This window comes from Sorex araneus, chromosome X, assembly GCF_027595985.1.
Source record: "Sorex araneus isolate mSorAra2 chromosome X, mSorAra2.pri, whole genome shotgun sequence".
Classification (NCBI taxonomy): Eukaryota; Metazoa; Chordata; class Mammalia; order Eulipotyphla; family Soricidae; genus Sorex; species Sorex araneus.
This window is the reverse complement of record NC_073313.1, coordinates 31,094,462-31,166,550: the sequence shown is the minus strand read 5'-3', so window position 1 is coordinate 31,166,550 and position 72,089 is coordinate 31,094,462. Positions and strand designations below refer to the sequence as shown.

The window sequence follows — 72,089 nt, the reverse complement described above, 5'->3', positions numbered from 1 at the left end:
AGTTATCATTTGCATATATCTCTAATTCCAGTGAAGCTCAACATCAACAAATTTTATAAGGATTTCATATCAAATGAAGCAAGACATCGTCCCACTCTTTACAAATTCTCTAGCGCCCTCCTTCCTTCAGTGTTCACTTAAAGAAGTTGTTTTAGGTGAGTGCTTTTAAACTGAAGGGTCCCTAAATGTGAGACCCCAGATATCAATTTACCACAGCTGCTTCTCTAGCCTGCATTTTTCTCTCTTTGCATTCACTGATGGTTATTGCATTTTTTTGCCCTTCTAAGGTCTATGGTATTTTCAGTCTCTTTCTTTTGGCCAGTCACAGAAGCTGAAACACTAGGGGCTTTTTATACATACACACTTAAATAATTTGTGTATTATAATTTAGCAATCAAATGTAATTTATATTATATCACTTGTATCCCTTGTAGTCCTGTTGATCTTCGATTTGCTCGAGCGGGCGCCAGTAATGTCTCCATTTGTCCCTGTCGTGAGCTAGTGCAGCCCAATGATATCTGCTCGCTCCGGGAACAGAAAGAGCCTCAAATCGTTCATTCAGAAATTTGACAAAGAAATCTGACCATCTAGTTGGAGGGCGGCCACGAGGTCTTCTGACGTCCCGTGGAATCCAGTCGGTAACAGCTCTAGTCCAACGGTCATCTCTGAATCGCATTACATGACCGGCCCATCTGATTTTTGACGCCTTGGCAAACGAGACAGCATCCCTGATTTTTGACCGTCGACGGAGGTCAGAACTCCAGATTCCTTCTCTCACTTGAGTGAGACATGAGATTCCCAGCATATTTATATTTATTACTACTAATATATACTAATTATAGAAATTTAATCTTATCAAATTTTTAGCTAGACTTAACATCTCCACAAAGGGCCGGAGAGACAGTCGAGTGAGTAAGGTTCTTGCCTTACCTATGGTTCATTCAGTCCCCCAGAGCACTGCCGGGGGACACTCCTAAGCATACAGCCAGGAATAACCTCTGAGAACTGCTGGTTGTAATTCCCAAAACCCTTGAAAACTCTCCATAAGGCTGTTTATAAGGTTCATGACGACAGGCAAGCAAAAGGAAGCACACACAATGACCAAGAAGCTGAGATCTGTGGGGCTAAGCAGGATCCAAGGAAGGTAGACTGGAACCTTTGTCAGTCTTTGCCCATCTTTACCTCTGCATTCTTGATGACGTGGGTGTCTCAAAGGAGGAGGCAGGACTCTTGGCACAGAATTCTTGGTCTGAGACAGAAGCTGGAGGAGGATGTGACTGCAGTTGGGTGAGCCTGCAGAGGCAGGAACTGTTAACAATGCCTTGTGCCCCATTTCCACCTTCCGAATTAAAGGAAAATGGCAGCTGTTCTGGGTTTACATTATTCTTGCAGGGAAGGGGTCTTGGGTCTTAGGGTTTTTCCCTGGTGATACTTGGCCTCTCTGTGTGAGCTAAAGCATGGATGGCATGTTTGGGCCTGACAATATGGGCCTTCTGAATGATAAGTCTCATAATCCCATTCAATTCAGAGATCTGCAGGAAAGGGAGTTGGGGAAAGTAGTTTAAATGGAGCTACGTGGACACATTCCAAAAGCAACCGTGTCATTCGGGTTTATTCTTCACGTGTTGGGGACCAGGATCAACCTGTCAACCATACTTTTTTAATGCTTTTTTTCTTTTTCTTTTTTTTCTTTTCCTTTTTGGGTCACACCTGGCAATGCACAGGGGTTACTCCTGGCTCATGCACTCAGGAATTACTCCTGGCAGTGCTCGGGGGACCATATGGGATGCTGGGAATCGAACCCGGGTTAGTTATTACTTCTGGCTCTGTGCTCACAAATGACCCCTGCCAGTGTGCTTGTGGGAACGAAAGTGCTGTTGGAGATTGAAACTGGAGTCAATTACACGTTAAAGTCAAAGTATTTGAGACAGTATACCTTGAAATTTTGTATGACTGAAACTTGGCAGTCAAAAACACAGGCAGTTACTAAATGGTGTATAGAATCCATCCGTCCCTGGCACCATGGGGCTGGTCAAGAGATACTACGTAAATGATTACATGAATGGATTAAAAAAGGAACGATAATGTAAGACATAAGAGAGCATGTGGGAGGTAGATGCCTATGCCAGAGCTCAGGGAATAGAGATAAGTTTTGGGGTTGGGGAGATGGTTCAAAAGGCTAGCAGGCTAGCACACATGATTCTCATGAAGGAGATAAGCCCCAACACTGCATAATTTCCTGAGCACTGATGGATGTAGCCCTTGTAGCAACAGAGCACCACTGTGGGTGATTTTCCTAAAAATAAATAGCAATTTTTGTATGGTTTAATAGACTAAGGAGGTCTGCTGTAATGCTTGCCTTCCTGGTCAAGTTTCTTTATTTATATATTTAACAGCAAGCACGGTTTTGAAAATTGGAGTTTGTCCTGGTTGGGGTCATGATCAAGTATATGTACTCTAGTTGCTCTGAGGACGAGATGTCCTAGGTGATACTGGACTAAGAGTGTCATAAGGAGGATTCTCAGATCTTCAATTCTGGGAGATTAAAGGATGTGTGGGTAGACCCAAAACTTAACTTGTGGGTGTATTTATGTTTTAAAAATGAGGTACAAAGTCAGTCAACTACATAAATAGCATAAAATAGTTCTACAGTCCCGCAAACAGGCACACATGGTCAATCAAAAGGAGTGGCAATTATTTTATGATGTTTCTGAGGTTTTCAAAATACAGTACTTTTTATCAGGAAGGAAAAAGTCATAAGAAAAATATAAATTATAAGGAAGAAAATTGTTCTAGCTTCAAAATATGCAGGTATAAGAACTGACGAATGGAAACATGTAGTAAGTTTTGTAAACATTTTTGTAAATTAGCTCTTTGCTTTTCTCTGTTCCCTAAATTTCCGTATTCTTATCTATCTTCTATATATAGCAGTTTCCATTTGTTTTTTAAGACATTTTAGATAGCTGTTGTTTGCAGCAAAATTAAACTGAAGGTGCAGAGACTTCCCATTTACTGGTTGCCTGTACAGATGTTCATTTTAAAATTTAATTTTATTATTATTTTTAAACATTTAATGGTATGATATGTATTTTATACAATTTATCACCTCAAATATAGACTGAGAAATTGGAGGCACTTGCCTTGCACACTGCTGACCTTCATTTGATCCCTGGCACTGCAAATGGTCCCCTAAGCACCATCAGAAATGACCCCTGAACACTCCTGGGCACCGACCTAAAACACTAAGCTTTTTGTGGGTAGCACACCCAGCACCTCTCAGAGGAGGCTGATTTCCAAATACTCTGGGAACCATATTTGTTGCTCAGGATTGAACCTAGGTCAACCATGTGCAAGGCAAGCACCCTCCCCTGCTGTGTTATCTCCCCAGCCCCTAAGTCATCCAACTCAAACATAATCAAGTTAGAAAAAAATGGAGAGAAAAGAAAATATTTCCTAAATATTATCTTTGAAAGATAATCACTATAGATAACTACTAATTATGTTGTGTCTGCATAAATATAGAGGTAAACAAAGACATCGGGCACTGGTGGAGGGATGTAAACAAAATGCAAACATGAAAGCTCATAAGTCTGTAACTGTAACTCATGGTGATTCACTAATAAAAAAGTAAATTAGGGGCTGGAGTGATAGCACAGCGGGTAGGGCGTTTGCCTTGCATGTGGCCGACCCGGGTTCGATTCCCAGCATCCCATATGGTCCCCTGAGCACCGCCAGGAGTAATTCCTGAGTGTAGATCCAGGAATGACCCCAGTGCGTTGCCAGGTGTGACCCAAAAAGCAAAAAAAAAAAAAAAAAAAAAAGAAAAAAAGAAAAAACTTAAAAAGAAAAGAAAAAACAGGAGGAAGAATAATTATTACTATAAATATGGACCCAAGGTAACATAACAGACATATAAACCAGATATAACAAACCTTGAAGGAGATTTTGACAGCAAGATAATAATAGTAGGAGATTTTATTCTTTTTTGGTTTGTTTTTGGGCCACACCGAGCAGTCCTCAGGGCTTACTTCTGGCTCTACATTCAGGAATCACTCTTGGTGGTGCTCGGGGAACCATATGGGATGCTGGAGATTGGAACCAGGTTGGCCACGTGCAAGGCACGCACCCTACCCACGGTACTATTGCTCTAACCCAGCAGTAGGGGATTTTAATATCCCACTTACAGCACTGAACAGATTATCCAGACAAAATCATTAAGGAAATAAAGGACTTAAATGACAAACAAGATGGGCTAAATAGAACATTGTACTCCAAGACACCATAATACAAATTATTTACAAGTACTCACATAACATTCTCAAGGATATACCATGTGTAGGGGCAAAAAGAAGTCTGAATAAATTTATGTACATAGATATTATATCAAGCATATTTTGGATCACAATAATAAGAAACTATAAGTCATGCAAAGTAAAAAGATGGAGAAAACCACATTTTGGGAAAAAATCATCATCATCATAATCATCATCATCATCATCATCATCATCATCCCGTTGATCGTCGAATTTCTCGATCGGTCTCACTAACATCTCCATTTGTCCTAGCCCTGAGCTTTTAGAAGCCTCTCTTTACTTGTCCTTTCCAATGGTGCCACATTGGAGCCTCTTTCAGGGTCAGGGGAATGAGACCCAGCGTTGTTACTGTTTTTGGCATATGAATACACCATGGGGAGTTTGCAAGGCTCTCCCATGTGGACATGAAACTCTCGGTAGCTTGCCATGTTTTCCCAGAGGGAGAAGTAGGCTATAAGATATCCAGGAGCTTGGTTTTAAGTCTCTAGATGTTGGCCATTGGTGGGATTATACATGGTGCCGGGGGCAGTCCCTGGGTATGACCGCCTAGCTACTGGAAAATGGGAAATCTGGGCGGAAGAGGCCCAGTCCAGATCCGAGCAGGCTTGGAGGTCTCAGCCCTGGGTCCCACACATCTGGGTTCCTCTGCTGGTACCTTCATGCGTGAGGCTTGTCCGAACGTGTGGAGAGGGGCCTTGAGCATGGCTGTGGCTAGGATCCTGAAGTCTTCGGCTGCAGGAGCTCTGCTCGGGGCAGGGAGGGACGCTGGAGCCCACCCCCTCTGAGGGGCCCCTGGGAAGACAGCCAGGCGTGCGGGCAAGAGACTCTGTGGCACTCTCTTCTGGGACCTTGGTTTTAAGTCTCTGGATGTTGGCCGTTGGTGGGATTTTGGGGAAAAAATACACAATAAAACAACCACTGGGTCAATATGCAAATAAAAGGTGAATGAAAAATAATACCTGGAAAGGAATGAAAATGAAGGCAAGCCTTAGAAGAACCTATGGGATGCAGCAAGCGCTACCATACAAGAAAGAAATATAAAAGGAAACCAAATTGTAAAGGAAGAAGTAAACTCGAACTATTTGTCAGTGACATGATAGTATACATGGAAAATCCCAAATGTGCCCAAACTTTTAAAAAAGTAAAATATTGCAAAATAACAAATACAGTAGAGTGGAAAGCTAAAAATTTAATTATAATACGTGGCATTTCTATCAGCAAAAATGAATCATCAGAAGGATTTCAGGGAAGCAATCCAGTTTACTGTTGCATAAGGGCTGGAGAGATAGCTCAACAGGCTCAGAACATGCTTTGCAGTAGGAGGCCTGGGTTTGATCCCCAGTAGCTCCTGGTCCCATCAGCACCACTGGGAGCAACTCCCAAGCACCTCTAGCTGTGGCCCCAAAACAAAACAAAAAGAAAAACAAGCAAAAAAGCAATATAATTGCATAAGAAATGAAAAAGCTGTACATATGTTTAACCAAAGAAGTGAAAGACCTGTATATGAATCACGATATCTTATGACATTGTTGAAATCAATTTTGAAAAAGGATTAGAAATACACAAATATATAAAAAGATATTCTGTGCTTGAGACTGAGAGGTGGCTCAGTGGTAGAGCATATACTTTGCATTTATAAGGTCCTGGGTTTGATCCCTAAGATTACAAGAAAAATGACTCCATACTCATGGATTGAAATAATTTTTAAATGGCTATATTATCTAATGCTATATTCCAATTCAGTGCAATCTCTATTAAAATCTTAATGACATTCGGGGCTGGAGCAACAACAGCACAGCGGGTAGGACGCTTGCCGTGCATGTGGCCAATCCAGGTTCAATTCCCAGCATCCCATATGGTTCCCTGAGCACAGAGCCAGGAATAACCCTTGTGCATTTCCAAAAAGAAAAATCATCTTAATGACATTCTTCAAAGAAATATAGCAAGAAAGCTGAAATTTATTTGTAACTACAGTAGAATGTTAATAGCAAAACCAACTACTTAGAAGAGAAGAACAAAAATGGAGGCATCATTGTTCTCTAATAACAAAATATACTGGAAAGCTATACTAATTAAAGCAGCATGGTACTGGAATAAAAAAATGGACACATACACCAATAGAACAAAACTGGTAAAATAAAACCAGACATACAAGGACAACTATTGATTTGCTACAAAGGAACCAAGAGATTACAATGGGGCATGGAAAGTCTAATAAATAGCATTGGGAAAAATGATAGTAACATGAAAAGGGAAAGGAATAAAGGCAGGTAGGAAGGAAGACAGGAAGGAAGTAAAGAAGAAAGGGAGGGATGGAAGGTGGGAGGGAGGGATTCATTATCTAACACCATGTACAAAAATTAATTTTAAATATAAAACACATTTGGATTTAAGACTGAAAGCATAAAGAACACTGATTAAAACATTAGTGCTTTGCTTATGGACCTTAGATACAAATTTGGAGACTGGACTCCAATAGCAAGAGAAGCAAAAGCAAAAATAAACAAATGAGGTTTGGAAAGATAGAACAGGGATAAGTTTCTTGCACTCCACCAATCCCATTTTTTTTGCATGTTTGATATTTGTTTTGGGCCCATACCTGGCCATGCTCAGAGGTAACTCCTGGCTCTGTGTTCAGGAATTACTCCTGGCTGTGCTTGGGGGACCATATGGGATGTCGGGGATCAAACCTGGGTGGATCGTGTGTAAGGCAAATGCCCTACCCACTGTACTATCTCTTCAGCCTCCCCAATCCCGGTTTGAACCCTGGCACCACATATTGTCCCCTAAGCCAGAAGTGAGGCCTGAGCACAGAATCAGGAGTAATTCCTGAACATCACTAAGCATAGCTCATCTGCCAAATTTCTTGGCAATGACTATATTTAATGTCAAAATTCTGGACTGGGATGAGGATTTCTGCTTCTTCCAAGTCACCAGCCTCCAGTTGGATTCATGAATTGGTCTCCTTTATGAAAATAGAGATTCTGGCGAGTGAGCATGCCACTAGTTGGTTGGAACACTTGCCTTGAATAAGTGAGGCACTGGTTTTGATCTCCAGCACCTCAAAAAAGGGGCAGGAAGTCTCTTTATATTTTTATTTTTTGCTTTTTAGGTCACACCCAGCGGTGCACAGGGGCTACTCCTGGCTCTGCACTCAGGGATTATTCCTGGCAGTGCTCGGGGAACCATATGGGATGCTGGGAATCGAACCAGGGTAAGTTGCGTGCAAGGCAAACGCCCTACCCACTGTACTATTGCTCCCGCTCCTTTTGGGGGTGGGGGGGAGAAGTCTCTTGTGTAAGGCCTAAGATAGTTCTTAATATAGACTCTGAATTAATAAGCATCTAGATATTAGAAATGTGGTTAGATTTTTAGGTAAGTGCAGAAAAGTTCATTGAAGTCAAATGGAGGTGGAGTCCCTGCATCGGAACTATAGTTCTAAGCCACTAGGTGTAGCAGTGCTTCTAGGGGAAGTGTCTTCAGAGGTTCCTGACCCGCTGGAGCAAGCTCTAAGGGAGAGAGCAGAACCTTGAGCTCCCAAGCTCTATGTGGACTTCATTTAGACAGGGATGATGATTTCAGGGTTCAGGAACAGAGCCCAGTAGGTAGCAGGAAGGCCTCAGGAGAGAGACGGTCAGATTGCGGTTTCTTCTAAAGTTCTTGTGGAGAAGAAAAATTGGCTTTCTCTTCTTCTCTCCTTCCTTGATCACTGGGGAACTCTTCTAATAAGCAGAAAATGGAAACCTCCCCGCAAGAAAGGCAAGGAGACTGAAAAGAGGAGGAGGGAGAGCTAAAACGTGTGGCATCCTTAGCTACAGGACAGAATGTTTTCTTGCCTACTTCTTTGCTGGACTGGAGCAATAGCACAGCGGGTAGGGCGTTTGCCCTTGCACGCAGCCGACCCGGGTTCGATTGCTCTGTCACTCTCGGAGAGCCCAGCAATCTACCAAGAGTATCCCGCCCGCACGGCAGAGCCTGGCAAGCTACCCAGAGCGTATTCGATAGGTCATAAACAGTAACAACAAGTCTCACAATGGAGACGTTACTGGTGCCCGCTCGAGCAAATCCATGAACGACAGTGCTATAGTGCTACTTCTTTGCTGACAGGTGCTGTGCCCAATCGAGCGGCAGCTTCCCTTCCTCTAAACTCCCTGCCCTTCTTGCAGAGACCCTCGGAGCTACTTTGACATACTTTGACCTGGATAGGTGAGAAGGACCATCCGAATTTGGAAAGGGAGAGAACAGAGATGGAGAGGGGCATGCTACATTACAGAGGGTGGCAGTTTCTTGAGCACACTTGGGAGGACCCAGTGCGGAGAGACACTTTGGGTATTGTTGCACTTTTCCCTGAGGCAGAAAGGGCTTAGCACCCTTCCTTAATTTTTACATCAGTGTTTCCTAAACCGGGGACACTGCCACCCTTGCCCTCTGCCCCCCGCCCACGGTAGCCTTGGGTGCCAGTTCTGTTTGCTCCCGAGAGACTGTAGATGTCCAGGAAGGCACTGAGTGATTTACGTTTCTGAAAAGAGCCAGTGGGGTAGGTAGGTGTAGGAACTTCGGTTTTTGGTCAAAAGTTTGCAAGTGACTGGTGAAACGGGGCGCCACGCAAGGAAAGAGTCCGCTTGTCAGGAAAGCTAGCATACGAGCCCGTCTTCGTGGCTTGAGTAATAACACCACTGCGATTATTTTTAGAAAAAGGAAATATCCCCCACCGCTGCAAATGCGTGCGTTGGTTAATGATCAAGGAAATGGTTCTCTCAGCCCCGTGACGGTGCCGGCCTCTTTTCTCCACAGCCAGGTGCCCTGCTCGCTGGCGGCCGACGCAGGCTGGCTCTGACACAGACCACACGCTTCCCACCTGCACACTCATCGACCACATACTGAAGGCAGAAACCTGAAGGGCAAACGGAACGCAGAGCAATTTACATGTAGGAACTTATTGCGTACATTTCCACACACTTCGAACGGCTTTTTTCCATGCATGATGCTGCCTTGCCTTGAGGAAATGAAACAAATCAGTAAAGACATTCTGCTCACGTGATAGTTGATAGGCAAATAAGTGGCAGTCCTCGTTTCAAGCATTTTAAACCTATTTTTAGTCGAGCAATAATGACAAGCATCCCACCTTTGCCCCCTTTAATGCCTGTGTTATCTATGCATGTTTTGTGCTTTTTCTCTAGAATACATGTATCTACGTATGTTTTACTTTAGATGTTTATTTAGATATTATCATTTTTTTTAAAGAATACTGGTTTTACCTTCTTTCTTTCTTCACAATTTTTGTTTTAGGGCTCATAGCTGGCAGTGGTCAGGGGTTACTCCTGGCTCTGTGCTCAGGGATCTCTTCTGTTGGTTCTAAGAGATTGATAGAACAAGGGTTGGTTGCATGCAAGGCCTTACTCTCTGGCCCCTGTTTTTTTTTTCTTTTTTTTCAATATTAGGTTCCTCATTTGTATTTTCAGCTGGGGAATGTTTTACCAAGATGATTTTTGAAGTCATTCTTCTAGGTCAAAATGCTTGTTCCAGTTTTTTTTTTTTTTTGTCTTTTAGGGTCATACCCGGCCAAGCTCAGAGTTTGCTCCTGGCTTGGCACTCAGGAATTACTCCTGGCAGTGCTTAGGGAACTATCTGGGATGCTGGGTATTGAACCCAGCTTGGCTGCATGCAAGGCAAATGTCCTACTTGTTGTACTATCCCTCCAGCCTCTAGTTCTACTCTTATTAGTAGGATCTCCCTGTGTCCCTGAGGACACAGTGACCTCTCTGTGCCTGTTCTCTTGAGTTGAAAAATCAGCTAGATGTGGGGACTATTGGGGAGTTAACCAGTTTAAACTCCTGAGTGTAGAATGAGGACTCATCACATTTTAGTAGCTGCTAATCAAACCTCACCAGAAGGAAAATGACTCACTATAGGAGTAACAGAACAAGCTCTAAATCAGGAACGTGTGGATTTGCATATTTAAACCCTGGTTCTTGCTTGATCTGGGACATTATTTAAACTTTCTGAGCTTCGAGCTCATTTTCTTTTTGTTCTGGCCACATCTGAGGGTGCTCAGGGCTTACTTCTAGCTCTGTGCTCATGGATCACTGCTGGTAGTGTTCAGAGGGACCGTGTGTGGTTCTGGGGATTCAACCTAGGACAGCAGCATGCAAGGTCGGACCCTACCCTCTGTGCTATCTCTCCAGTCCCTCTGTCTTCTTATTTGTAAGATAAGGAATAATAATAGTACAGTGAAACTTATTTTTTTCTTTTTTTTTCTTTTTTTGCTTTTTGGATCACACCCAGCGATGCTCAGGGGTTACTCCTGGCTTTGCACTCAGGAATTACTCCTGGCGGTGCTTGGGGGACCATATGGGATGCTGGGGATCGAACCCAGGTCGGCCGCGTGCAAGGCGAACGCCCTACCCGCTGTGCTATCGCTCCGGCCCCAGTACAGTGAAACTTAACCTACAAGTAGCAAATATACACCTCTCAATATATAGGTAAATAAAAGCTGAAACTGTCTCACCCATGCCCTCCCCATATGTTTTCGGAAGCTGAGCAATTATTAAAGCATGGGTCTCAAGATCCTTAAAGGGAGTGCATAAGGTCCAAATTACTTCCACAATAATACCAAGGTGATATTTGCTGTTAGTACAGATATTTGTTATTTGCACTGACATAACAACCATAGTTGGTACAAATATAGATGATTGTGCTGATAGTACATAAGAAAGACAGATTTGACCTCCCTGGGCCAGGAAGAAAGATCAAAGAGCTAGAGCACATGTTTTGCGTGGGAGGGGCCGGGGTCTGATCCTAAGCACCACATTGTTCCTAAGCCTCATCAAAGGTGTCCCCTGGGCACTAAGCAAGTAATGGCCCTTGAGCATCGTTAGGTATGCCCCCGCAAATAAAAAATATGTATTCACATTTTTTTTAAATCTTCAAATTTGGGCTTCTTAGCACAAACCAAGGTAATGACATCAAATTCTACTGTAGTAGAATTCTTCTTAACCTCTACAAATAACAATTTTAAAATGTCTATCTAGGGGGCTGGAGTGATAGCACAGCGGGTAGGGCATTTGCCTCGCACGCGGCCAACCTGGGTTCAATTCCCAGCATCCCATATGGTCCCCTGAGCACCGCCAGGGGTAATTCCTGAGTGCAGAGCCAGGAGTAGCCCCTGTGCATCGCCAGGTGTGACCCAAAAAAAAGCAAAAAAAATTAAATTAAGTTTGTCTAATGATGGATGGTACTGATGATGTAGCAAAAGCATTTGTTAAACTTTGTTTTGTTTTGTTTTGGGGCCACACATGACTGTGCTCAAGCTTACTCCTGGCTCCGTGCTCAGGGTGACAGGGATCAAACTCAGGTCAGCCACGTGAAAGTCAAGTGCCTACCCTCTGTACCATTGCTCTGGCCCCTATTTCATTAAATATTAACTTTTGAAAATATTCTCTGTGATGAAATGTGAAGGATGCGTAAAACACCTCTGCAGCATGTTGAGGCAAAATTGATGCCTCCAGGAAAAGCCCTGAGTGACTGAATTGCTAAAGGAACAAGCAACTTTTCTTGTGAAACATCATTTTTTGAGGGGCGGAGCACAGATGGCAATACTCAGGGCTTGCTCCTGGCTCTTCACTCCGGGGTCACTCCTGGCGGACTTGGGGGACCATATGGTGTGACAAGAATTATCATTTAAAAAACAACCATCACTTTCCAGACTCATAGCTGGCATTTTCCTGAAAGTGAGTAAAGGGCTTTAAAGATAGCGCAGCTGTCGAGTTCCTGCCTTGAAAGTGGAAGTCTGCTAAGACTGTGAGTTCGATCCCTGGCACTGCCACATATGCCCAAGAGTGAACTCAGCAGCTTGACTTTGAGATATCCAGGATCGCAACCAAGTGTACAATTTACGTTATCCTGCAACTCCAACCAAAAATTATGTGATCACAACCTTGAGGGCAAATCATAGAAAATTAACTCAGAATCCCCAGGGCTGAGCCTGGGCATTAATGTATGTACATTTTTCACAACTCCCTAAGTGATACTGATGACTGTCCAGGATTGAAAACTAGGAGCTGAATGTTTTCAAAACTTGACTCATAAGAATCATCTGAGATGTTTGTCAAAGGTAGAAGTCCCAGGTCCCTTCCAAAGCTATTCCAATAGATTTCCAGGGGAAGAGGCTGGAAAGCCTGCACGTTGAAGAAGCATTTCAGGTAAATTCATTTGAACAGTTATTGCAGTTGCAATATTAGCACACTTAGTTGCAGTGTGCATGGAGGGGGGGAGTCCCACATTTGGTTGGGGTACTTGGGATCATACTCCATAGTGTCAGGGATTGCATTTGGCAGTATGGGGCAATGTCAGTGTTTGAACTTGAGGGCTTCATGAATGCAAGGTGGATGGTGAACCACTGAGCCATATCCTCAGGTTCAAGGGACTCTCTCTTTTTTTTTTCTTACTGTTTCACTTTTTCCGTCATACCAGGAGATGCTCAGGGTTTATTCACGGCTCTTCACTCAGGAATCACACCTAGCAGTGCTCAGGGGATGGAATGCTGGGGATCGAACCCAGGCTGGCCACGTGAAAGCAAATGCCCTGCTGGCAGTACTACTGCTCTGGCTTCTCAAGTGATTTTTTTTTTGGTTTTTGGGTCACACCTGGCGATGCACAGGGGTTACTCCTGGCTCTATACTCAGGAATTATGCCTGGCAGTCCTCAGGGAACCATATGGGATTCTGGGAATCGAACCCGGGTTGGCCGCATGCAAGGCAAACACCCTACCCACTGTACTATCACTCCAGCCCTCAAGTGACTTTTTTAATTAATTAATTTATTTTTCTTTTTGGGTCACACCCAGCAATGTACAGAGGTTACCTCCTGGCTTCACACACAGGAATTACTCCTGGCAGTGCTCAGGGGACCATATGGGATGCTGGGAATTGAACCTGGATTGGTCGAGTGCAAGGCAAACGCCCTACCCACTGTGCTATGGCTCCAGCCCCTCAAGTGATATTTGAAATGAAAACAGATCAATGATAGAGCACTTGTCTTGCAAGAGTGAGGGCCTGAGTTCCATTCCTGGCAAGAAAAAAAGGGAAAGAAACATTAATGGGAAACATTTCACCTCCCTCTTCACAACCTCCTCGTTTGACATTGCAGCTTTATTTGCCAACAGAGGCATTACTCAATAAAATGCAACTCCAAATTTTGGAGTTGCACACCTTAAAACTTCCCCTGGGAAATGATCTTCTAAAATGTGCTTTTGCAAGCAGAAGTGACTTCAAATTTTATAGGGAAAAAGAACAGAATAGTTAATCATTTGACAGAGTGCTGTTCTTGTATGGGGAGACTTCACTCCCAGGCCACTCAAGTTTCACACAGGTTTGTGGGAAGTGCTTTATAGATTTGGGTTGCGTGAGTGAAATCTGAATAGGGAGCTTACACCAAAGTCCAACTGTGAGGAGGGACATATCAGAGAACTGTCAAGAACCTGTTTTTCTTGATTTGGATGTCTTCTCTTTAGGCTAAAAGCTTTGTAAGCACGATGATGTCATTTCCTCTTGTATTATGAGAAGACAGAAGAGATCCACGAATTCAAATGTACTGCTTTGGCGTGTAGACCAGAAAATGACTTATGGGAATCATGGTTGAGAAGTGAAACTTGCCTGAAGAGACTATATCCTCAAATTCTTACTTGTAATCCTTTGGTGGAACAGGAAGAAGGCACTGCCAGTACTTAATAGTAATATCCTGTCTGCAGTACACTGCTGTACTTTTTCCTGGTTAGAGAAATGTAAAAATCACTCTAGTACAAACTCTTTGGAGGGGCCATAAAGGGTGGGACTCATGGCAAAATATTTGCTTCACATGAGGAGAACTGGGTTTGAAAAAAAAAACTTTTCAGAGGTACAAATCAAGCCTCAGTAAGTTTTTTTTAACTTATTAAAATTAGTTGGGAAACTGGAGAGATAGTACAGACGTTATTCACTTGCCTTGCATGTGGCAGACCCTGGATTGATCCCTGGCATCCCATGTGGTCCCCTGAGATTTTTCAGGAGTTTCCAGAGCAAGGAGTAAGCCCTGGACACTTCTGGGAGTGGCTCAAAAATTTTTAAAAAGGGGCTGGAGCGATAGCACTGCAGGTAGGGCGTTTGCCTTCCATGTGGCCGACCCGGGTTCAATTCCCAGCATCCCATATGGTTCCCCAAGCACCGCCAGGATTAATTTCTAAGTGCGGAGTCAGGAGTAATCCCTGTGCAATGCTGGGTGTGACCCCCCAAAAATTAAAAATAAGGTAACACTAGTTTACAGGAATTTATATGTATATATGATTTTATTTGGCTTTTTCGGTCACAATGGTGATGCATAGGGGTTACTCCTGACTTTGCACTCAGGAATTACTCTTGGTAGTGCTCAAAGGACCATATGGGATGCTGGAAATCGAACCCGGGTTGGTCGTGTGCAAGGCAAAAACCCTACCTACTGTACTATTGCTCCAGCCCCATGTATATATGCTTTAAGGTAAGATCACTGTGCTCAAGACCCAGTTGCCTGTACTCTTCTAGCAGTTTCTGTCCACAGGACCTTGCTATTCACATTCTCCCGTCCTACTGCCACCAGCAACCCCAGATCTGTCAGGAGAGGCTAAGAGTTTGTTTCCACTGGACAATACCTCTTCCCTATCTTTGCTTCTTTATATCCTATGAGTGAGATCAGCTAGTGTTCGTTTTTCTCCTAATTCATTTCACTTCGCATGACCCCTCCAGTCCTGTTCATGTTGTAGCAAAAGGTAAGATTACATCATTTGTGATTGATAAGTCTTTTTTTTTTTGCTTTTGGGTCACAACCAGTGATGCTCAGGGGTTATTCCTGGTTCTGCACTCAGGAATTACTTCTGGCGGTGCTCAGGGGACCATATGGGATGTTGGGAATCAAACCTGGGTTGGCTGCATACAAGGCAAATGCCCTACCCACTGTGCTATCACTCCAGCCCCTTTGATCAGTCATTTTTATGTGCTAACTCTAGTACCTGGCTCATAATACTCAGGAGTAGCATTGATCACTTGTCTCTAGAGCTTGTTGCTAAAAAGTTATAAAAAAAAAACCGGGCTGGAGCAAAATAGTACAGTGGGTAAGGCATTTGCCTTGCATTTGACCAACCTGGGTTCGATCACTGGCATCCTTATGGGCCCCTGACTCTGCCAGGAATATTTCCTGAATGTAGAGCCAGAAGTAAACACTGAGCATCGCTGGCTGTGACCCAGGGGCAAAAAAGATATAAAAATGACCATGATTCCATGTAGAATATTTTTTAATGTAATTTGTCTTCAACAAGCCTCACACTGCAAAGTCTTAAATTTTTGTAGGGCAGTTTAGATCTTTGGCCACACCTAGTGGTGCTCAGGGGCTATTCCTGGCTCTGTGCTCAGGGGTCACTCCTGGTGGTGCTTAACCTTTGTACTATTCCTCCAGCCCCTCACACTGCACATTCTTTTAAACCTCTAAGAAAGACTTAGTTCTCATGGAAAAGACACCCGTGAAACTGAAACTAATGTTTTCCTCCAGGGAGATGAAATGAGAGGGCTGGGAAAGAGACATTTCCTCTATTGTAGCTTTTTACTATTATATATTTATAACCATGAGCAGATAAATTATGGATAATTTTAAATGACAAGTTAAAATTTTGAACTTTGTACTATATAAGTGTAGACCTTGTGGGGTTTTTTGAGATATTCTCTGCCCAATCCCAACTCTCAGAATAGACCAAACTTTTTCATTATTCTCCAAAAGTGACCATTGTTAGAATTCCTACAACTTTCTTTTTCCATTAAGTAAAGGAATCTTGGGGCTGGAGTGTTAGCACAGCGGGTAGGGCTTTTGCCTTGCACGCGTCCGACCCGGATTCGATTCTTGGCATCCCATATGGTCCCTCGAACAACACCAGGAGTAATTCCTGAGCACAAAGCCAGGAATAACCCCTGTGCATGGCGGGTGTGACCCAAAAAAGAAAAAAATTTTTTTTTTTTTTTTTTTTTTGCTCTTTTGGGTCACACCTGGCTCTGCACTCAGGAGTTACTCCTGGCAGTGCTTGTGAGACCATATGGGATGCCCAGGGTTGAACCTGGGTCAGCCACATGCAAGGTAGACACGCTGGACTATCGCTCCGGCCTGAGAAGGAATCTTTCAGATATCTTTTTAGTTTGAGGTTTACTCCCAATTCTATACTCTGGGATCACTCCAGGGATACTGGGGGACCAGGTGGTGACAGAGATTGAACCAAAGTTTCCTTCATGCAAAGCGAGTCTTCAGCCCTTTGAACTGTATCTCTGGCCTCATAGGTTGAATCTTTTGAATTTGAGATAGACATGACATTTATTTTTGATCAAAGGATTAAACTACTCTTACCTAGCACTAATCCTTATTTTACTACTAGTCTTAAGCTTAGCCTACTAATGAATTCAAAGAGGTAAGAACCAAATCACTATATCACTGTATTACTGTCATCTCATTGTTCATCAATTTACTCGAGCGGGCGCCAGTAACGTCTCCATTCATCCCAGACCTGAGATTTTAGCAGCCTCTCCTTACTCGTCTTTCCCAATGATTGGAGGCTCTTTCAGGATCAGGGGAATGAGACCTGTTATTGTTACTGTATTTGGCATATCAAATACTCCACGGGGAGCTTTCCAGGCTCTGCCATGTGGTCGGGATACTCTCGGTAGCTTGCCTGGCTTTCTGAGAGGGATGGGGAATGTATATCAGAGAATACAAGCAAGTATATTAAGACCAAACATGTGTGCTGCTTTAGGTACATCGGTGGGCTAGACTATAAGAGGTTGCACAGCCTCAAAGCAGCCTTGCGCTTCCAGGAGCTTTGATTTATATAGTCTCTGGATGTTGGCCATTGATGGGATTACATTGTGCCGGGGGCAATTTGTGGGTGTGACTGCCAAACTACTGGAAAATGGGGGGTCTGGGTGGAGGAGGCCCAGTCCCAATCTGAGCAGGCTTGGAGATCTCAGCCCCGGGTCCCAAATGCCTGGGTTCCTCTGCTGATTCCTTCATGCATGAGGCTCGTCTGTGTGTGTGGAGAGTGGCCTTGAGCATGGCTGTGGCTGGGTTCCGGAGGTTTTCGGCTGCTGTGGCTCTGCTTGGGGCGGGGAGGGAAACTCAATCTGCCCCCCCCTATGGGTTGAACCAAATATGGTAATACAAATTTAAAAACATGAGTTTGACTCATTAAATACTGAAACATTTCTGGGCTGGAGAAACAGTACAGGGTAACTTGCCTTGCCTTGCCTTGGTCCCAGCACCACTTACCTGGGTACATCTGGGAGCAAGCATAGAGTAAATAGCCCTGAGCACCACTAGATATAACCCCAAAAGTCTCTAATTACGAAGTAAAGAAACAAACGCACACACTCTTTTAAGTTATAATCATAATTCATTATTATCACGTCTTTAGCCCACATGAACATCATTTTAGGATTTATGGTAATCCTCATAGGATTACTAATATAGAGATTCCATTTAATGTCCTCATTACTATGCCTAGAGGGCATGATGTTTTCTTTACTCATCATAGGAATTACAGTTCTCTGTTTAAAAAATTTATTTATTATTGAGTCACCGTGAAATACAGTTACAAAGCTGTTCATGATTAATTTTCAGTCATACACCCATCCCCACACAACATCCATCCCTACACAAGTGTACATATCCTACCACCAATGACTCCAGTTTCCCTCCTGCCACACCTCCCAGCCTGCCTCTATGGCAGGCACTTTTCTCCTCCTCCTCCTCCTCCTCCTCCTCCTGCTCCACCTCCCCCTCCTCCTCTTCTTCCTCCTCCTCCTCTTCATCCTCCTCCTCCTCCTCTCTCTTTTCTCTCTCCTTTTTGGCATTGTGGTTTGCAATACAGATGCTGAGAGGTTATCATGTTTGTTTCTTTATCTGCTTTCAGCACATAGTTCTTATTCAGACTGATCATTTCCAGTTATCATTGCCATAGTTGCTCCTTCTCTATCCCAACAGCCTTCTCCCCCAGCACCTGAGGCAGGCTTCCAAGTGTGAACCAATCCTCCTGGCCCATGTTTCTAAGGTCCCGAGGTATTAGTCTCGTGCTATGTTTTTTTATATCCTACAAATGAGTCCAATCATTTTATGTCTGTCCCTCTCCTTTGAACTCACTTCACTCAGCAAAACGCTCTCCATGTCCATCCATTTATAAGCGAATTTCATGACTTCATTTTTTCCTAACAGCTGTGTAGTGGAATTTCAGTTCTTACTGTTCACTTTGCTATTATCAGTTCTTGCCATCCCAATTTCAGGGATCCATGGTTCTCAGCCTGAACTGAGATTTGGCTCTTCACGAGAAAAGGAAAAGTCATTCCCGGAGCTTGCGAGACAGCACAGTGGGTAGGGTGCTTGCCTTGTATAAGGCTGACCAGGGGCTCAATGCCCAGCACCCTATATGATCCTATGAGGCCAGGCAGGAGTAATTCCTGAGTTTAGAGTGAGGAGTAAGCATTGAGCACTGCCATGTGTGGCCCCAAAACAAAAAAAGGGAAGTCCTTCCCAGTCTTCACCTGGGTTTAGGCTCTTTATCTTTCACCGCAGAGAATTTCTGAGAAGACACAGTGAAGTCAAATAGTCTTATTGAGTAATGATAACAATTCTGAGAATACGGGGGGGGAGGGGGAAGATAAAGACAGAGTGGGTGGAGAAAGGAGGAGAGGAGAGAGAGGAAGAAAGGTGGGGAGGGGAGAGGAAGGGAGGAGAGCAAAGAAAAGGATGGGGGAGGGGAGGAAGGGAAGAGTAGGGGTATATGAGAAGGGGAGAGGGAGGAGGAGTCAGGGAGGTGAGGAGAAAAGTGGAGGGGAGAAGAGGAGGGGAAGGAGGTTGGGGAGTAAAGGGAAGGAGAGAAGGCGAGGAGTGGAAAGGGAAGGGAAGCAGATGAGACAAAAGACAGTAAAGGAATTTCGTCCCCTAAAGCAGGGCTGGCCATCCCAGATTGGAGTAGGAGGAAGAGAAGCAACACAGTCAGATCTGGATGCGAGCAGCTCCAGGAGTGAGTGCGCTCGGGCCCGGGAAGCGCCAATTAGGAATTTTGCCCAGAGGCCTGAGCCCGAGCTCCTGGTGCACATTGGAGTCCCCTGCTAGGGTATGTCAAGGAATCGGAACTTCTGTGGTCTTTACTCAGGGTCTTATCAGGGCCTTTACTCTCCCTCCATTGTATCCCGAGGGGATTCAGCCAGGCTGGGGGCTAGATATGGGCTGGCTCTTAAGTTGGGGTCTTTTTTATTTGGGGCCCCATCACGCGGTGCTCAAGGCTTGCTCCAGGCTCTGTGGTCAGGGATCACGCCTGTCGGGCTCAGGGCACCCTGTGGGGTTTCAGGGACCCAACCTGGGTCCGACTATTTGTTTGGCCCTGTAGTTTGTTTTTTTTTTTTTCAACTTGGTGGTCTTTTAATGTTTTTGCTTTTGGGCCACACTCACAAGTGCTTAGGGCTTACTCCTGGCTCTGTGCTCAGGGATCACTCCTGAAGAGGCTCAAGAGCTCATAGAGGTTGGCTAAATTCAAAGCAACAATTCAATCAGCTTAATCAATGGCTGAATAAATAGCAGTACTCCTACATTAAAAATAAATAACTAAATAAATTCAAGGCACGTGTCCTACCCACTTTCCTATCTGCCAGGCCCTTTAAGTTGGTGCTCGTAAGTGTGATACCCTCCTCTTAAGCACTGAGCCTAGGAATACAATAAATCCCTTTCTCTCCACCCCCACACCTCCATACCCCTCATGGCCTTTCTCCTTTCTCTCTTTTTGTTTTTGGGTCACACCAAGCGATGCTCAGTTATTACTCCTGGTTCTACACTCAGGAATTACCCCTGGCAGTGCTGGGGGACCATATGGGGTGCTGGGGATCAAACCTGGGTCAGCCGCGAGAAAGGGAAACGCTCTACCCACTGTGCTATCACTCCAGCCCTGGCCTTTCTCCTCTCTCTTGCTCCTTTCACCTCCTCCCCTTGCCTCCTCTTCTCCCTCCTGTTCTCTTCTCATACTAAGTTAGGCAAGACAGCCTAACTCCTTTTCAGATCACCTCTTGTTTCCTGGCTTCCTGAAATTCATTGCCAAGCCCTACCCACCCACCTTGTCTGCCTCCTTCGGTAGGCTAGTAAAATACAGATAAAAATTGTGGAGGGTCAGAGAGATATGGGCCCCAGAGCACCACCAGGGGGAATTCCTGAGCACAGAGCCAGGAGTAACCCCTGAGCGCTGCTTGGTGTGGCCCCCAAATAAAACAAAATAAAAAAAACTTCACTGTCACTCCGTTGCTCATAGATTCGTTAGAGCGGCACCAGTAACGTCTCTCATTGAGAGACTTATTGTTACTCTTTTTGGCATATCCCATATGCACGGGTAGCTTGCCAGGCTCTGCCGCGCGGGCTCAATACTCTTGGGAGCTTGCCGGGCTCTCCAAGAGGGGCGGAGGAATCGAATTCGGGTCGGCCGGGTGAAAGGCGAATGCCCAACCGCTGTGCTATTGCTCCAGCCCAAAAAAAAAAAAACTTACTATGAAAAAGGCCTCATGTTAAGATGGTAAACAGAACTTCCTTCAAATTTGGCCACTTGGGGCTAGAGAAACAGCTCATAGGGCTAAGTGCATGCTCTGTATGTGGAAGGCCAAGGTTGAATGCGAGGGACTGTCATGGCCCCCAACACTGTTGAGTGTGGCCCCTTTGCCCCCAAACCCCCAGATCTGGCTACTAAAAGCCTGGTTCTCTGCTGATGAGCAGAAACGCCCCCTCTGGGAGACCGTTAGAAAGTGTTAAATTCTGCCACAGGGCTGAAGTTCTAGTACAGTGGGTAGGGCACTTCCTTGCCAATCTGGGGCTCGATTCCAAATATCCCATACGGATCCCCGAGCACCACTAAAGTCATTCCTGAGCGCAAAGCCAGGAGTATCCCCTGAGCACCGCCAGGTGTGGTGTGAAAACAAAACAATAATTCTACCAGAGACCTACTAACTCTGGAAGTGAACAGATTCCCAGGTGATTCATATCCATGTCACAGTTTGAGAAGCACTTTCTACAAAGACCATAAATTTAAGCCAAGATATATGTCAAATACTTGACACACTACCTGGGCATTTAAGCAACTCACATCTCCTGGATGAGAGTCTCATCTACTCTCCTGATTTCATGAGAATTTCTGACCACAAGCCCCTCCTCCTGCCCACCACCACTCATAGAAAGCATGCACGGGAGTTTATGGAAAGATTTATTTTTCTCTTAACTTCAAAACCAATGAATTGTCTTCTACTAAGCATGGCGGTAGAGGGATTTTTTCTATTTAAAACGCTCCTCGAAAATCTTTTTCGTGAGGCTAACATCTTTATTTTCATCCCGAGTTGTTAACCAGCAGGGAAAGAGTAACAAAGAATAAAAATTACTTTGTTGTTCTGAGGGGGTAGTTCCTTTAAAGACACCCAGCCCAGCTAGCTCTTAAATCTATAAACTAATGTGTAAATTGCTCAAATTTGACTCAATTGAAACAGACAGGGCCCAAAGGAGATTTGAGGTAGGGAGTAGGAAACAGAGATGGGAAATGTCTACCCCAGAAACATCTCCACAAAGGGAGAAAATCTGGAGTGTTTCGGGTATGATGGCGTTATTTTCACTTCCTTGTTGCTTTGTGAGAGGATGTGTTTTTGGACAGAAGTTCCAGTTTGTCGATAGGCTCACGTGTCTCTAGCTGTGGCTGCCTTTATTAACATGAGTCAGTAGAAAGGCAGAATAAAAATAGACTTGGGGAAAAGAACTAAGAAGAAGCATTCCCAAGAGAATGGCCTGAAAGACTGGACATTTTCTGGGGCGCTGGAGAGATTTACCGGGCTTTGGTGTATGTAGTTCCTTTTCCCTCGGAAATTTACCCAATTGCACAACCCAGAGGGATTAGCACTCACAAGGATTAGGTTTAATATTTCTAGGCCCTCTGACTTCCGGGCCAGGATCTAACAGCTGTTCCGTCAGTTCTCATGAAGAGCCCGATGAACATCTAAGAATTATTTGGTGATGGAAAAAAAATGTAGACTGCTCTAGCAATCTAAAATTACTCTACCAATATTTAAAGCGATCTAAAATTGTTCTAGCAATATTTAAAGTGCTTAGACTTTGCCCTCAAGGATCTGTCCACAATTGACAGTCCGTGAGCACCAAAGGAGAGATTTGGAGAGCTTGCTCTCACCATTGATGTGATCTGTTTGTTGGGTTTACTCTTTGTGTGATAGCTCAAATTAGCTAAAACTGAAGATATAAGGAAACTGAGGAGATGGAATCCCTAGCATTTCAAAATGAAATTTTAGGGGTCAGAGAGATAGCACAGGGGTTAAAGTGTCCACTGTGCGTATGGCCTGATTTTCAGCATCACATGTGGTCTCCAAAGCACTGGCAGGAGTGACCTCTGAGCACAGAGCCAGGAGAAAGCCCTGAGAACTGTGGAGTGTGGCCCACCCACCAACGTTAGTCTATTGAGGGTGTTTTGGCAGTTTGGTGTCACACCAAGCCATGCTCTGGGCTTAGTCCTGACTCTGCACTCAGGGATCTCTCCTGGCTGGCTCGGGGAATTGTATGGGGTGCAAGGAATTGAGCCCAGTTCAGGCACATGCAAGGGCAAATGTCCTACCCACTGTACTATCTCTCCAACCCATAGTATATTGTGGATATATGTAAATATATATGCATATATGTAAATTAAGTATTTTTAAGCAAGGCTTAGATAAGAAGGGACAGTAATCGGTTACATTTTATTCTGGGAACTATATACACTGCTGGATCAAACAGAGGTCAGCTGTGTGCAAGGCAGATGCCTTAACCCCTGTACCATTTATCCAACCCTCCCTCTTTGGGGGCTTTAGGTTAGTAAGACTCATGCTGTACAATTGAAATTGTTAACTTGTTTGGTTGAAATTTTGGCTTACTGTTTTTAAAAGAAACGTATGATTAGTCAAAGCAGAGTTTTCACAAATACTCATTTGATTGAGGAGCAAAGAACAGGAGACAATCAACAGTAAAATGGAAATTCTTAGTTGTTTAACTAAAGAGCTGAACAAGTTCTTCTCTCTCGAATCCCATTCAGACCAATCTATATTAGAGGAAGTACAGCATTATCTTGAGTTGAGCAGGAAGTCTTTGCGTATCAAGATGTGAAAGTCAGATTGGGAGGAAATATAAAGGCTAACAAAGACAAATATGAACACTAGCAAAGAGAAGTAGTTTTAGAAAAATGGGTTAAAAGAGCAGGAACTTGTTGCAAGCTCTGTTTAAAAAGTGCTTCGAGGGAGAATTTATTTTAGAGTTAACACCAAAGATTTGAGTTTTGTTGGTATAAACTTTTTCTAGATCATTACAGCAGATAATATTAAGCAGTAGCAAATACTGACAATTAGAAAGCACTGAAGTATTTCAAGAGCTTGCTAACTTCTTACTTAGGCATTCAGTTACTTGCTTTACTACCTGTGATTAATACCAATACAAGGGTAAAAGCCAATACGAAGGCATTTGTCTATACACTATACTATACCTGACTTTAAAATGAAAGATATGAAAAAAATGAAACAGATGATGTTTGATATAATTTGTCCTTTTTATTTATATCATATTTTGAATGCTTTTCAAGAGAATTTCAAAATACTTCAGAAATGTTACAAATGCAGTAATTATATTATTTGATCCTTAAATGAAAATCTCTCTGAGGTGGAAAATGAGATTTATTCAAGAGCAAACAGTATACATTACAATCAATTATATTCTAAATAACAAAATCTCTTGTGCACAAGTCATTATAGCTTCTTAGGAATTCAGAATGCTGTACTTAAGACAATTATAATCTGTCATTTTTTCTTCAAGATAAGCAGTCTTTCTTTGGTGTTTACCTTATGAAGTTCTTTATTATAAATTAGACCTACTGAAGTGTTAACCAAATTTTTTTTAAATGTTGCGTTAATTTTACTCAATGGCATATGTGACATACTCATAAGCTAATATGTTTGTATTCATTTTTCTAGTATATCAATTAAAATGAATTTTCTGCCAAGAAATATACTAAAACCTTATAAATTGTACTGCAATTGTGTATGTAGAAACTAGTGATCATAAAAATGACTAAAATGAGTTGAAAAACAAATAAATGTGGAGAAATAGGATTGTACCTTTAAAGATGTTACAAATTGAACATTATTATAAAAATGTTCATCTTAATATCATTTTGTATTGTCATATGGGCAGTAGGGCAGTAGACCTTTTGTTTTTTGGTGGGGGCCACACCTAGTGGTGCTCAGGGGTGACTCCTGGCTCTGTGCTCAGGGATCATTCCTAGCAGGGCTTGGGGGACCATGTGTGGTGCTGGGAATTGAAATCAGGTCCTCCATTAAACTTTTCACAGAACCTAACATAGTCTTCAGTTATGTCACTGTTTGTAGTTTTCTCATTTTTGCTTTCATACTTTCTTGTGCTTTATTGGATAACAGCCATTCTTTCTGAGGTCAATAAATGTCTGTATTGAGTGGGAGACTAATACCCAAGAACCGTAGAAATAAGTACCAGGAGGTTGACCCCATGGCTTCGCGGCTGGCCTCACGTTCCGGGGAAAGGGCAACTCAGAGAAGCGATCACCAACTACATTGTAGTTGAAGGCCATGTGGGGGAAAGGAGTTGCGGGCTGAATGAGGGCTAGAGACTGAACACAGCGGCCACTCAACACCTTTATTGCAAACCACAACAGCTAATTAGAGAGAGAGAACAGAAGGGAATGCCCTGCCACAGTGGCAGGGTGGGGTGGGGGGGAGATGGGAGTGGGGAGGGTGGGAGGGACGCCGGGTTTACGGGTGGTGGAGAATGGGCACTGGTGAAGGGATGGGTTCCCGAACTTTGTATGAGGGAAGTATAAGCACAAAAGTGTATAAATCTGTAACTGTACCCTCACGGTGATTCTCTAATTAAAAATAAATAAATTATAAAAAAAAATAAATGTCTGTATTATGGTGTCCCTAAAAACATTATCTGGGAAGGTATAATTATCAGAGAGCTGGTTTGTACTGATAGAAACTTCATTGGTATTATCTTCACTCTTTGGCCCTGGTGGGCTTTTATACTGCTTCCCCCTTTGTGTTTCCTACAATTCATTGTATATCTACAGAGTTCACTCCTGTAGACCCTAGGAGAAGTGAAGGTCACCCCGGATTGTGGACTTCCATATAATACATTAGTGTCTGCAGTGGGAAGTTGGAGGAATAGAGGTATGTGGCCATGTGGTTCAGTACTCTAGTAGTGGAGGGTGAACTTAGGACTCCATTTGGTCCCACATGGGCCTCAATTAATTGACTGAGTTGGGAAGTCACTGCAAAGCAACATGTAACTGGAGCTCCACTGGAATTCCAGTGCGGGCTCCAGGCTGGCTCCACAGAAGTGACTAAGTTGCATCAACGGATTAAGTACTTCAAAGCCTCAGAACTAGTTTTACAAGAAGCATTAAAGAAACATATTTATTTATTTATTTAAAAAATTATTTTTTATTGTTTTAGATTTTGGGGCCAGAAGACCTGGTAATGTTCATAGGTTGCTCTCGGCTCTGCACGCAGGAATTATTCCTCCTTGGTTCTGCACTCAGGAATTGCTCCTGGAGGTGCTTTAGGGACCATATAGGATACCAGGGATGAAATCCAGATTGGCCTTATGTAAGGCAAGCACCTTGCTCTCTGTACCAATGTACAGGGGTTACTCCTGGCTCTGCACTCAAGATTCACCCCTGGCGGTGCTCAGGAGACCATATGGGATACTGGGAATTGAACCCGGGTTGGACGCGTGCAAGGCAAATGCCCTACCAGCTGTACTATTGCTCCAGCCTCTATTTTTAAAGAACTTTTTAAAATAATGTGAATATATATGAAGGAAGACACTGACAGTAACACTATAGTAGTGGGGAAATTCAATACTCCTTTATCATGACTGGATAGAACATATAGACAAAAACTTAGTAAGGAAACATTGGCCTTGAAGGAATAAATAAAAGAGAAACCTAAGAAACACAAATTCATATATACCTTCAACCCCCCCCCCCCATTGTTGAGTGCACATTCTTCTTCAATATTTGTTGGACATTAGAGACCGCATACTGGATCACACGGATATTGAAGAATATCAACTATCCTCTCAGATCCTGATGTTTTGAAAATGGAAAAAATGAAAATTAATCAAAAACAGAGGGGGGGAAGAGTTTAAGCATTCATAAATTGAAGAACTGACAACTGAATAACCAGTGGGTCAAAGAGGAAATCAGAAGAAAGCAAAAGATTCCAGGAAACGAAGAAGAATGAAGACATGATTTACCAGAACATATGGGAAAGAGCAAAAGCGATGTTAAAGGGGGAAGTAAATGCATTTCAAGCATTTACTTGAAAGCAAGAAAAGACACAAATAACTTAAGGGCACAGCTTAAGCAGTTAAAGACCAACAAGGGGAAACCAAAGCAAGCAGAAGGAATGGAATAAGATTTAGAGCCGAAATCAATGAGCTGGAAATGAAGATGACAATTCAAAAGATCAACAAAAGCAAGAGTTGTTTGTTTTTTTTTAAAGAATAAGATTGGCAAACCATTACCAAAACTAACAAGAGAAAACTCAAGTAACTGAATCAGAAATGAAAAGGTTGATATCACAACAGATGTAATAGAAATTAAAGGATAACCAGGAATACTGTGACAATCTTTATGCCATCAACTGGAGAACCTAGAAGAAATGGATAAATTTTTGGACTCCTATAACATTGCAAAGAGGAAATAGGACACCTGAAGAAGTCAATTATTATGAAGGAAATTAAAACAATTGTCAAAAGACTCCACCAAGAAAAAATTCCATGCTCAGATGGGTTACTAATGAGTAATTCCGAACCTTTAAAGAAGATGTACTCCCGAAGGCAACTAATGTTGATTAAGAAAATATTAACCAACAAGGCTTAACCTGTAACAACTTGTTAGTAATCTCTTATACAAGGGCTTATTGCTCCATGGTGAGATACAACAATCTTCAAACACTTTCTTATTTTTCTTTTTAATTTTTTTTATATTTTAATGAATCACCGTGGGGTATAATTACAGACTTACAAATTTTCATGCTAACGTTGCAGTCATAAAATGAGTGAGTGCTCATCCCTCCACCAGTGCCCGTTCTCCACCACCAATGTTCCCGGTATCCCTCTCATCCCCCCATTCCCTCTGCCTTCCCTCCCAAACACTTTCTTCTAAGAAAATATTTTTTCTCATTTTAGCAAATTGGACTGGAGCGATAGCACAGCGGGTAGGGCGTTTGCCTTGCACTTGGCCAACCCAGGTTTGATTCCTCTGTCCCTCTTGGAGAGCCTGGCAAGCTACTGAGAGTATCCCGTCCACATGGCAGAGCCTGGCAAGCTACCTATGGCATATTCAATATGCCAAAAACAGTAACAACAAGACTCACAATGGAGATATTACTGGTGCCCACTTGAGCAAGTCGATAAACAATGAGATGATAGTGATACAGTTCTACAGTTAGCAAATTATTCATAACAAGCAATATAAAATAAATTATTTATGGCCTGCTATTGGGGCAGGCTTGGGTGGTGGTTAGGAAAAATGAAAGAAATAGTGGTGGAAATGTTTATGGTGGTGGATTGGTGACCAATTTTTCATCATGAACAACTCTATAAAATAGAATTAAATTAAAAAAATTAAAAAAGAAAACCTACTTCCAATCACTTTCAGGCATTTAAGTAAATTGAAAAAACAGAAATCTATCCAAGTAGTTTCTGTAAGGAAAATATTAGCTTGATACCAAAAAAACAGACATCACTAATAAAGAATACTATTGACTAATATAACTACAGACATATATCCTTGATGAATATAGATAAATGCGAAGATTCTCAACAAAATATTTGCGAACTAAATCTAACTATACATCAAAAAGATTGTACACCATGACAAACTATAATTTATCCCAGTGATTCAAGGATGGTTTACTATATGCAATTCAATTATCATAATATGCCATATTAATATAAGGAAAATGAAAGCCATTATGATCATATGAATGGATTCAGAGGAAGCAGGAATTTGAGAAGATCCAGCACCCATTTATGATTAAAATCTCATTATTTAAATGGTGGTAGAAGAAATGTTCCTCAACCAAGTTAAAGCCATTTACCATGAAACCACGAAAAATATAGTGATGAAAAAACTCCTCTAAGAAATCTTTAGACAAAATAATGATAGTGAGTTTCCTGTCGAAAATTGAATGTAATCAAAGTAAGGAAAGATTAAAGTGAAAATCATCTGCCACACAGGCAGAAGGGGAGTGGGAGGGGAGTATGCTGGGGTTATTGGTGGTGGAACATGTGCACCGGTGAAGGAATGGGTGTTTTAGCATAGTATGACTGAGACTCGATCATAAAAGCCTTGTAACTGTTCTCACAGTGACTCACTTGAAAAATAAAAAAATAAATTTTATAAAAAAATACAAAAAAATAAAATAAGTTTCTGGAAGAAAAAGAAAAATAATAAAAATTTTAAAAATCCTTAGAAATTCTTCTAATATCAGTCACAAGACAAAGTTCCCCACTCTCATCACCAATATTCAATATAGTATTGAAATTTCTTGCCATAGCAATTAGGCAAGAAAGATATAGTAAGGACATCCATATTTGAAAAGAAGTCAAATTCACTATCTGAAGATGACATCATACTATACATAGGAAACCCTAAAGATGTTACATAAAAGCTCCTAGAAACAATAGACTTGTACAGTAAAATGGCAGACTACAAAATTGATGTGCAGAAATACATATCTATGTGCAAAAATGAAATAGAAGAGATAAATTAATTTAAAGATCCCACTAAAGTGTGCTTCAAAAAATCATATATCTGGGAAACAGCTTATCAAAAAAGAGATAAAGGACTCATAACAAAGAAAACCCTAAATTATGAAAACAAAAGAAGAAACAAGGAAACGGAAACATATCTCATGTCCATGGATTGGAAGAATTAATATTATTATTTGGTTTCTTTTGGGGGGGCGGGGAAATGTGGCAGTTCTCTGGAATGACTCCTGGCTCTGTGCTCAGGAATCACTCCTCTACGGAGCTCTGAGTACCATATGAGATGCTGGAGATAGAACCTGAGTCAACTGAATGCAAAGGAAAATGCTTTACTATCTCTCCAGCCCCTGAAGAATTAATATTGTAAAAATTAAAATCCTGCCCAAACACTATATGTATTTAATGAGGTCCCTCTAAACATACCCATTAAAGGGGCTGGAGAAAATAGTACAGTGGTATGGTGCTTGCTTCGCATTCAGCCAACACAGTTTCAATCCCCAGAACCACATATAGTTCCCCGAGCCTTGCCAGGAATGATCCCTGAACACAGCCAAGACTAAGCCTTGAGCACTTCCAGCTGTGGCTGAAAAACCCAAAGACACTCCCCAAATACGCTTGGTATTTTCCCCCCAGTTTTTTTTGGGGGGTCACACCTGGCGATGCACAGGGGTTGGTTACTCCTAGCTCATGCACTCAGGGATTACTCCTGGCAGTGTTGGGGAGATCATATGGGATGCCGGGGATCGAACCCAGGTCGGCCGTGTGCAAGGCAAATGCCTTACCCACTGTGCTATCGCTCCGGCCCCTCCCCCCAATTTTATTTTGTTAAAGCACTATGAATTTCAAAGTTACTAATAATTAGGTTTTTGGCCCACGGCATTTTTAAAAGATGTAAACTAAATGCTGTTGAAATAAGGCAATAAAGTTCTTAAAATAGCAAAAATAATCCTAGGGTGTAAAAAAGGATGGGAGGGAGCATAGGTATGGTACAGTAAGGAGAGTACTTGTCTTGCACATGGCTGATCCAGGTTTGATCCCTGGCATTCCATATGGTCCCCAGAGATCCCTCAGGAGTAATTTCTGAGTGTAGACCCAGGAGTAACCCCTGAACATGACAGAGGGCTGTGGTTCAAAAGAATAAGGGAAACTTTCCTTTACCCCAACTTCAAATTATACTATAAAGCTTCAGTAATCGAAATAGTGTGGTATTGGAACACAGACAGACTCTCGGGCCAAGGGAGAGAACTGAAAACCTAGAGAGAGAGAGGAAGCTACACAGCCAATATTTGACAAAGAAGGAGAGTATGAATTGCAGCAAGGAAAAGCTCTTTAACATATGGTGTTGGGGAAAATGGTTGTTCACATGTAAAAAAAGGACCTTATGGGGACAGAGGTAGTACAGTGGGTAGGACATTTGCCTTGCATGCGGCTGACCTGAGTTTGATCCCCAGCACCTTATTTTGTCCCCAGAGCCTGCCAGCAGTCATCCCTGAGAACAGAGCCAGGAATAAGCTCAGAGCAACACTGGGCGTGACCCAAATAAAAACAAAAACCGAGGGGGCTGGGGCAATAGCACGGTGGGTAGGACATTTGCCTTGCACGTGGCCTACCCCGGTTCGATTCCCAGCATCCCATATGGTCCCCTGAGCACCGCCAGGGGTAATTCCTGAGTGCAGAGCCAGGAGTAACCCTTGTGCATCTCCGGATGTGACCCAAAAAGGAAAAAAAAACGAACCCTCAGACCTCTTTGTCACAAAAATCAGTTCAAATTACATTAAAGTTCTTGATGTCAGAACTTAATCCATAAATTATATTGAGGATTCACTTATATGCAAATTTTATGACTTCATGTTTTCTAACAGTTGCATAATATTCCATTGTGTAGATGTACCAAAGTTTCTTCAACCAGTCATCTGTTTTTGGGCACTCCGTTTTTTTCCAGATTGTGGCTATTGTAAACAGTGTTGCAATGAACATAGAAGTGCAAATGTCATTTCTACTATACTTTTTTGCCTCTCCGGGATATATTCCCAGGAGTGGTATTGCTGGGTCAAATGGGAACTCAATTTCTAAGTTTTTGAGAATCGTCCATATTGTTTTCCAAAAGGGCTGAACAAGTTAGCATTCTCACCAGCAGTGAAGAAGAGTCCCTTTTTCCCCACATCCTCGCCAACACCGGTTGCTTTTGTTTTTTGGGATGTGGGCCATAAGTGGATCAACATGGAAAGTATCATGTTGAGTGAAATGAGTCAGAAAGAAAGAGACAGACATAGAAAGATTGCACTCATATGTGGAATATAAAGTAGCAGAGAGGTATGAGCTAGCAATGATGCAACTTATGGCAGAAATTTCTCTGGACTTAGTTACTAAAATACTAAATACAGAAATTCAAAATCTCACGGCCACTATTGTGGCCACACGACCTCATATCTCTTCATTCTTAGCAATGGAAAACAAATTATCAAATGCTTCCTTTTCAGCAGATCCGACTTTGGGGGGGGGGACTCCAAACAGTAATAGTGAGTTCTTTGTTGAAATATTGAATGTAATCAAAGTAAAGAGAAAGTAAAGTGAAATTTATCAGCTACACAGGCGGGGTGAGGGGCTGGAGGGGTGGGGGCGTGGAGGGGAGGTTTACTGTGGTTCTTGGTGGTGGAATATGTGCACTGGTGAAGGGATGGGTGTTCGAGTATTGTGTAACTGAGACCTAAGCCTGAAAGCTTTGTAACTTTCCACATGGTGATTCAATAAAAAAAGAGAGAGAAAAAAAAGCAAGTAAGATCAATTATAAAAAAAATTATGTTGAAGAAAACATCGGTAGAACCTTTTCATAACATTGAATCTAGAGGTATATTCAACGATTCAGTGCCATTGGCCAAGCAGACCGAAGTAAAAAAAAAATAAATGGGGCTACATCAAACAAAGAGGTTCTGTATCGCAAAAGAAATGAGGACCCGAATAAAGACACTCCACAGATTTAGAGAAAATATTTGCCACTGCTGATCTGAAAAATGGGTCATATCCAAGGTATATAAAGCACTGATAAAACTTAATAAGCTGAAGCAATCAGCAGCCAGAGAGACACTACAGCAGCCTGGCTGCTTGTCTTGCAGGTGGCTGACCTGACTTTGATCACAGAACCATATATCATACACTGAGCCTTGCCAGGATTGATCCCTGAGCACAGAACCAAGAATAACTAACTAAGCACCAATGGGGCCTGACTGTGAATATCCCCCTCAACCTCCCCACCCAAATATGTATACAATTTGGGTAAACCAATAGTAGTGAAATGGTTCGGTAAAAGCAAATATATTCAAAATTTACAAATATTCATAATTTTTCACAGACATTTTGAGAGATACTAGATACTAGGGATTCCCTCTAAATGTGCATACACTCTCACCAATAGTGTATCTTATATAATATATAAGATAAATAATATAGATTATCTCCTATATAATATATGTAATGTATATTACGTATATATAATGTAATATAACTGATATGTTACCTGATTCTCTCAACATTGTTTATCACTGTACCATTGAGATTTTCTCCTGTGTTAATTTGAGAGAGAAAACTGTTTCCATTTGCATTGTTTCAAAGCTTTGATTATGGGGCTGGAGAGATAGCACAGCAGGTAGGGCGTTTGCCTTGCATGCAACCGACCCAGGTTTGATTCCCAGCATCCCATATGGTCCCCTGAGCACCGCCAGGGGTAATTCCGGAGTGCAGAGCCAGGAGTGACCCCTGTGAATCGCCGGGTGTGACCCAAAAAGAAACAAAAAACCAAAAAAGCAAAACTTTGATTATGATCGAGAAACACCACTTTTGAAAATGATAAATCAGTGACGAAACCGAGAATTTTCTAAATAGCATCTGACTTTGACTCTTCTTTTTCTTGACCGAGGGCTCGCAGAGAACAGGAGAAAATGAATGTCGATGGTCTCCTTACAAAACATGTAGCAATAAATGTTCTGAACAAGAGACAGTTTCATAGATAGGTTTCATTTTTCGAAAAAGGGGAAGAGACTCTATTCTGCGGCTTGATGTGGGGTTGTCAGTTATTGCCTCCCCACTTCCTGGGACTTCCCACTGCTCTTTAGCACAAATCAGACTTGAGCAAAACATCTCTTTTTTCCATGGACTTCGTTATAAAAAGAATGGCAACGCCATGAGTAGCTGAGTTTCTGGGGCTGATCACCAAAAAGCTTGGGAATATTTCTGAAAGAAGTGCTGGCTGCCACACTGATCTCTATATGGTCAACCGCGTGCTTCTACAGGACCAACAGAACACAACTGGATAGTGAAGGTAAGAGCAAAAAGACAACGGGCCCTAAAATTGCTAACTTGTGCCCACTCCCTTCCTTTCCTCATGTTCTTGGCCTTTTGATACCATAACTCAGATGGAATCTCAGGACATCTCGAACTCTTTTGAGGGGAGAGTTTAGGAAATCAGAGATGAGTGGGAATTTGAGCAAGTATCCAGTGACATTGAACAATACAGAGAAATTAAGTCAAATGCTCCCTTCTTTTACTTCTCTCTGTTTGCAGTTTGGACATTTCTGAAGTAGTTCTTTATCTAAGAATATTTGACCGAATATTTGTTGTCTAACTTGTTCAGTCTTCGTTTGCTAAGTGCTGTGCAAGATTAACTTCTGCATTTTCAAAAAAAAAAAAAAAAGACCCAGGCACCTAAGTAGAATTTCTATAAGGAACAGAGCAATTCTTGAATTCACTAACACTGATGTAATTTCAGAGACAAAATCGATCACAATGAATTCTAGTAGGATTTTATTCTGTCATTCATTCAGTGAGTTTTTAAAAAGTGTTTAAATGTGTGGCAGGATATGGTTAAATCGAATGTGATCTACTGCTTCTTAAATTGTCATCTGGGTGACGAGGAACTACCCTTTAGTGTTAAAGCACACATAGATAAATTTTGTCTGAATTCTTTCTAGATCTGTTTTATCTCTCTTTTACATATGCATATCTACCTGTGCTGAATATATCCCTGGTTTGTCCCATGGTATTCATTTTTAGATCCTTCTTCATATTGGCCGATGTAAGACTATTTTGTTTCTGAGTTTCTCATCAAAGTGGAAGATTTTTGAAATTTTCACTAAAAATTCACATTAAATAATGGCAAAAAACTCAAAAGCACTGCTCCAATTCTATTATCTTAGAGCAAAGTAGTATTTTAGACCCAATTATGTTTTGACCTCACACCAAAATTGAACCTAGGGCCTTGCATATACAAAACTAATGCGTCCTTAACTTACAGAGTTCCTTACTTATCTGTTTTCCTTTGGGTGCATTAGCACCCAGCAATGCTTGGGAGGGTTCTCTTAGCTCTTTGTACTCCCTGTGGCACTCAGGGGACTATGTGATGGCAGGGATTGAACCCGGGGCCCAATATATGCAAGACAAGTAAACGTTTACTGCTGAGCCACAAAAATTGTGTAACAATCATTTCAAATTACTGAAACATTTTCAGTCACATACCTGTTACTTTTTACTGAGATATATGAGATATTGTCTCTCTAGGTTCATAGAAAATAAAAGAGAATGCACATGTGCCTTTATTAACTAAATATAGCTATTTATTCCTTCTAATTTTGCTTTAAAACATTTTAAATCTAGGGGCTGGAGTGATAGTTCAGTGGGTAGGTCACTTACCTTGCATGTAGCAGACAGGGGTTCAATTGTCAGCACCCTATTTGGTCCCCCAATCCCTTCCAGGAGTAATTTCTGAGTGCAGAGTCAGGAGTAACCCCTGAGCACTACAGTCCCCAAACCAAAGAATAAAATTAAAATCTATGTAACACGTAAGAGAATAGCACAATGAGCACCTATTTTGTCACTATGTTGATTAATCTATCATATACTTTTGTTACATTTTTATCAGTAGATTTCTTTATATATACACAAAAACATATGTGGTTTCCCCCTGAGACTGATGAAAAGTATATTTTTGCTTTTATAAAACAAATTACTGCCAAATTCTTGAACATGTATCTCCTATGAGTAAAAAGGGAATTATTCTGTGTGATGATAATGCTGTGGTGTTTTTTTTTTCTTTTTGGGTCATACCTGGGAACGCACAGGGGTCATTCTTGGCTCATGCACTCAGGAATTACTCCTGGCAGTGCTCTGGGGACCATATGGGATGCTGGGAATTGAACCCGGGTCAGCCGCGTGCAAGGCAAACACCCTACCTGCTATGCTATTGCTCCAAGCACAGCGGGTAGGGCATTTGTCTTACACCCAACTGACCTGGGTTCAATTCCTCCATCCCTCTCGGAGAGCCCAGCAAGCTACCGCGAGTATCTCGCCCGGACGGCATAGCCTGGCAAGCTACCTGTGGTGTATTCGATATGCCAAAAACAGTAACAAGTCTCACAGTGGAGACGTTACTTGTGCCTGCTCGAGAAAATCGATGAGCAACAGGATGACAGTGACAGTGATACAGTGATGATAATGCTAAGAACATGTAATGTAAATTCAGAACCATTAATCTGTTATCTATATTCAAATTTCAGTAATTATTCTCATGTTCTTTAAAGTATTTTTATTAAATTCAGAATCCAATTAAGTATCATACATTGTATTTGATATACCAGTAATTTAGTAAATGGTAATAGTAATGCTAATACCTATAATTATATAATCAATTAAAATGAACAATTCTAACATTAAGCAATTAATATTAACAATTATATCATATCTTCTCTATTTTTTTCTGCTTTGTTTTTCTTTTATTTCTTTTTGGGCCACATTCAGCCCTGCTCTGGGCTTACTTTTGTTTTTGTTTTTTTTCTTTTTTGGGTCACACCCAACGATGCACAGGGGTCACTCCTGGCTCTGCACTCAGGAATTACCCCACATGCAAGGCAAGCGCCCTACCCGCTGTGCTATCGCTCCAGCCCCTCTGGGCTTACTTTTAGTTCTGCGCTCAGGGAGCACTCCTTGTGGTGCTTGGGGGACCATACGTGGTGGTTGAGATTGACCCCAGGTTGGCTGTGTGCAAGGCAAGTGCCCCATTCCCTGTGCTATGGCTCCAGCCCAACTTTCCTTATTTTTAAAAAGCTCATTGGAGTGTTCTCCTTTAAAGAATACCTGAAAGAATATCTGTGAAAGCTACCGCAGGCTTTAGTTTTTCTGTTTGTAAGATGTAAAAACAAACGATGAAGAAAAACCAAATTTTACCATCTTCTAAATAAGGAAATTCCTGTAGCAATATACACCTTTAGGAAAGAATAACTTTTGTTCTAAGAATTAAGTAGAATCAAACAGAAAATTATTTATCTTCTTGTGAATACGAAAAGCATAAGCCTTTAAAAATTAATTTTAGGTGCCAGAGTGACAGAACAGTGGGTAGGGTACTTGCCTTGAACACAGCAGACCCAGGTTTGATCTGGGCACCACATATGGTTCCTTGAGCCTGACAGGAGTGATTCCTGAGCACAGAACCAGGAGTAAGCCCTGAGCACTGCTGGGTGTGGCTCCAAAATAAACAAATGTTTTTATTACTACCAAAGCAACATGGTTTACAATGCTACTTCACCAAAACCACCACCAAAAAGCCTCCTCCACTGTCATCTTTTGATGTCTGTTCATCCAACCCTATTTCTACCCATGTTCACACCCCCCTTGGTAGGCTCAGTTTTGTTGCTCAAGTCTAAATATTGGTTTTAACTGGTCACTGTCTTTGTATTTCACATATAAGTGAGGGCGTTGGCATTTGTCGTTCTCCCTCTGACTTACTCCACTTAATAGAACACTCTCCAGTTCCATTCAAGTTATAGCAAAAAGCAAATCTTCATCTTATAGCTAAGTAGTATTCCATGGTGTGTGTATGTGTGTGTTTGTGTGTAAGAAGTAGTGATTTCCTTATAGAATATAATTATTTCCTTATCCACTCATCTGTTATTGGGCACCTGTGTTGTTTCCACATCTTGGCGATTGTAAATAGCTGCAACAAACACAGGTGTGCATATATCTTTTTGAATGACTATGCTTGTGTTCTTGGGGCAGACACCAAGGACTCAAATTTTTAGATCATGTGGGAGTTACATTTTTAATCTTTTTAGAAGTCTCCAAATAATTCTCCATAGAAGTTGAACTAAATTAGATCCCCACCAAAAGTAAGTAAGAATTCCTTTTGCTCGTAACCCCCACCAGCACTGGTTTTGCCTACCTTTTAAATTTTTACTTATTTTATTTTTTAATGTAGGAGTACTGCTATTTATTCAGCCATTAATTAAGTGGATTGAATTTTCTACCTATTTATTTATTTATTTATTTATTTATGTTACTAGAGAATCCCTGTGAGGTACAGTTACAAACTTACAAACTTTCGTGTTTGTATTTCAGTCATACAATGATTGTTTATCCATCCCTCCACCAGTGCCCATTCACCTCCACCAATGTTCCCAGTATCCCTCCCACCATCCCCACCCCATCCCCCACCACCCCACCCCGCCTCTGTGGCAGGGCATTCCCTTTTGTTCTCTCTCCTTTGGGGTATTGTGGTTTGCAATAGATGTATTGAGTTTTCCTACCTTTTTAAATATAGCCATTCTCACTAGAGTAAGTTAATATCTCGGTGTCATTTTGATTTGTATTTTCTTCATAATTAGTGATGATGATTGCTTTTGCATAAGATGGTAGGCCATCTGTATATCTTCTTTGAGAAAGTATAAGAAAGGCCTTTTAATATATGATCATATTTTAGCTGTATAATTAGACTTTCAGAAATTAAGAATTACTTCAGATTTGAAAGAATGGCAGGTAATTACAAATTATATGTTTTGCTATAAAAACTGACATTTGAATAAATGATATACTTCAGAGCATATGTCAATAAATACCACAGAGATCAAATAATAGGAACATGATGCAAAGTATATGAATGTATGATGAGATTTTCTACCTCTAAGGAACTTTCAATCACAATAAGAAAATGGTTGAGACTTTTTTATAGTGAGATACATACTAAAGAAACCCCTTGTTTGGGGTAAAGTTATCATTCACTTAAAAAATTTGAGTGCTGTAAGTCTTCAAATAATGTTATTTCTTTAAAAACCAGTTACAATATCAATGAGAAAAAAAATCCTGGTGACCACGGAATGAATTGATGTTATTGGAAGATTTTCTGTCACTCTATATTATTTCTCTTCAACTCACATTTTTTTTTTGGGTCACACCTGGCAATGCACAGGGGTTACTTCTGGCTCTGCACTCAGGAATCACCCCTGGCAGTGCTCAGAGGACCATATGGGATGCTGGGAATCGAACCCAGGTCGGCCTCGTGCAAGGCAAACACCCTACCCGCTGTACTATTGCTCCAGCCCCAACCCACAATTTTTAAGCCTCTAGAGATGACTTTAAATGAAGGATTTATAGTAGAGTTTTGGTTATAGTATTATACTAGATTATAAACAAAGTTATACTAAAGGTTTTCTTTTAAAAATTATTTTCTAATTGTTCATCCCCCAAATCAATAAGGACTTAAAAACATAGAAGGTAATTTGAGATCTATAATGTAAATTATAGGGGGAATAGGTGAGCCGATGAAGTAGAGGACTTTGAGAATTTGGGGATATTACATCATCTTTGAGCCAGAGAGATAGTACAGAGGCTAAGATGCTTGCCTTGTGTGCAGTCGCCCCTGGTTCAATCCCTTGGTATTGCATTTATGTGGTGCCTCCCCAGGATTTCTCCACGAATGATTCCTGAGCACAGAACTCGGAATAAGCCCTGAGCACTGCCATGTGTGGTCCAAAACAATAAGAAAGATCAACAGCGACTTCAGTGCCTGCTTGCTGACAGATGAATTGCTAGATGTACTGCTTTGTAACTGTTGGCTGCACCCATGAAGCAGCAGATAATGTTCCGTCTTTTGATACGTGAGGCATATATCCTGGAACACGGAGGGCAGCACCATCCCCTGCTTTCATTTTTGTGCAGCTTTGAGATCCTTTTTTTACCCTTTGATCTTCGTTTCAAGATTGTTGTTTTTTAATTTTTGTTGTTGTTGTTGTTGGTTTTGATTTTCTTGCTTTCTGAGTTACACCCAGCAATGCACAAGGGTTACTCCTGGCTCATGCACTCAGGAATCACTCCTGTCGGTGCAGGGCACCATATGGGATGCTGGGAATTGAACTCGGGTCGACTGTGTGCAAGGCAAACGCCCTCCCTGCTGTGCTATCGCTCCAGACCCACAAGATTTTTTTTTAGTTGTATTGAATCACCGTGAGATAGTTACAAGCTTTCATGTTTGGGTTACAATCATACAATGATCACACACCCATCCCTCCACCAGTGCACATTCACCACTACCAATATTCCTGGTATACCCCCCCCTTTTTGCTCCCTGTCTCAATCTAGCCTCTCAGATGTCCTACCTCACATACACCCAAATTATTCTTCCAGAGACCAGATCTGTTCTGCCCCCTTATCACCCTCAAAACCCCACTTTCACTTGCCATTTTTTTGCTATTTCCTGCTACCCTTTTATTACAAGGATTGTTTCAATGACATTTTTTTTGTATCAGACAGTAGATGGCTTTTGCGAAAGTGCCACAAACTCTTAATACGTACACCGAGGTAGGAGAGAATATCCTAGGATCTCTGTCAAATTTAGGAATAAAGATTCTGTACAGGTTGCCAGAGGCTGTGAAATGCTGATATATCAGAGGCGAATCAAGATTATGAGAGGTGAAATGGGATGCATAAAGAATCTGGTAAGGACACACACACACACACACACACACATGCCTGGCGTGGGGCTTGGGAGAACTGGGAGTTCTGATAATTGGGGTCAGGTAGGGAACAGAGAGGACACTGGACAGTTCAGATATCACAAAGGCTTGTGTACATGGGCCACATTTCACAAGGACCTAACACATATGGACTTTATCCTGGAGATGATGTGGAGCTGTCAATATTTAAACTGGGCATTTATAATATTAAATTACTATGTGGTTGTAAAACTAAGGATAGAATGACATAGACTCCAACAGTAGAAGCTATTAGAAAACATTCCCAGATGGCTAGATTAGAAGATCATATGATAAATTATTTGTATAGCTCAAAGAGATATGAGCACTGAGACACAATTGAGACAAGTGTGTGGTCCTCTGGGTTACCCGTTGGGATGGCTATCTTCCTGGAGTTTTTTGTTCTTTTTTGTCTACTACACTACATCTTCCTTTCCTCACTCATTAAGTGCTGCTGCTGTCATTCAGCAGACTCGGCCGGGGCTGATATCTTTATTCTGAAAGGACTAAATCCTGGTCATGTCTGTGGGACACAAACCGCTTTCAGCTACGCAGGAGCATGATATGCCTTAAGAGCAGAACATGAGCTTTGGGATTGTACACTTGAACTTGAATCATGCTGCGAATACTAATACTTGCTTTGTGATCTTGAGAAGGTCATTGCTTGTATCCCAATTTCCGTTTTCTTTGGGAAAATCTGGATGGTGATAATGTCTAATATGCACTAGGTTTGAAGGAATAGAGGTAATGTATGGAACAAACCTAACGCAATTGCACTTATCATTATGACCTATCCAAATTAGGTCCAGGGTAGTAAACCACAATATGATCACAGGTCAAATTAGCCCCTTGTTCTTTTTTAATTTTGTAATTCGGAAGTTTTATTGAAACAGAGAGACACACTGATTTGCTGACATATTGTCTGGTACTGCTGACTTGCTTCAATCAGCAAATTGAGCAGTTCTGACAAAAAGTTGTCACAAAAAATACTATTTAGCCATTGCGAGGAAATGTTTTCTGATACTTAGCTTAGGTATGTCCCAAATATTACCTCTTAAGAAGGCTTTCTTTTTGTTTTTCTTTTTGAATTTGTCTCATGCTGTTTGGGTTAAAAGTCGTCTATATAGTTATAATAATCGTTTTCTGAGAAACTATAATTAAGTGCAAATGGAAAAATTAAGTTGTCAAGCCTTCTGAAATCCGAGTGAATATTTAACAAGCTGCCTTACTTTAGCACATATTTCTAAGTTGTGAATTGGCACATTGGTTAATTTTGGTATCCCCTTTTTGGTAATGATTAATGTAGGCTAAATTTGCCTAGAATATCACATATGCAAATGCCCTTTCCTTCACACTTAAACAGTCATGGAGAACTCTAAAAATATTCCATAAGAAGTATATATAGCTTCTCTATTATAGGAAACAAAAATTCAAGTGATTAAAATATCTGTGAATAATTAAAATAATTCATTGGGTGAAGCTTTTGTGTCTCAGATGAACTTAAGTTAACATTTGTTTGAAATGCACATTTAATAATACATGTCAGAGATCAAGATCTGTGTTATAAAAATGTCACAGATTAGCACTGAAATCTAATAAAAATATGCCAACAGTTAATAAAATTAAATTCAACAATTTTCTGTCTACTTTTACATATTAGATTGTTTTACAGTTTATGTTGTCATAATATATAGTACTGTTCATTCTAGTTTTACATCAAATGATCTTTATGAGGATGAATTGATAAATATACGCATTTTTGTTTATAAATTTCACACAGTATTACTTTTTAAGAACCTTTTTTAAAAAAGTAACTTTAATATGCTCTCTGCTGCCCTCTGCTGCTTATGTGGAGGAACTAGGTTCAATTCTGAGTTACGCACAATTCTAAAAATAATCAAAAACCCACAAAATAGTAAAGTTGAGGAATTACACATATATTATTTAATTCTATATTATGCAGTTACAAATGATAAGTTGAATCTCTAAGATGTTCAGTGACATGTAGACATGGACTCTTCTTACTGGCAGTGTTTGGATATTTGACACCTATAAAAAGAACCTAATAGTTTGGACATCTATGTGGGGATCCACCTGTTAGCATAGAAAAAGTACTTAGTATAATATCTGAATTTTAGTTTGCACTAGTGTGGTTTTTTTTGCCTTTATAGCCTTGTCACTAACAAAACTAAAACAACTGCTAGTGACAAGTTCAGAACTAGTACACTAGTACTCTGGCAACTTGGCAACTTGTTCAAGCATTTTGTCTTGCCTTAGTAAGTCTAAATACATAATTCCATTTTACCCTATAATGGCTATAATGGAGATCTCAAAATATGACCTGTTTCGTTAAAGCATCTGAAGCTATGGTAGTCTTTACAAAGCTATAAGCTCGGTTATTGTTACATCTACTTGTACCATTAAATGAGGTCTCTTCACAGACATTCTTTGAGTTTTGGGCTACAACTGGTGCTGTGTGAGTGGTGCCTGGGGACACATACATGATTCCAGAAATCATGGGTTGACCATGTGCAAAGTAAGCATCTTAACCCATGTACATTTGGTTGCCACACGCCACCCCTGGAAATGATTACAAACACACACAGCTCCTTAAGACCCAATATAAACTGCAACTGCTTATGCTTGGGAAATGAGTTTGTTTTTGAGTTTTGACTTTAAGTGATCTTTTTTTTGCTTTTTGGGTCACACCCAGCAATGCACAGGGGTCACTCCTGGCTCATGCACTCAGGAATCACCCCTGGCGGTGCTCAGGAGACCATCTGGAATGCTGGAATTTGAACCCGGGTCGGCCGCGTGCAAGGCAAACGCCCTACCCACTGTGCTATCACTCCAGCCCCTTTAAGTGATCTTTTAAGTACGCTTCCTGCCCGAATCTGAGGTGAAATCAGCCACTTGCACACAGAGCCATGGTATGCCAGAATCATGCCACACTTAAGAGGAACTAAGCCCATCCGCTTCCTTCCTGACTCTTTCTCCCACTCCACCCACTTTGGTCACTGCAGGTGCCATTTGCCAGCATGTTGCTCTGTTCCTTTTGACTTCTCTCTCCCTTATTTCCATGCCCAGCAGTCTTAGTCTCTCCAGTTCATCCCTTCTCTTGACATTCATCTTGGCATTCATTAACTTAGTTACCTCCCGGAACTTGGCATTGCCTGAAGGGTGACTCAACTGTCCTCTGCCTGGCTTGTCTCTCAGGCCTGCATCACTGCTTCTCACCCCTAGAAGGCTTCTCCCTTAGCCACGAGCATATCTTTCCCTAAACATTGGGATACACCTTTTGTTCTCTTTTATTTATTTTTATTAAATTGTTCTCAATAATGGTTTACATTCAATATCTCCACACTTTGCCACCACCATTATTTTGAATTTCCCACCACCACTCAAACCTGCCGAGCAGGCAGAGGCTGGAGCGATAGCACAGCGGGTAAGGGCGTTTGCCATGCATGCGGCCGACCCGGGTTCGATTCCTCCGTCCCTCCCGGAGAGCCCGGCAAGCTCCGGAGAGTATCCCGCCCGCATGGCAAAGCATGGCAAGCTACCCGTGGTGTATTCAATATGCTTTGCCAAAAACAGTAACATCAAGTCTCACAATGGAGACGTTACTGGTGCCCGCTTGAGCAAATCAATGAACAACAAGACGACAGTGTGACAGTGCCTGCTATGAATAGCATAGGATGTTGCGCTCCTAGAGATCTAAAATTTTAGGTAATTAGGGTCTGGAGAAATCTCTGCAGTGAGCTGCTTGGTTCCGAGATTCTTTTGTGTATCTCTGGATTATGGCTGTTAATGAGCTTAAACAGTCGCTGGAGGCAGCTTGTGGGAGTGACATCCAGGGTCCCATGGTGGTGGGGAGATGGGAAGGGCTGGCCCATCCCCTATCCCATGAGGCCTGGAGTTTGCTGTCACTAATCCCAAGTTCCTGGGCTTTTCACTGGGTTCTATCACATCTTTTTATGGTCTGCCTTGAGCTCTATCCATCAGAATGGCAGGCTTCTTATTCTACCCAAATCGAGGCACCAACAAAGGCCTCGGTTGGGGATAAGGAGGGCAAAACACCTATTATTGAAAGCAAAACCCTGCCTAGTTGTTGTGGAGGGGTGGAGACTATCTGGTGATGAGCATCATGCAGTTAAAATGAAAGGAGACTCGTGAGTGCTGACTTTAATATGAAACAAAATAGTGGAAGGTTGGAAAGATCTGCATGGGAACAAAAAGAGTGGTTCTGAAACTCATGGCATTTCAGTAGAGGCTCTTAGTTTACGGAAACTTGAAGATGTCATACCTTCTGCGTAGACAGGAGTCGGTTATTGGGCCACATGAGAATAACGGGCCTCTGCTTCTGTCCACCTGCTCTCGTCTCAGTAGTACATTTTCCCTTTTCACGGCCGGATCAAATCCATCTTATTTATTTATTTATTTATTTGGTTTTTGGGTCACACCCAGCAATGCACAGGGGTTACTCTTGGCGGTGCTCAGTGGACCATATGGGATGCTGGGATTCGAACCTGGGTCTGCCACGTGCAAGGCAAACGCCCTACCCGCTGTGCTATCGCACCAGCCTCCCAAATCCATCTTTTTTTTAAATAGCAAATTCAAGGTTAAACTTTTTTCTTTTTAAACAGGTCAAAGTATCTGAAATTATAATATTTGATCTTAAAATATTGAGATCTTTCCTTCCTTCTTCTCTTCCTCACTCCCTCTCTTGCCTTCCTCCATTCCTGCCATATTTTGGGCCACAGCAGGTTCTCAGGTTGTGCTTAGGGTCTGCTCCTGGCTCTGCACTCAGGGGTCATACCTGGCAGGGCTTAGGGGGCGGGGCATACAGGGTGCTGAGGATCAAACCCATGTCAGCTATGCAAGGCAAGCACGCCACCCACTGTACTATTGTTCTAGTCCCTTGCTTTTATTTTTGTTGTTCTCTGGGGGCCATACCTGGAGGTGCTCGGGGCTTCCTCCTGGCTCTGTGCTTAGGGATCACTCCTGGTGGGCTTGAGGGACCATAAGGGGTAGTAGGGATAAAAATTTGTTTCGATGTATGCAAGGCAAAAGCCCTACATGTTTTACTGTCTCACATGCCCCAACTCTTACATTTAACATTTTAAAATGAAAATGCGGGCAGAGAGTCTCTTGCCCGCACTCCTGGCTGTCTTCCCCGGGGCCCCTCGGAGGGGATGGGCTCCAGCTACCCTCCCCACTCTGAGCAGAGCTCCCGGCGGTCAAAGACCACCGGAGCCTAGCCACAGCCATGTTTGAGGCCCCACTCCACACGATTGGACAGGCCTCACACATGAAGTTACCAGCAGAGGAACCCAGGTGTGTGCAATCCCATCAACGGCCAACATCCAGAGACGTAAAAGCAAGCTCCCAGAAGTTATCTTATAACCTACTTCTCCCTCTGGGAGAAACTGGCAAGCTTCTGAGAGTTTCCTGCCCACATGGGACAGCCTTGCAAGCTTCCCATGGTGTATTCAAATGCTAAATCCAGTAACAAGCTGAATCCCATTCCTCTGACCCTGAAAGAGCCTCCAGTGCGACATTGGAGGGGCCGAGTCGAGAGAGACTTCTAAGATCTCAGGGAAAGGACGAATGGAGAGGTTACTGAGCCTGCTCGAGAAATCGACCATCAATGGGATTTCGTGATTCGTGCCATTTCATAGGTTGACAAGAAAGGTCAAATAGGTCTTGACACAAGATTTGCAATTTGAACATTTTGGTTTATAACCTATTTTTCAACCTATAGAAACATTTCATGAAGATGGTTTCCATTTTAGATATTGAGTCAGATCTTAAGAACGTCCTTCCTTAGGGCTAGGACATAGTACAAAGGTTGAGCTAAGGCAATGGTTGCCTGAATCCCTCTGATCTCTGGCACCGCACAGCAGCAAGCATTGCCAGTGGTGGCCCTGGAAATTCTGAGCACTGCTGGGGTGGCCCTGATTGTCCCAGACACTTGCAGGCCCCAAACAGCATAACATCCACAGTATCACAGAAACCTAATAGTCTTGGGAAGGGGTGGGAATGGGTCCTCCGATTACCACTTGGGAGTTCCCCCCACCAAATTTGTTTTTAAGGCAAGCAAAAATCCTTTCAGTGCCAGTGATATATTTCTCTGTGTCTTCCAAGTACTGAGTCTGTTCTCCGCTGTTAATAAGTCTGTTTGTGTTTGCACAAAAATGAGGCCATTTGGGGATGCTTGTTCTATAAGGGATACTGAAAGCACATTTTTGAATAAAGATCTTCCAGCTCCAATCTCTCTCATTTTATTCACAGGATCAGGGAGCAGACTATGACTTCCAACCAAGATTTGGCTGTCTCAGAGGCCACAGGCCTCAGCTGGGTCAATTCTCCCTTTCTTCTACATCATTTAAATATTCAGTTTCCTTTGCTGGGGGCACAAGGGTGAGGTCCTGCTAGAGATCAACCCAGAGTAGGTAGTATCTGTAACCACACCATCGGTGACACCAAAAGCGCCATTTCTTTCCCCTCTTACTGACATTATAAAAATATCTACTTGACTTCTTATTTAACTTTTAAAAAATAATCTAAGTTACACACGCACAGAGGTTAGCACTATCATTCTGAGCGGTTTGCTGTGTTCCTCTTTAGCGAGAACTCCACAGGCTGAGTGCATGCTTTCATGGTCCGCCAGCACCGCCAGGAGAATCCCAAGGCAGAGCGAAGAGTAGCGCCAGAGCACTGCTGGGTATCACACCTAACCAAAAGCAAAAAGAAAACCAAAGTCCCTACTCCCACAGATGGAATAGAGAAGGGACCACTAAGAAAATGATGGCTGGAGGAACCAGTTGGGGATGGGAGATGCAGGCCGAAAGTAGATAATAGAACAAACATGATGACTTCTCAATGTCTGTGTTGCAAGCCATAAGTAGAGAGAGAGTATGGGGACTATTGTCTGCCATGAAGGCACGGGGACGGTGGGAAAGGGGGTGTATACCCGGGATATCGGTGGCGGGGAATGTGCACTGATGGAGGGATGGGTGTTTGATCATTGTGAGATTGTAACCCAAACAAGCTTGTAACTATCTCATGGTGATTCAATAATATAAAAAAGTCCCTACTCCCCTTTTCTAGAAGCAACTACTTTTATCTCCTGTTACAAATGATTTGAGATTCACCCACATTTGTATAAATAACATGTTTGTGTTGTGACTTTCGTCTTCTCAGTTTGTGGCATTGTTGAGTAACTGATAGCAGGAGACAAGGATTTATTTCTCTTTTTCCTCCCTGGCTTTCACCAAGTATAGTCCCAATTGTCCTGTTTGGGTCTGGACACAGATAAATTAAATGTTGAGCCAATTTTTTATTGCTATTACATCACAATGCATGGTAAAATACTATTATTTGTCTTGGTTAGGGAGCTTCACTCAGAAGTCCTCAGGGCTTACTTTTGGAAGGGCTTTGGGACTATATGGGGGACCAGGGATAGAACCTAGATTGGCCAAATGCAAGGCAAGCACCTTGCCCATTGTACTCTCTCTCCAGCCCCCGGTTCTGTTTTCAATGTGTCTACCCAGTGTTCACCACTTTAGATATTAGTATGATTAGAAAAAGCTATTTATGACCTAGTCATGTAGCAAGTCAGTTTCATTATTGCATACCTTTATCTTCAATTATAAAAAGGAGTTTATAATTTTCTAGCTCTATGTGTTCATTATGGTACCAAATATGGAAATTTTCATTAAGTTAAAATTTCGGTTACCACCCACATTTCCTGTGCCTGATGGTCACATGTGGCTATGGATTGTCATAGTGCAAGCACAGAGAGGGAACATTTCCATCACCACAGAAAATTCTATTGAACAGCACTTTCATTACCTCAGAGACAACCCAAGAGACCACACTATTAAAATCAAAACAGCCTTAAAAGTTTCCTTGAACCATTTACACAGGCATTCTAGACTTCCCCAAATAAAAACAAAAAAATAAATTAAAAGGAAGTTCTAGATAATTTGTATTTCAAAACAGTGAAATGAAGCATCTCAGTTAAGAATCCTGACAGCTTCATTTCAGTAACGAACATCTGAATGTTTTGTTTTGCTTTTGGGCCACATCTGGAAGTACTCAGGGGTTTAGTACTCAGGGATTAGTGCTATTGGTGCTTGGTATTGAACCTGTGTCTTTCACATGCAAAGAATGTGCTGCCTTAGTCCTTTGAGTTATATCCCCAGTGCCAAGCATAGAAAAGTTGATGCCCTTGGTTCACTGTGTTTTAGATACTCACTCTTCAATACCCCTCTGAAAAGAATGTAGAAATGAATCAGTTAATCTGATAAAATTATAAAAATGCTGTGACAGTGGTCATGCAGTGAACTTTAAATTATAATTAGTTGTTCAGTATTTTTAAAAAGTTTACATTATTGGGGCTGGAGTGATAGCACAGCGGGTAGGGCGTTTGCCTTGCACGCAGCCAACCTGGGTTCGAATCCCAGCATCCCATATGGTCCCCTGAGCACCGCCAGGGGTAATTCCTGAGTGCATGAGCCAGGAATGACTCCTGTGCAATGCCGGGTGTGACCCAAAAAGAAAAAAAAAAGTTTACATTATTACCTTTACTGTCTTCCATGTCTAATTGCTTTTTATATTAGCCACGTGGTATTTTTTTTTCTTTTTGGGTCACACCCAGCGATGCACAGGGGTCACTCCTGGCTCATACACTCAGGAATCACCCCTGGCGGTCCTCAGGGGACCATATGGGATGCTGGGATTCGAACCCGGGTTGGCTGAGTGCAAGGCAAACGCCCTACCCGCTGTGCTATCGCTCCAGCCCCGAGTGGTATTTTAAATTAATTTAAATAAAATTTCCAGTTCATTGGCCATGTCTCAATTGCTTTATCATTGTATGTGACAGCTAACATTTTTGGACTGATTTTATTTTAATCTTTTCCTTTCCCTTTTTATTGTTACAATGCCTGGGGGCAACTTGCACTTGGCGTTAATACCCATGGGGGGGGGCACACGGTTTTAGTTGTGGTACTTGCACTCTTGCTTGCAAAGTGCTAGAGATTGGTTGCACATTTTGTTGGCGTTTAGAATAGTGCTGGGAACTGAACTTCCCACCTCCCTCCTATAAGGCAGATGCACAACAAGTGAGCTTTCTCCCGGCTTCCTTGGTTAGTTAACATTTTGAACATTTCTGTTCCAGATTATTCCATAATTCCAGAAAGTTCCACTGAACAGTCATGGTGTAGATTTTCCCCACTTGTATATCTATTCTGAATTCACCTTAAAAGCACAATCTATCTATCTCTTCATTATGGGCAGGCTTACTAAGTTGACTTCAATTTCATCTTTACTTCCAGAAGCCTTCTGATCTACTCCAACTAGCCACATTACCTTTCGAGCCTGTTGCACAGTTTTCATTACTCTCATCATGGGTAGAACTCTCTCTGACATATCTAGACCGACATGAAAAAATGAGGAGTCCCAATCTGAAGCTCTTCCTTTTTCCCCCTAGTCTTGGACAGCCCCATCATGCCACGAGTATATTCTGTCTCTGTCAAACCCTATCTAAAGAACCCCACCATCACCCAATGGGCCTACATGAATGTGAATATCTCCTCCCTATGATAGTCCTGGGTGTGATAGACTTAGAGAAAAGTCGCACAATCTCTGAGACTGTGTCTGGGCAGTTTCAGCAGTGAATGCTGAGGTTCTGAGTACCATGAATCTGATCCATAGGGTGGCAGTGTTGCTACTAATAGGGTTCAACATGCTTTTCTCTAGGACTTCTCACCTTATTGGGACAACTTAAATTTTATTTTTGTCTTTTTGGGTCACACCAGTGATACTTCTGGCCCTGCTCCAGGAATTAGTCCTGGCAGTGCTTAGGGGACCATATGGATGCCGGGGATCGAACCTGGGTGAGCCACGTGCAAGACAAATACCCTACCCTTTGTACTATAGCTCCAGCCCCGTTATTGGAACAATTTAAGCAGGGTCAGAATGGAACCTTATATAGGATAGGGTTAAGAGCAGGAACTTAGGGAAGTCTATGGGGACAGGCTTTCTTGTCTCTTATTTCCTGTTTTTAGTATTAGTTTTTCTTTATTTTTTCGCGGAGAGGGGGTTGGGCCATACCCAGTAGTTCTTAGGGCTTACTCCTGGCTCTGCACTTAGGGATCACTCCTTCTGGATTTGGGGGACCGACCATATGGAGTGTTGGGGATTGAACCTGAGTTGGCTGCATGCAAGGCCAACGTCTTACCTGCTACACTATGCTCAGTCCCCGTTGGCTCCTCTATTTTCTTACTTCCACTGACTTCTCAAGAATAATATCTGAAAGTAGAGTTCTTTGAGAGTTGTGACCAAAATTTACTTCACTTCTATTCTCATATGTGATTGACATGTCATTAAGTTCTAGGCTCAAAATAATTTGAAGAATTAAAGAAATTAGATATTGTAATGTGATGTCAAGTTGACAGATGGGGGTGGAAGTGGGGATTGTTAAGGGGAAGGAATCTGGGAACACTGGTGGAGGGAATTTGACACTGGTGGATGGATTGATGTTGGATTATTGTATGCCTAAATTGCAACTATCAGTAACTTTGCAAATCATGGCTCAGTAACTTTGTAAATCATGGCTCTTTAATAAAAATGAAAAAGAATTAGACATTGATTCTTCTCTTCTTGTTTCTTGTGCTGACATCATGAAGTCCAACTATTCTGCTTCTTGATATTTTTTTCTTTTCTCACTGGAAATTGATATAATTTTTTATTTTTTATTTATTTATTTATTTTTAATTTTTTTTTATTGAGTCACCATGTGGAAAGTTACAAAGTTTTCAGGTTTAAATCTCAGTTATACAATGCTCGAATACCCATCCCTTCACCAGTGCTCATATTCCACCACCAAGAATCCCAGTATAGCTCCACCCCACCCCCTCACACCCCTAACCCCCCCACGCCCCTAGCCCCCCCACCCAAAGCCCCCCCCCGCCTGTGTAACTAATAAATTTCACTTTACTTTCACTTTGATTGCATACAATATTTCAACAAAACTCACTATTATTGTTTGGAGAGTCTCTCCCCTAAAGTCAGACCTGCTGAAAAGGAAGCATTAGATAATTTGTTTTCCATTGCTGAGGATGAAGAGGTATGAGGTCGAGTGACCACACTTAGCGGCCTCTCAGTTTTGGGTTTCTGTAATTTAGTATTTTAGTAACTAAGTCCAGAGAGCTATCTGCCAGAAGTTGCATCGTTGCCAACTTGTACTTCTCAGTTACATTATATTCCACATATGAGTGCAATCTTTCTATGTCTGTCTCTTTCTTTCTGACTCATGGGAATTGATATTTTTTTCTCTCTTGAAATTGAGTTCTTTCTCCTCTTTGTCTCGGGTAGGACCTGAGAGGTTGTAGGTCTATTTTTACCTGTCTTAGGAATGTTTGTCCATCTGTTCTGGCAGATAGTCTAAAATTGTTTCTAGACCAAATAGAATGTATTTGAATGGTGTTTGGCTGAATGCAACACCAACACCTTACCTCCTGTACTATATCCTTGGCCCATTTAGGGAAATGGAAGATTCTTCTATTTTCTCTGTCCTCTTTTGGAAGCTTTAAGTCTTTTTGAGGGGTGGGGATTTGAGCAACAACTGACATTGCTCAGGGCTTACTCCTGGCTCTGTGCTCAGGGATCACTCCTAGATCTGCTTAGGGGGAAAATGTGAGGTGCTGGGGATTGAGCCAGGGGCAGTCACATACAAGGCAAGCACCTCACCTACTGTACTATCTTAGAGACATCCTTGAAACTTCAATTCTTACAGCAGATCTTCTGGACCACTTCACTAATTTAATGTTTTCTATTATTTTCTATCTTGCATTTTTATTCTCTTTTCAAAATGTGAGTTTGCCTCAACTATACCCTCCAATTCTTCTACTAAGTTTTAATTTTTTCTATTACTATGATTATTTTCTAAGATTATCATGCTTTCAAAATCATAACATCTTATTCTTCATTCAAGATTGTAATAGTATTCCTGTCTCTGAGAATATTTACAGTATCCCACTCAATTCTTTAAGTTCATTTTCTTGTAGTGGCTGTTTTGGTCTCATTTACCAAGACTTTCCTCAGGAATTTCAAAAGTCTACTCATATTTAAGGACTGTGATTCCAAAAATCTTAGTAGGTTTATAACTATTGTGAACTTGAATTAAGAGAGACATATAACTGCCATTTTATTTGGAGAATCTTTGGTGAAAATTTTTATTCTGAGACTAGTGGGGTTATCTAGAAAATTCTTTGTAATATCCTGCCAGGAATCTGGATTTTCCTGCTGGTATTCTGGGGCTGACTAAGGGGAGAGGTCATAAATCTTACCACCAACATGTATATTTATTCAAACTATTCCTGTTCAGTAACTCTACCCTCTCTAGATATCCCATAATCTAGAGAATATATATCTTATTTTTAGTCTATATCTTATTTTTAGATTTATAATAAATCTCAAGTTCTCCTTTGGGGCCAAAGATAGTCTGCCTGCATGGAATGAGGAGAAGAACTGGGTTTCTAACTGCTGTTCAAATAATTTTCTATCTTTTTTTTTGAAGTAAACAGATTTTATTTACAGGTTTTTGAGGGAAGGAGGAAGGGATAAGTGGGAGAGAGAAGAGTAAGAGTAACGTGCTCAAGAGAGAACACGGGCTTCTCCAAGGGTGGAGAGAGCTCTACACACATCCTAGCACTAGACACAAAAGCATGAAAGCACACATCTCAAGAGGGGAGATGCAGGCAACAAATGTGCTCGGGCACCACATGTGCTCAGCCACATTGGCACAAGCAGCACATGGGCTCAGGCAGCATATGCGCCCTATCTTTTTTTTCTTTAATTGAATCACTCTAATTTACAGAGTTACGGATATATTTATTATTGTTTTTCATTTGGTCTGGAGCAATAGCACAGTGTTTATGGCATTTGCCTTGCACAAGGCTGACCCAGGTTTGATTCCTCCGCCCCTTTTTGGAGAGCCTGGCAAGCTACCGAGAGTATCCCGCCCACATGGCAGAGCCCAGCAAGCTACCTGTGGCATATTCGATATGCCAAAAAAACAGCAACAACAAGTCTCACAATGGAGACGTTACTGGTGCCCGCTTGAGCAAATTGATGAACAATGGAATGACAGTCCTACAGTGTCTCAGTTGTCTATTGTTCCAACACCATCCCCTTCACCAGTGCCCAGTACCCTCTATTAATGTCATCAGTTTCCCTCCCCTGCCAGCCTCTCTCTGTGACAGGCACTTTCCTCCTCCCCCATTGTCCTAGTGTTTCTTTCCCTAACTTATCCCACCACCCCAATAGGAAGTTTCCTACTGAAGACCAGTTCTGTTCTTCTTTTTTATTGCCATTGGGAATTTGATATTCCCCTAAGAGGTTTCTTTATATTCCACATGTTGAAGATCTTTCTGAATCCATTCCTCTCCTCTGGCTAATTTCACTCAACATGATACTCTCCAGATCCATCCACATTGCAGCAAATTGCATGAATTTTCTTTTTCCTTAGGGCTGTATGGTATTCCATTGTGTATATGTATGATAGTTTCTTTATCCAGTCATCTTCAAACCATTTTTCTTACTTTAGATATAATCCCCCATTAACTTACTCCCAAACAGTGCATGAGGCCACCGATTCCTATACATTTAGAGGAATTTATTTACTTTGGGTGGTGTATCATAACCGGTGGTGCTCATGCCTTACTCCTGGCTCTGTGCTCGGGGTTCAGTCCTGTCTTTGCTCAGGGGAGCATACACAGTGCCAGTCATTTGAGCAGGGATTTGCTGCGTGCAAGGCACGCACCTTTTCCTGTACTATCTCCCAGGTTTGAGGGACATTGAAATCTTGGGAAGACTATGATTTCTCAGATTTTGAAAGACATTAATCCTTGGTCTCCTGCTTTTTCACCTTCAGATATTACTGATTTGGTATCTTGTCTTTTACTCTATGACGGTATCATCTTAAAATATCACTTACAGCCTGGCTGTGACTGGAAGAAAGTACAGCAACCATGGCACATGCTAGCATGCATCTGACCACTGGTCCGTCCATCGCCAGCACCACATAGTCTCCCAAGCATCGCCAGGTGCATCCCTGGAGGTTCCAGTAGCATGGGAGTGAGCCAGGTGTCCCCAGCACTTCAGGACTGAAGCAGCCTCGCATCCTCAGGCCCTTCACTGAGGACTGGAGATAATAATGGCCCCTATCACTCAGTATTATTTGAATGAAGATGGGGGAGAAGTATGTGCTTGTGCTGTTTCCTGGAAAGCTTTGCTTTTTCTCTGCCTCAATTTGATTGTAATCAAACTCAACTGAGTACGTACTGTTGATAAGCTTTTCTCTGGGCTGTTAAGGGACCCTCCATTTCACCCACCACGGGTGCTTTTAATTGGAAGCTTGTTTTTCTGAGCCTAGGTCAGCTGGGGAGGTGGGATAGGGGCATCTTTGGTTGTCATCCATCACAGTGACATCTATAGCAACTTTCCCCTCAGCGCTGCTGATAAACAACTTGAAATATTGCAGCTGAAGTCCTCCATGCTGAGTCTAGGCATTGGCCAGGGATTTGGCTTTAGTCTGGGCAGCATGTTGATATACAAGAAAATTTGAGGCAGCGTCAGGCTGGTGCAAGCAAGCAATCTAAACAGCTGGCATGATTTCTGCCCCCACCCAAGGCCAGGCAAGAGAGACTTTTGCGAGACATTTTCCTTCCTGAGAATCTTAATGGGAGGTGGGACAAATCATCTATCCTTAACCCTCCAAACCTATGTGGAGTCATACTGTCCTCATGCGAAATATCTGTCCACATAGTCTATTGTTGATGAATAATATTATGCCCCATGTTTTCCTAGATTATGAGGTTTACAAACACAGAACATACTATATTTCAAACAATATTTCTGTAAAAACTGTTATTTCTACCAAGAATTTCCAGAGCCTATTAGAAACTCAAAAGCCTGTAATTTTACTCTGGTTTCCCCCCATTCTTTTCTTTTCTTTTCTTTTCTTTTCTTTTCTTTTCTTTTCTTTTCTTTTCTTTTCTTTTCTTTTCTTTTCTTTTCTTTTCTTTTCTTTTCTCTTCTCTTCTCTTCTCTTCTCTTCTTTTCTTTTCCTTTCCTTCCTTTCCTTTCCTTTCCTTTCCTTTCCTTTCCTTTCCTTTCCTTTCCTTTCCTTTCCTTTCCTTTCCTTTCCTTTCCTTTCCTTTCCTTTCCTTTCCTTTCCTTTCCTTTCCTTTCCTTTCCTTTCCTTTCCTTTCCTTTCCTTTCCTTTTCTTTCCTTTTCTTTACTTTCTTTTTTTTTTGCTTTCTTTGGGTCACACCTGGTGATGCACAGGGGTTACTCCTGGCTCATGCACTCAGGAATTAACTCCTGGTGGTGCTCAGGGGACCACATGGGATGTTGGGAATTGAACCTGGGTCGGCCGTGTGCAAGGCAAACACCCCACCCACTGTGCTATCGTTCCAGCCCCTCTTTACTTTTCTCTTCTTTTTTTTTTGCTTTTTGGGTCACACCCAGCGATGCACAGGGGGTACTCCTGGCTCTGCACTCAGGAGTTGCCCCTGGCGGTGCTCAGGGGACCATATGGGATGCTGGGAATCGAACCCAAGTTGGCCGCATGCAAGGAAAATGCCCTACTTGTTGTGCTATCATTCCAGCCCCTCTTCTTTTCTTTTCTTTTCTTTTCTTTTCTTTTCTTTTCTTTTCTTTTCTTTTCCCTCCCTCCTTCCCTCCCTTCCTTCCTTCCTTCCTTCCTTCCTTCCTTCCTTCCTTCCTTCCTTCCTTCCTTCCTTCCTTCCTTTCTTTCTTTCTTTCTTTCTTTCTTTCTTTCTTTCTTTCTTTCTTTCTTTCTTTCTTTCTTTCTTTCTTTCTTTCTTTCTTTCCTTCCTTCTTTCTTTCTTTCTCTTTCTTTCTTTCTCTCTCTTTCTTTCTTTCCTCCCTCCCCTCCCTCCCTTCCCTCCCTTCTTCCCTCCCCCTCCTTTCCTCCTTCCCTCCTTCCCTCCTTTCCTCCCTCCCTCCCTCCCTCCCTGCCTCCCTTCCTTCCTTCTTCCCTTCCTTCCATTATTCCCTCCCTCCCTCTCTCCCTTACTCCCTCCCTCCTTCCCTCCCTCCCTCCTTTTCCATTCTATCCTTCTTTCCTTCCTTCCTTCCTTCCTTCTTTCCTTCCTTCCTTCCTTCCTTCCTTCCTACCTTCCTTCCTTCCTTCCTCCCTCCCTCCCTTCCTTTCTTCCCTCTCTCCCTCCCTCCCTCTTTCCCTCCTTCCGTCCCTCCTTCCTTCCCTCCCTCCTTCCTTCCCTCCCTCCTTCCTTCCCTTTCTCCTTCCTTCCCTTCTTCGTTCCTTCATTCCTTCGTTCCTTCGTTCCTTCATTCCTTCCTTCCTTCCTTCCTCCCTTCTTCCCTCTCTCCCTCTCTCCTTCCTTTCCTCTCTCCCTCCCTTCCATTCTTCTTTTTCTGTCTTTAGTTTTCTTTCCTTCTTTCTCTTTCTTGGTTGAGGTATATCTGCAAAGTAATGCTCAGGAGGTCCAGGGGCCTCTCATGGGATTCTTGACGGTTCAGTGGAAAGGCCAGAGGATGCACTGGTGCTTAGGTCTTGTTCTTCTTGGGGAACACATGATGCTGGGGTTGGAATTGGGGCCAGCCACATGCAAAGCGTGCTCCTTCACCCCTCCACTATTTCTCAGCCTCCACAATGATAATTTAAAGCCATGAAGGTGGAATGGCCTTGATACAGTCTGAGTAGTGGGGTTGTGAATCACTACTAAGCCTTTATGATAAACTACTTTTTAGTTTTAGGCCACTCTTAGCGGTGCCTAGGGCTTACTCCTGGCTCTATGCTCAGAGGTCATTTCTGGCGGTGCTATGGGAACAATATAGGCTGCTGGGGATCAAAGCCAGGTCAGTCATGTGCAAGGCAAATGCCTCAACCCCTATACCATCTCACCCTAACTTATACTTATGTTCTTGAGTTTGGGAGAGTATACTTTTCACCTACCTGTTCATATTGTTGAGGGTAGAATTACACTAAGGTGACTTTTTCCAGAAACATGGTTTGCTTGATCTTTAGAAATGTGATTTGTACTCAAGAATTGCTTTATCGGTTTAGGGGAGATCTTTAACATTTGTTTCTTTATGGTAACTAGTGCCTGGAATGTAATAAACATTGAAATAATTGAAATAATCTGGAGAATGGCATTGATTATATTACATGTATAATAGTATTCCTATCCAATTTAAATGCACTGGGAAATAGTTATACGAATAGAAGGTGATGCTGAGATTTTTATGAAGGGTCTCTACGTATAGTTGAAATCTTTTTCTGATTTGACTTCAGACCCAGGCTTACGATGGCCAGTTTATTTGAACAGTCTGGCCCTGGGGGCCAAAGAACTATAGCTTTCCTTGCTGTGGACGGCTGCCTCAGACAGGGGAGGTCCTTTTTTAGAACATGCAGCTGCTGGTTTCTAGTCTATTCTAGACACTTTAAACTCCAGTGACAAATGCTGAGCGTGGGGAGCAGAGCAGGTGGAGGAAAAGGCCTTGGTCAGGAAGGCTGCTTGGAAACCAGGGGTACACATCAGTGGGGCCCAACTTCTCATCCTTCTTGGTGAGTTGGATGTGAATGAATTTCATACCACGATACTGTTGTCAACTGTTTACTGCAAGTTCACAAATGTAGAGTCTCTGGAAAGGCAAACAATGGTGCTAGTTGCTCCTTATGGTAAAAGACAAAGGCGAGGAAACATAGCTCTACTTTTCAGTAGATTTTGCCACATAGTTCCTCTGATAACCCACGCAAAATGTCACTTCCTCAATCTGCACTTGCTTAATCTCTATTTCTTCTAGGATGCAACACAAATGTGACTGCTTGGCTTCTAAAGCCCTGCATGATCCACAGCTAGACAATTTCTCTAGCTCCTCCTGCTCAGGTTCTTGGTATATGGTAAACAGGCCATGGCATCACATTCTATTCTAATTTTGTGCTGATGACTGCAGCTTCTTTTTAGTCTTCATGCCTCAGCTGATATGTCATCACCTACTATGTGACATCTCCTGTGACCTCTGTCCCTGTATCTCGGGCTGGGTTTGAGGCTCCTTCTTTGTACTTCCTTTGGGTATTAATATGCAACAAACTGCAATGATATAAAGTTTTTATTGCCTGTACCCACTTATTTTAGCGTAAACTTCTTAAAGGATGGAACTATATCCTGTTCATCTTGGCATATTTATTATCGTTCATGTTTCTGGTTCACTATAGGCGCAGAACTAATAACGTATTGAATGAATGCAGTAATTTCATTTACTGCCTTCCACTTTTGGGGGATTTGTTTGGGGCCAGGCTCAGTGGTGCTCAGGGCTTACTCCTGGCTCTATGTTAAGTGACCCCTCCTGGTTGTGCTCAGAGAAACACATAGGGTGCTGGGGATTGAACCAGGGTTGGCTGTATAAAAGGCAAGTACTTACCCACTGTACTATCTCCCTGACCCTGTCCTTTATTTTTGGATAGTATCTACTGCCAGTTTTGAAACTCCCAGTCTTTGCTTCCCCCCTGGTAATTTATTCACTCTTTTTCCAGAATGCTGTCAGAAGGATATCTCAGTGGACTTGCCTACTGGAATGATATTCACTGGAGTTGTGCATCTTATAACAAGCAGGGGGTCGAGGAAAAAGAGGCAGAGACAAATACTTCAGCTGCTCTCTCCTACTCCTCTGTGGATAAAACACAGGTCAGAAGTCTCTATGTTGGCTGCAAATCCTCTAACAAGTTCATTTCTTCAGTGCATTCAAGAGAGAGCCAACACAGTAGTAATCAGAGCTTCTCAGTGCTGCAGACATACTCTAACCCTGTGTTTGAGAGCCCAAACTTGGCTGCCGATGAAACATGCAGAGACCTCAGCAGAGAGACTTACTTGGTTCCACCTTCCTGCAAAAGCATTTGCAAGAATTACAATGACTTACATATTGCAGGGGGCCAGGTAATGGCCATTAATTCTGTGGTAACAGATTTTCCTTCTGAGAGCAGTTTTGAATATGGCCCCTTGCTAAAATCATCTGAGATTCCTTTACCCATGGAGGATTTCATTTCCATTCAGCCCAGTGACTTTCCCCCCAAACCTATCAAGCAGTATTCATCCTACTGGAAGATAACGAGCATCAAAGAGAAAAACAGCCTGCAAATGCAGAAGCCTATCTCTAATGCAATGCTGAATGAGTACCTGGAGCAGAAGGTGGTAGAGTTATATAAGCAGTACATTATGGATACTGCATTTCATGACAGTTCCCCAACCCAGATTCTGGCATCTGAACTCATCATGACAAGTGTGGACCAAATTAGCCTGCAAGTGTCTCGAGAGAAGAATTTGGAGACATCCAAGGCTAAGGATATAGTCATTAACCGCCTGTTACAGTTGGTGTCAACGGAAATCAGTACTCCTAGCCTCCATATTTCTCAATACAGCAATGTGAATCCATAGGAAGGATTACTTTTATTCCTCTTTCTCAACTACTCTAACCTAAAGCAACACTTTATTCATTTCTTCTGAGAAAGTGTCAGAAGGAATGTTAGGGTAATCATGAGGAGTAAAGGTGGGCTGGAAGTCAGGTGTAAGTAAGAGGCAATCTCTTAATATTGCGTACAATGAAGGAATGTGGGAAGAGGAGTCATAGAGAGAATTATTTCAAAGAGAGGGTAGCAAAATAACAGTGAAAATGATAAAAAGAAATGGCATGACTCATGTAAGATAAGAAAATTCAAGAGACATTGAGAAAAAAGAAGTCAACAAAGCAAACACCAACAAAATTAAAATTTTAGGATAACAGGTTAATGTTTCTTATCCAAATGAACTCCTCTAACTTGTTTCATTTTGAGGAAAATGGGCTTTAGAAGGATGATCCATTTGGATGACAGGACAGCTTCAGACACTTCAAAATATTTGTCTATATCTCATTTCTCTATGTTGTAGCAATAGATCATTTTAAATATATTCTTTTAAAGATTAAAATTATAATATATTGCAATGATGTTTTGATTTTTGGGGGGCTTTTTTGGGAACATATAGGATTCTGGGAATCAAACCTGGGTTGGCCGCATGCAAGGCAAATGCCCTACCCACTGTACTATCTCTCCAGCCCTAATGTTTTGATTTTTTTTTTGCTTTTTGAGTCACACCTGGAAATACACAGGGGTCACTCTTGGCTCTGCACTCAGGAATTACCCCTGGTGGTGCTCAGGGGACCATATGGGATGCTGGGAATTCAACCCGGGTCAGGTGCGTGCAAGGCAAACACCCTACCCACTGTACTATAGCTCCAGCCCCAATGTTTTGATTTTTGAATAAGGGTTTAGCTATAGCTACAGTAAGAAATATCCATTTAAATGACCTAATCCAGTTTACGATTAGAGATGAAATTTTCTAAATGGAAAATAAATAAATACCATACGGTGACTACTATTTCATTCTATTTTGCTGCATGTAATTTTCTTGGTTGAAATGAGCTTCAACAAAAATGATGAATTTTGTCTTCCCCATTCTTAAAATTTTCATTTGCCCCATGCTCTCTTCACTCTCTGGACCAAGAAGGGGTTTTTACCATGTTCCAAAAAAGAGTATAGGGGCCGGAGCAATATTGTAGTGGGTAGGTTGCTTGCCTTGCAGGTGGTCAACTGTGGTTCGATTTCTGTCACCACATATGATACTCTGAGCTTCTCCAGAAGTGATCCCTAATTTTTTTGGTCAAAAACCTCAAAAATAAAATATATTACAAATTCCATAGTGCTATGATTTCAAATTATGTAAATTTATCCAGTAGGAGGACAGTTTTTTGAGTGCTTAACTGCTTCACTGCTCTAGCCATGCCTTTAGCACAGGGCTTGAGAAACTATGACCCACAAACCAAAAGCAGCCCTTTCTTTCATACAGAATTGACATATAATATTGTATTAGCATCAGAGGCCGTTTAAATATTTGTATATACTGAAAATGTGCACCACAATAAATCTTATTAGCTTTGTCATGAACTCACAGGAGCTAAGAATGGATTTCCCATTTTTAAAAGGGTATAAAAAAAACCAAAGTAGTATTTTAAGACATGAAAATTCTGATAGTAACTTCAGTGTTCATAACACGGAGTTTTATTGGAGCCAGTCATGCCCATTGATGCACAGATTGTCATGGCTGCTTTCACACTGTAATGACAGTGTTGAACAGTGAACATACGGCCTATCACAGCACAAAACATGATCTCTTTCTAGAACTTTGCCAATCCTTTTGGTGGTTGCTTGTCTTTTACTCAGTTTCACTGAGGAGACTGACGATGAAATGATATGTATTGGTGAACAAATTTTCTGGGGAGTTTTGGCTACAGCCCGTATGAGGGAAGCAGAAGAGATTTCCATATACATGCCTCAGCCACGTCTATGGAAACTTGAGAGCTGGAGTGACACTTTCCAACGGTGCCAAGCAGAATGAAACAAGGTTCGCTTAGGTACTCTAGCGCCACAGAAAGGGCTACAACCTTAGCTGAGAAGGTTCAGTTGAGGGCGCCTTTTTTGAAGTGGAAATTCCTAAGAGTTTTTTTTCATCATCGAAACTCTGGGCAGCTGCCAGGTGAAAAGCTTCTTGCCCAGAAAGTGCTATGCAGGAAGAGCCAAATAACGGTATTGAAAACATTTAGTTGAAGCACTGTGATTCACAATACTGTTAATGGCAGGGTTTCATGCACACATCATTCCGACACCACACCCTCCACCAGAGTGTCTGCTTTCTCCCACCACTGACAGTGCCTCTCCCCCACAGCCCTGTTGCTCTGCCGTCAGAAACTCAGTTCTGTAAACTAGTCCTCAGGTTCTTTGGCCTTTGGCTTTTGTTATTCCCTTACTAAGTTTCTTTATATCCATATAAGAGAGATCACTCCATATCTGTCCTCTATTTTTTGGCTAACTTCAGAGGGTGTATCAGTATTCCTAAAGGGAATACATTTTTATATTTACATATGCATACATATTTGCATACATATATGTAGAGTGGATGAATTTTTAAAAATAACTTATAATATTGCTTAAGGAAGCCTGGTTTTAAAATAATTATTCAGAAATGCTATTTACTCTTTTAAATATATTACAATAATATATATTATGTATCATAGCTGGGCTCACAGAAGTTAAATCATTTACCTGAGGACAAACAATGGGTCATGAAATTAGGTCCAGTTTCATTCAATTTGAAAGCCTTGGTTCTGAACTCTATCCTCTGTTATTGTTGACCATACAATAAAAAAACTGGTGTTCTACTACAAGGAAAATGAACACATTAGTTTTTTGTGTGAGCCCTTTTCCGTTTGATCAGGCCTCATGTATATGAAGCATGTGCTCTATCACTGACCAATACCCTTAAGACATGTACATTTATTTACCAGAATGTTACATCATTGTTTTCCTTTATAGTATCTTGCTTGATGATATGTAATATTCTCTCCTCTCTACAGCACCAGCATTGGTTTATTTCTCCTTCCAATTCCAAATGGTCCCTGTAAACATAAAGTACCTGACTCACATGTATCAAATGGATGAATACATTTTGGCTGTGTTGGAAACCGCAGCTGATGGTCAAATTGAAAGACTACCAACATGAAAATCAGATAACTCTGACTAGAAGAAAGTGTAAATGAGATTCCTTATCAAGGAGAAAACTTACAGAATAAATGAGCTTAATTTCTTATAGCAGATAAATAATAATATGATAAAAATGCATCAGACTGAGATATCATCATGAATATTTTCCTTTTTGCTCCGGAACTGAGAAATAATTGGCTAAGGAACATGGGTTATTTCTTCAATGGATATTTCTGTGATGTTGTGTTTTTCAGGGGGGGCGGTTGAAGTTCTATACATGAAACATATTATAGGGAAGACATGTGTGTGTTTGTACCCAGGCAGATTCAAGTCCTTGTAAGCTACCAATTATATCAGAGAGACCTAGCAGATAATGGTAAAAACAAAACCATTTAATTGGGCAATAACTCGGCAAAGTGCTACCACAGTAGAGTTATTAATAATTTTGCCTCAAAAAAGGCTGTACAAAATAATGGAGGTAGAATCACAAACATTCTTTGAGAAGGATGTGCTGACCTGGGATGTCAGGGATGGGAAACACAAAGACCTATGTAGAAACATGTCAGCACGCAAGAGACTTGGCCTTATTTCCTTGTAAGCCACATTCCTTCCAAGAGGAAGATCATCTGCACCAAAAAAATGAGCCTCTTTTTGTATCTTAGGCAGGTAGACTTCAGAAGTCCATTGAAGCACATAGGATTTGCACTGAAATGGCTTCTATGAAGACCACTCCTTGCTATAGGCCTCCTGACAGACTGATACCAGGCCATCAACAATGGATCACAAAGTCTAGTCTATATATATTCTAATCTCGGGTAGCTTTTATGATAAAAGCATGCTGCTTTTATGATAAAAGCATAGATTGAACAAAAGTAAAAGCATGCCTTTAATTTCTCGAATCACTTAGAGCTGCCACGAAAGTAAACTTCTCTAAAGTTATCAAGTAATGTCAACGCAGAGTTCTAAAATGTTTTGGCATTCTGTGGCTCTCTATCCAGAGCAGAGTCTCACTAGTTTATAAAGTGAAGAAAATTCCAGGTGGCTTGCAGATTTGGGGAGAGAAAGTGGGCAATTTCAGCCATCTTGAAAGTTTTTCCACAAAGAATCAAGTAAATTTGACAATCTTCTGGTCTTATTTAGACAACTAATTTTAAGCTATGGTTTAGTAAAGAGTATGATAGGTTCTGTTTCATAGTCACCCTGTACCAAATGTGACAAGAATACTTATTTTTCACTCCAGGTAAGGTATTTACAGTTTTGTAGAAAAGAAACTGAAAGGATGGATGTTTCACCTATAATCTAGGATTTCTCCTAATTTAATATCAGATTTCTTTATAAAATCAAGTTATTTGTTAATTAAATATTCCTTTATAGTTGTTTCGTTTATGAATGAAAATTGATAGAATTAAAATTTCACCTTTTGGGGGCAAGAGCAATAGCACAGCGGGTAGGGCGCTTGCCTTGCATGCAGCCGACCTGGGTTCGATTCCCAGCATATCATATGGCCCCCTGAGCACCGCCAGGGGTAATTCCTGAGTGCAGAGTCAGGAGTGACCCCTGTGCATCGCCGGGTGTGAACCAAAAAAGCAAAAAAGAATTTCACCTTTTGAATCTACCAGGGACTTAAATGGAGCTAGAAATTTATTATTAATGTCTAGTAATATCAAACAGAGTGGACCCTGGAAGTCATTGTATTCTCATGAAAGAATACAACACACTTAGTCATGTCAAAGTGATAAACCCCAAGTCTGAGCAAGCATCTAGATTCAGTTTCTCTCAATTGAATTTTTTCCATAACTCAATTTTTCACACACAGATCTTTACCTCAGGGTCCGCTTCAAGGGAAGCTACCCACAAATGTCCCATCCACTATTACAACTAAGTGGCTTTGTGAGTAATTTAAATATACACAGAAAGGAAGTCGAAAGCCATTTCCTTTAAGCTCTTGAGACTGCAGGATGGATGACAGAGATGATAAAAAGAATCAAATGGTTAGTCTCATCCGCTCTCTCTTCTCTAACTTAGATTTTTTCCACTTAAAAATAAAAAAAATTAGTGAATCACCGTGAGGTACAGTTACAAACTTAAAACTTATGAACTTTCGTGTTTGCATTTCAGTAATACAGTGATCGTTTACCCGTCCCTCCACCAGTGCCCATTTTCCTCCCCCAGTGTTCCCAGTATCCCACCCACCACCCCCACCCCATCCCCCACCACCCCATCCTGCCTCTGCGGCAGGACATTCCCTTTTGTTCTCTCTCCTTTGGGGTGTTGTAGTTTGCAATAGAGGTATTGAGTGGCCATCATGTTTGGTCTATAGTCTACTTTCAGCATGCATCATTGAACAAAATGGGTCCTCCCAACATGCTCTACTAAGTGTTCCCTTCTCTATCTCAGCTGCCTTTCCCCCCAGCATGTGAGGCCAGTTTCCAAGCTGTGGGACAGACCCCCCCGGTCCTTATCTCTACTGCTCTTGGATGTTAGTCTCCCAGTTTGTTACTATATATTTCACAGATGAGTGCAGTCTTTCTTTGTCTGACTCTCTTTCTTTTTTTTATTTTTAAAATGTTTTTCAGCTTTATTGAGGTATAATTGACAAAAGTATAAGATGTATAAAGGATGTAGTAGGATATTTTTAAAAAATTTTATTGAATCACCCTGAGATAGTTACAAGCTTACTGACTCATTTCACTTAACATGATACTTTCCACGTTGATCCGCTTGTATGCAAATTTTATGACTTCATCTTTTCTAACAGCTGTATAGTATTCCATTGTGAAAATGTACAAAGTTTCTTTAACCAGTCATCTGTTTTTGGGCACTCAGTTTTTTTCCCCAGATTTTGGCTATTGTAAACAGTGCTGCAATGAACATACAAATGCAGATGTCATTTCTATTATATGTTTTTTTCCTCTCCGGGATATATTCCCAGGAGTGGTATTGCTGGGTCAAATGGGAGCTCAATTTCTAATTCTTTGAGAATTGTCCATATTGTTTTCCAAAAGGGCTGAACCAATCGGCATTCCCACCAGCAGTTGCTTTTGTTTTTTTGGATGTGGGCCAGTCTCTGTGGTGGGAAATGATATCTCATTGTTTTAATCTGCATCTCCCTGATGATTAGTGATGTAGAACATTTTCTCATGTGTCTTTTAGCCATTTGGATTTCTTCCTTGAGAAAATTTCTGTTCATTTCCACCCACCATTTTCTGATATGATTGGATGTTTTGTTCTTGTAGAGTTCAACCAGTGCCTTATATATCCTTGATATCAACCCCTTATCAGATGAGTATTGGGTGAATATCCTTTCCCATTCTGTAGACTGTCTTTGTATTCTGGTCACTGTTTTTTTTGAGATGCAGAAGCTTCTTAGTTTAAGATACTCCTATTTGTTTATCTCTGTTTTCAATTGCTTGGACAGTGGTGTGTCATATTTGAAAATAATTTTAGCTTCAATGTCACAGAGGGTTTTGCCAACCTTGTCTTCTATGTACCTTATGGATTCTGGTCTGATATTGAAATCTTTAATCCACTTTTACCTGACTTTTGTACATGGTGATATGTAGAGATCTGAAACCATTTTTTTTTTTGCATGTAGCTGTCCAGTTTTACCAGCACCATTTGTTGAAGAGGTTATTTTTTTCAATTGAATCACCATGAGATGTGTAAAACGATTGCACTGATTTGTGGGATATAAAACAATAGTACCAAACACGATGGCCATGTAGTGCCTCTGTTGCAAACCACAACACCCAAAAGGAGAGAGAGAGAAGAAGGGGGACAAGAGGGAATGCCCTGCCACAGAGATGGGGTGGGGTGGAGGGGGTGGGGTGGGAGGGTGGGAGGAATACTGGAATCATTGGTGGAGGGGACTGGACACTGGTGGAGGGATATAAACAAAATGCAAACATGAAAGTTCATAAGTTTGTAACTGTAACTCATGGTGATTCACTAATAAAAAATAAAAAAAAAACAAACAAAAAAGCAATAGTATGAGATTAATAACCAAGGACAGTAGAAATGAGGGCCAGAAAGACTGATCCAGGGTTGGAAGCTTGCCATGGTCCATGGTTGGAAGCTTGGAGAGGAATAGAGCACAGTTAGCATAGAGAAGAGGCCACTATGATAATGACAGTTGGAAAAAACTCTGGACAATAATTGAGCACTGAAGGTAGGCAAAGGGGAATACATGGTAAGTTTTCAGTACCTATATTATAAACCATAGTGCCTAACATTGGATTTTGGAGTAACAAACAACAGATTATGTTGTTCTAATTTACTTTCATGTACAATCAAAGCTGTAAATTTGAAACTAGATTTATCAGATTTCTTTGCCTTTTGAGTTTCACCTGTGATCCAATTTTCTTTGTGAGCAGGCATTTTTAGTGAGGTATCATGATTTACAAGAGTATCAATGTCATTGTTCTTTTAGTTTTGTTTTGACGCCACACCTGGCAGTGCACCAGGATTATTCTGGCTCTGTGCTCATGGATCACTCCTGGTGGGACTCAGGGGACCATATCAGGTGCCAGGGATCACACCAGGTTCGGCTGTGTGCAAGCAAGTGCCCTACCTGCTGTATTATCTCTCTGGTCCCTCAATATTATTGTTTAAAGTGAGCAGTACTGCCACATTATCCTGCTACCAGATCCCTCCATTGCTGTCCCAAAGTCCCTTTGTTCACAACCCTCACGCCATTTTGACAGTCTCAGTTCACAATTCTGTTGGCAATGTATATTTGTCTATTACCTTGCTTCGTTTCTTTACAGATGGTCAAGTGATCCATTTTCTTTTTTTTTTTTCTTTTTGGGTCACACCCGGCAATGCACAGGGGTTACTCCTGGCTTTGCACTCAGGAATTACTCCTGGCGGTGCTCAGGGGACCATATGGGATGCTGGGATTCGAACCCAGGTTGGCTGCATGCAAGGCAAACGCCCCTACCCTCTATGCTATCGCTCCAGCCCAGTGATCCATTTTCTTGACCTCAGTTTTCAGCTTGGGGGCAATGACCTGAGTTGATGGTTACATGTCAGAAGAGCTGATCATATGGAATGTACAGGGTTGTAGCAGTTGCTCTTTTTCTCTGAAGAGATTTGTGTCTCCAGAGTCAAAGATCTGTGTGATTGGTCTGTGATAAAACGGTGCCGCTTCCCAGGCTATCTTAATTCTAGGTATTTTAATCCTATAAATCTTAGCAACTAGGGATATTCTCCGATATCTTCAGAATGGATCCTTAACATTTTTTAAATGTATTATTGTTTAATTTTTTAACCACACCCAGCTGAGCTCAGGGCTTACTCCTGGCTCTGGGCTCAGGGATCATTCCTGGTGGGATTTACGGGAAAATATGCAGTCCCCCGATCAAAACAGGGTCTGCAGTGAGTAGACACAGTGCCTGAATATCCTGCACTATCTCTTGCCCCCTCCCTAACATATATTAGTATGCATTTTAATTAGCTGCAATTCAAAATTTTGGCAGGCAGTGGAGGTAGTTCAGAAACACAAATCTGAGGGGGGGGGGCATTTTCCCCACTTGTCTCAGAGCCGAAGAGCAACTGAGTGGGTGACTGGAAAAAAGTAATTCCTGCTTTCTCAAGCTTCCCTTGCTTCTTAACTGACACCAGGGCAATTCTGCACATTCCCTGGGGATTTCCTAGAGTAGTGTTTCTGACCACGGCCACTTATGACTTTGCTTCCTTCCTGTAGTCCTCTTTCCCCATTGGTTGTCCCCCTGATCTCAGGGCTTTCCCCCATCCTTGGAATATCCTGGAGACCCACTGGACTGTGAAACACTGGCCTAGAGTCTAATTGCGTTGTAAACCTGAATGGGTGGTACTAGAATAAGGCGCTGGTACCAAGGATTGAAATGGAATCCACAGCATATTATAGGTTAAGAGAAAACGCCCAAAATTTCTTCCCCTCTATCCGTGTCGTTTGGAAGTGCATCCTCCCATCTGATTTAGACCTTAACAAATATCATGTCAAGAGTGGCTGGAAAAGCAATTGTTCAGTGGAGTTTGCCCTCTTTTTGCTTTTGGCACTCAATTACCATATGCCAAAGTCCAGGCAAGTCTGTTGGCTAACAAAGGACATTGCCCCTGTTCACCACAAGACATGTGAATGGGATGTGATGGGGCCACGCAGCCCCTGGCTGATCTACCAACTGACCATAAATGCATGAACAAGTCCATCTGAAATCCGTTTAGTTTGGCCCACACAAGGGAATCATAAAGTAAATCATTGAAACCAATTGATTTTAGGGTGACTTTTAATTATGGTTTTGTGGGGGTTGTTTTTGACAATGCCTTGTGGATTAAGCCCAGAGTCTCCCACACAGAAGTCAAATGCTCTAACACTGAGATATATCACAGAAAATACCCACCATGTTTTATTTTTTGCCACATGGCGGTGCGGATATTCTCAGCTCTGTGCTTAGAGGTCAACCTGGCAGTGCTCAGTGAACCCAGTTTTGTCACGGATTGAACCCAGCCCTCCTGCCTTCGAAGTCTAGGTCCAGCCCATTGAGCTCCCTTTGGTCCACCCGGGGTGGTTTTATCCATACAGCTAAAGTTCAAAGACACTTCAGAGGTTCTCTGGCACCACTTGGAACAAAGTACAGGCTATGTTGTTTGGAAAAGTGACCAAAGAGAGTTTTAGATTAAATCTCAGCATAACTGACACTACCAGCAGGATAGTGACAGACAGGGTTAATACATAAGTCCATACATATCATCATATGGACTCCCTCTTAATCTTCCAGTGAATGAGGAGAGAAAGCCCTTATATCACATCATGGAAACAATAGATTCTCAGCTTATAGGATTAAGAATTAATGGTGTTTATGTGGTTGACCTAAATTTGATTTTTTATTCTATCTTGTGAGGACTCCGGACTCTGTGCCAGGCTGTCTCCACTGGAGTGCCCCAGAGTGGGGCGGGTGAGAGCCCTCCCCGCCCCAAGGGCCCCAACCCTGGCAGTTGACCTCCACTACCCAACCGCCACCACGATCCAGGCTGCTTTCCACACACTTGAGCTGAGCCTCACGCATGAGTGAACGTATTCCTGGACCATACAGTCGCAATGCACAACACATCATAAGACACTACCTACCTATTTTCCATAAAATCATAGAGGTAAATATATATATAGAGATATATAGATATAGATATATATATGCCTTTTGGAGACCCAGCAAGCTACCGAGAGTGTCCCACGCACACGACAGAGCATGACAAGCTCCCCGTGGCATATTTGATATGCCAAAAACAGTAACAACAACAGGTCTCATTTTCCTGACCCTGAAAGAGCCTCCAATTGTTGGGAAAGACAAGTAAGGAGAGACTACTAAAATCTCAGGGCTAGGATGAATGGAGCTGTTACTAGCACCTGCTCAAGTAAATCAATGAACAATGGAATGACAGTGATACAGTGATCTTGTGAGGTAAAGAAAAAAAAATATAGCAGTTGCACAAAACATATGATTCAGGGCTGGAGAGATGCTGTGGAGGTTAAGGTACTTGACTTGCAAGTGGCTGATGCTGGTTTGATATCCAGCACATGTATGTCCCCCAAACTCTGCCAGGAGTGATCCTTGAGCACAGAGCCAGGAGTACACCTTGGCACAGCTTAGTGGGACGCAACACCTTCTCCAAAAAATAAAATGGTAACTCTGCCTAAACAAGATAATTGAAAGATAAAGTATAAATTTCAATTTAATCTCTGATAATGAAATTAATGTATCCATTAAATATTAATGAAGAGAATTTTAAGAATTTTTTTTTTGCTTTTTTTGGGTTACACCCGGCTATGCACAGGGGTCACTCCTGGCTCTGCACTCAGGAATTACTCCTGGCGGTGCTTGGGGGACCATATGGGATGCCGGGGATCGAACCCAGGTCGGCCGCGTGCAAGGCAAACGCCCTCCCTGCTGTGCTATCACTCCAGCCCCGAGAATTTTAAGAATGTTAATGAATACTTTTGTAAGCTAAAATGTCATTAGTGGGGCTCGAGCTATATATACTACAAGAATGTGAGGCACTTGCCTTGCATGCAGCTGACCCAGTTTTGATTCTCGGCATCCCTTATGGTCCCCTGAGTACCACTGGGAGTGATTTCTGAGTGCAGAACCAGGTGTAATCCCTAAGCATTGCCAGTTGTGGCCCCAAAACAAAAATAAAATGATTTGTGAAGGTTTTGTAATAATATAGAAAAATACATTGTTGGGTCAGAGAGAGAGCGCTCAATGGACTAAGCACATGTTTTCCATACAGTAGGCCTGAGTTTGATCGCTGACTCTACATGGTCCCCTGAGCATCACTAGGACTGACCATTGATCATAAAGCCAGGAATAACAGCTAAGCACCACCAGGAGTGCCCCTAACAAAAGAAAAAGTATGAAGAAGCATGCATATGCTAGACTATCAAGTGAATCCTTTACATAATTTTGCTTTCTCACAGTAATTTAACAACTATACTTTTTTTCTATTTTGAGGGTCACACCCAGCAATGCTCAGGGCTTACTCTTGACTCTGCATTCATGAATAAATCCTGACAGATAATACAGGGTGCCAGGGATCGAACCTGTGTCAGTTACTTGCAAGGCAAGAACCTCCCTGTTATAATATCCCTTGGGCCCTGTAACGCTTCCATTTTTAGTAAAAAATAATAATGGTCAATACTGTTTCCCAATGTGCTATGAGAGTCCATACTATAAAACTTCAAGACAAATGGAAAAGTAGAAGTTCTAGTGTTCTGCACTTCTTAAGCATATGTAGACCAACAATGGGGATAAATATAGTCAGGATCAGAGACAGGGACCGGAGCAATAGTACAGGGGGTAGGGTGTTTGACTTGCATGTGGCTGACCTGTGTTCAATCCCCAGCATCCCATATGGTCCCATGAGTGCTACCAGGAGTAATTCCTGAGTGCATAGCCAGGAGTAACCCCTGAACATTGCCAGGTATGACCCAAAAAGTTTAAAAATCCCTGCTTAAAATAAAAGAGTAGGGACAAAGTATTTTCTTAGAACCCAAACCAGAGGAGAAGAGTTTCAGGTTTTCAAGAATCAGATATTTGTATTCTATTCATATTTTGTTGTTTTTTTTTGGAGAACGCCCAGCTCTGTGCTCTAATGGATGAGCTTAGGAGACCACTTGGGGCATGAGGAACTAAACCCAGATTAGCTGCATGCTAGGCAAGTACCCTACACATTGTACTATCTCTATGGCCCAAAATATCCAGGTACAAATTTGGTGGTATTTTCAGTTTTATTCTGGGACATACATGGCATTCCTCAGAGTTTACTTCTGACTGCTCAGAAATTCTTTCCTGATGGTGCTTTCGCAACTATATAGGATTCTGGGGATTGAACTCGGGTTTGGCCATGTGCAAGGTAAGCACCCTATCCACTGTACTATCTCTGTGGCACTCCATTTATATTGTGATTGGTGTTATAGAAGTTGATTT

At 41.8% G+C, this 72,089-nt stretch overlaps 1 protein-coding gene across 1 annotated transcript; it reads left to right on the top strand.

Annotated features, from left to right (window-relative positions):
- Positions 1 to 33,442: 33,442 nt before the first annotated feature.
- Positions 33,443 to 60,123, top strand: TASL (TLR adaptor interacting with endolysosomal SLC15A4). The gene is made up of 2 exons (XM_004612438.2): positions 33,443 to 33,525; positions 58,591 to 60,123. Exon 2 carries the CDS (start codon positions 58,592 to 58,594, stop codon positions 59,486 to 59,488), a length of 897 nt encoding a protein of 298 aa, XP_004612495.1. The 5' UTR covers positions 33,443 to 33,525; position 58,591; the 3' UTR covers positions 59,489 to 60,123.
- Positions 60,124 to 72,089: the final 11,966 nt, after the last annotated feature.

Bases quoted from the DNA above. Each gene is read 5' to 3' on its own strand.
- TASL (XM_004612438.2), top strand. From the start codon at position 58,592: ATGCTGTCAGAAGGATATCTCAGTGGACTTGCCTACTGGAATGATATT.